Source organism: Leopardus geoffroyi, chromosome B1 (genome assembly GCF_018350155.1).
Source record: "Leopardus geoffroyi isolate Oge1 chromosome B1, O.geoffroyi_Oge1_pat1.0, whole genome shotgun sequence".
In the NCBI taxonomy this organism is placed as follows: Eukaryota; Metazoa; Chordata; class Mammalia; order Carnivora; family Felidae; genus Leopardus; species Leopardus geoffroyi.
The window spans coordinates 149,567,558-149,628,394 of NC_059327.1; the positions used below are offsets into that span (position 1 = coordinate 149,567,558).

General features: G+C 36.9%; 1 protein-coding gene across 2 annotated transcripts; it reads left to right on the plus strand.

The window, feature by feature from the left end:
* The first annotated feature begins 3,433 nt into the window (after window positions 1-3,433).
* LOC123595907 (transmembrane protease serine 11E-like) lies at window positions 3,434-47,071 on the plus strand. 2 transcript variants are annotated; one of them, XM_045473858.1, is made up of 11 exons: window positions 3,434-3,555; window positions 19,206-19,330; window positions 23,851-23,972; window positions 26,321-26,388; window positions 29,719-29,882; window positions 31,693-31,737; window positions 33,290-33,328; window positions 35,434-35,611; window positions 37,052-37,311; window positions 37,901-38,043; window positions 43,461-47,071. In XM_045473858.1, exons 1-11 carry the CDS (start codon window positions 3,548-3,550, stop codon window positions 43,620-43,622), a joined length of 1,314 nt encoding a protein of 437 aa, XP_045329814.1. In that variant the 5' UTR covers window positions 3,434-3,547; the 3' UTR covers window positions 43,623-47,071. The 2 variants fall into 2 exon arrangements, with proteins under 2 accessions (XP_045329814.1, XP_045329815.1); XM_045473859.1 differs by lacking the exon at window positions 31,693-31,737.
* The last annotated feature ends 13,766 nt before the right edge of the window (window positions 47,072-60,837 follow it).

The window sequence follows — 60,837 nt, forward strand, 5'->3', positions numbered from 1 at the left end:
TTATAATACTTTTTATTTGAAAGAATTTGCCTTCTTTGTGTACACTGGAATGTTATATTCTCTATGTATTTTACAGGAATAAAAAAACATGTCTCATTTTAAATATTATCCCAAAAATAATTTAAGGGAGAAAAAGTTTTTGTGAAACTAAACTTTAAAAAAATCCTCTGGGTAAGCACCTCTCAAACAAAAGACTGATAATAAAATAATCTAGATTAATAAGATTTCTTGCCTACCTAACTACATGACAGGTTTCTTGTCCTTCCCCTTCCTCAAACACCTCAAAAAACATGTAGAAACCAAGCTAGAGATAAGGATTCTTCCCTGATACAGGTAATGCAAAGGGAAGGACCAGGAATTTCTTTGGCAAAGGATTCCATCTCTGGCCATTTGTGTGTGGCTGCTTTAATGCCAGGAACCCCACGAAGCACGATACTGGGTTAAAAGCCAACCCTGGGCTAGCTGATGTAGTCTTCTCTGTTGAAAAAGTAGTGGATGAAACAGGCTGAGTGTCACATGGTGACACTCGATAGGAAAGTCTTAGAGGCAAAAAAGGAAGGGTTTCACAGACAGGTACAGATAGGTTAATGAAAAACAAATCACATTTTGGTTAAGAAAATAAGACAGAAAAAAGGAGAGTCGGTGATCCAGCAGCATTTTTACATGATCTCCTTACTGAGATAGAGTCCAAAGGTTAATTATATTGATGTTCTTTGTTTTCTCAGCTTGAACAAATTAAGGTGCATGAGTAGCTTCAAAACAATACATGATAGGAGGAAATGGAAACACAACTGACAATAGCTGTGTGTATTCTGATAACTCGCTCATTCACGGGTTTAACATTAGTCAATCTGTAATGTTAACCCAATAAATTGACCAATAAAAGGATTGCTTTAGCATTACGGAGACGTAACCTAGGTATAATTTTGAGGGCTTCCATAAATTAATTATATTATTATGCATAAACATCCATATATTATCAGGCATAAAAGAACTTGACTCAAGCTAGGGGATATTTAAACAGTGATAAAAATCATCCATGACTAGCCACGCTGGCACTATACTTCTTCAGCATACTCATGCTTATGGCTATTAGATGCCTCATTGCTATGACATTGCTAAGTATAGGAAGGACTACGGAAAAGTTTGTTGGCTGGTAAAAATACTTGTGGTTCAAGTTATTATTTTACTAGTTATGCAATGTAACGTAACTATTGTGGATTTCCAAGAGACTCAAGCCGACAAATATATTTCATCTTGACTCTGCCTCCACCTGGCACAGAAGGACACAGGGAAGACAGACTGCTCTGATCTCAGTCATGAAAAGGAGGGTAACTCATTGAATACATCTTCTTTATGCCACAGTTTAGGGCAAAAGGATCACAAAATAAAATTTATGATTTTAGGAAAACAGCAATGGAGAAAATAAATATTTGAATAAAAGACAAACTTTTGCTCTAAAATCCTTTTTCCACCCTCTTAGATATCAATTAACTTAAAAATGATTGACTTTGCTTTTGTACCCTACCTCTAAGAATAACTGTTAAGGAAATGCCTAAATACATGAAAAGCTCTATTTGGTGGATAATTTAGTCTAATGTTTTATTCCTCCCTCTTTCTCTGTCATTCTTCAAATGTCTACTGAAGTATAAGCAGTATCATGAAATTTGATGACACATACAAATACTCTCTGAGTAGACTGAATGAAGGTCACTAATATAGGAAGGGTATACTTAGAATTATCTTTTGGTTGATAACCACTCATCCTCTATTCACATATCCTTAATCTCTGGTTTTCTATAATTCTAGGATTTATCCATGGGTTTTTAAAAAATCATGAAGCCCTCTTATTTTTTGCATCTACATCTTTAGATGTACATAACCCTAAGTTTACACAACCATCGGACCTTATAAAGAATTTGAGTTGGAATCTGGATTTTAGTAAAGAAAAAAGTCATGAGATTCTGTTAAAATGAGTCTGACTGGGTCTTGGCCCAAAGTTATACTAGAGAGGAAACTTTTTTCTTTTGAAAGCAAGAGTATAGTCAATATTTTCACAAAATATGAAATAAAATAGAATATAGCATTATTAAGCCAGTATTAACATTTTATTAATGAGGATTTCACTTTTTAAAGGCTGTGTAATAGGACAACTTAATCTCATAACTGGAAGTTTTTACTTCATTATTGTTGCCTCTTTATTTTTGGCTAAATTGTACTTTCAAGTGAGTAGACAAAAACCTGATACTATAACTTCAAGTAAATATACATGCTATTCTTCAGTGTTAAGTGATCTATTGGGCTGAATAAAAAAGGGAGATATGATGGTCTCTCTAGTCCCTAGAACAGTTTGCCCCAACATAGAGGTTTCTTGGGTTATTGCTAGAGAATGATTCCAGTTCTTGGTAGCCTTACTATGGATCCCAATTTCTGCATCTGTTTAGATAAGCCAGTGGCTAAATGGATGTTTGGTAATATTAAATAGTACCAATATGCCTTCTGTATGGTGATTTTTAGGACTGGTCACACATACCCTCTTCCTCTTTCCTTTCTGTCCTCTTTCCATGCATATTTTTGAGATCCCATACATGTTAAGAACGGGGTTACTGTCTGTTAAGAATTCAGCCCAGTGGAGTTGAGATACAAGAAAACAAAAAAATTCTAGCTCAATACAGTAAGTGCTATGATACCATGAAAGTACAGATGAGATACACCTAATGTCATTTATGGGGATTAGGGTAGGCAATTTAAAGATTATACCTGACACAAATACACAGATATTTGTATATACATGTACGAAAACACATTTTTTAAATACATCACTTCCTTTGCAGAAGTAAGACAGTAATGACTGTGTTAGCTGATATGCCTTTCTCCAGTATAATGAAAGACATATACTATCTCAACTGGGGGTGAATATCTATAAACTACTTGGTTTTTCTAGAAGAATGATGCCACATAATTTTAAGGTATTAATATGTTTTTAACCTCTACTATATTTTCAACAGATGACTTATAGTCAATACCAAAGGAGAATTTTCATTATATGCATGGTAGAGTGGAAAGCATGTTAGACAAATTAAAAAAATATAGCTGTTACTCCTGGGTTGGTGGGTCATAAACAATGTGATTTTGACCAAATCATTTAACTTAATTAAATGATTCTTCACTGAAAACGTGAGGAGGCTGAGCAATATGATTTAAAATTTCTTCCAGATTTAAACTTCTGAACTTTACAAAACTCCTGGTGCACGTTAACACTTTCAAGCTATTATGATCTCAAGGCAATAACTTTTAAGTTTCCACTCTTAGAAAGTGCTTATAAATTATTTATGTTCTCATGCTCACTATAAAATTGACTTAGTCCTGCTCCCCATACAAACAGTCCCCACTACACTTGCCAAGACCCGTCAGACTGGTTCTATTTACATCATTAGTGACTTCTTTCTTCACCTCAATCCAGCCCATGAAATTGCTGATATAGTCTGGATGCACACACTTGATTGCAGACCTCGGTCTCCACAGGGCTCTTCCCTGCTGGTCAGCGATGTATCGGTGAGTTCCTTTTTTCTTCGTCTTAAATTAACTTGTAGTTCAAAATGGCATAAACCGCACCACAGAATGTGTAGATCTCTAATTTATTATTTGTTTAAGAAAATATTTTTGATTTTAACATAAAATTATGTCAAGAAATACATTTCTCTTCTTTCTGCATTAGTGTTCCCTGGGATGTAAGGCTTCATCCCCAAATATTTTTGTATACATTTTCAGATGGATTCAATAAATGATAAATGTAGATGGGGTTTGACAGCTGTCTTTTAGTTAACTGGTTAGTTTCAAGAATAGAATGTGTTCTTAGCTTGGGCTTTGTGTTATTGAGAAAATATTCTTATTTTCAAAGGTATACGTGAGAAAAAATAAATCTGAAATCATGCAGTTCGAAATTACATTCATTTCTAGAAGTAAATAATTTAAATTTCAAAATTATAGATATTTTGAAAGGAAAAAAATAATTTAAGGAGACAATCTGATCAAATTATTAGAGTTGGATTTAAAAAATAAATCCAGTGATATACCTGGCCACAATCACTTCTCTAACAGATAAATCATAATTATTTTGAAGTTGTTTTCATTCAAAGTTAGAAACTAAACAGTAACAAAGTTTCTATGTACTAGTTTGGACTCTGAAAAATAATTTTATCTTCAGATTAAGATTTTATTTTCTCTAAGTGATATATTGGCATGTCATTTTTTTTCTTTTTTTTCTTTTTTTTTGATTCTACTTTGAGAAGGAAACAGTTCGGAAAAACTTCCAGTAGAATCTTAATAGGGGCAAACACTCAGTCTCTGTCATTGATAGAAAGCTCCACATACTTATGAAAAGTTTAATACTCTTCTATACACATTGATGAAGCAACTAAGAGCTACAGACATAAATTTAGTCAGACTTCAAGGCTCCCTACCTTTTGCAAGTACTTCCCTATAATCCATGATGATTCTTCTGTCCTACACTTTTTACTACATTATCTTTAAGAATATTACTGTAAAAAAGAGTGCTTTTATTTAAACATATAATCTCTATCAAACTTAAGGTACTAAATAGATTTCAGACTTTGTCTATGCTAGATATGAGTGAGTCTAGAAATTGTGTAGAGGAGCTATAACATGGGGATATTGGAATGCATTTTTCTGAGTAGAGTCTCTAATTTGAAGGAAAAGATGTACCTATTTTTTGGTCCTACTTCAGAGCAGAGGGAAGATATCTCTCAGGGAAAAACAAAATAAACAAACAAAAAACTCCTCCTTGATCTAAAACTGTAAAAAAAGGGGAGCATATCTATGTTTGTCAGCCTAGAAGATGTTAAGAGAATGGGCTAGAGTGGAAAGGGACTAAATTTACTATGCACATTTGCACCAACAGGACGGCTTTGAAGAAAGAGGTGTAATTGAAATACGTTCTTTCTAAGGACATTGGTTCATAGCTGGGCAAACATATAAGAAACACTGGAGGGTTTTATCAAATGTCACATTCCTTCCTCGTTAGCTAAATTTCTGAGAGCCCCCTCCCTCACTGCACCTGTTCTAAATGAGAACCACTATTTTAGAATTTAAAAGTAAAAAGAAATTTGGACCAGGTAAATATTATTTTTCATATGCTACCATTTCCCCCAAATTCTTATTTTATACTATCCTTTGAGCACGAAGAGAATAACCCATGGATTTTATAAACACACACACACACAGAGCAGAAGGTTAAAGAAAAATTTACTAGGAATAAGTTCATAGGGGAGAGATTGGGAAGAGAAGAATATATTTATTAAATATATTTATTTATGATGGGATGTATGCTAACTGTAGTTATCCGCAACCACTGATAAGAATGAAAGATAAACAGACTGAATTTATAGACAGTATCTACACAAATTTAGATGCACAAAGGCGAAATGAGTAATATTCAAATTTAAAAAATGGACAACTTTAGTTTCTACTCAGTAGGGTGAGAACTACCTCTCAGTTTGTGTGTGGCCCATGGACCCTTTCCATTAGATTCAATGGGGGCTTATTAAAAATAGAAAAGCCCAATTCTCATCCTAGAAATTCTCATCAATCTCTGGTTGAGGCATGGGAATCACATTTTTTAAAAGTTACACCAGGTAACTCTTATTCACTCTAAAGTTTGAGAAGTACTGATTATAGTGTAAAGCTATAAAAAAGAAAGGAACTTGTAAGGTGGAATGGAATTAAAGCACAAATGAAATAGGTCAGCTTTTAAGAGAGCTGTAGCCCTTTGTTTTATTTAAATTGGTATAATTATATCATAATGGGAGGTAATCTCTCCCTAGTCACTTTTCCCTCCAAGGGAGAAGAGTACTCATTTATGCAATGTAGTGATGATTAAGGAAGAGAGGATAATTTCAGAAGGTATGGGAAACTGAAGGGTGGATACAGACATGATTTGGGTAGTTTGTGTCCAACAGGGAGGGTCTTAATATGGATCAAAAATATGTTTGTTTAGAGGGAAACCTTAACGTAAAACCAATCAAGCATATCCCCCTCCCCCACCCTCTAACCCAAATCAATTCAGAGATAGTGATACTGAAAGGTCACCAAATTGAGGTTTAGGCCCAGAGTTGCTATGGGATCCTGAAGAAAGAAAACTATCTGTTGAGCACCTATTATGTATTGTACACTTTCTAAAATACTGTCTTATTTAATTCTGGAAATACCTTGAGAAACACTTATTGAGTGGCACCTGGGTGGCTCAGTTTGTTGAGCGTCTGACTTTGGCTCAGATCATGATCTCCCAGTTCGTGGATTTGAACCCTGCGTGGGGCTATGTGCTGACAGCTCAGAGCCTGGAGCCTGCTTCGGATTCTGTGTCTCCTTCTCTGTCTCTATCCCTCCCCACTTGCACTCTGTCTCTGTCTCTGTCTCTCTCTCTCTGTCTCTCTCTGTCTCTCTCTCTCTCTCTATGTCTCTCTCTCGAAAGAAAAACAAACAACAACAACAACAACAAAAAACCACACAACTTCCCCCTCTCCCCAACTTATTGTGATTGCTCCTTTAAGAGTTGAAATAAGTGTGGCTCAGATTGTCCAGGGTTAGTCAATATTGAATCAGATAAGAATCTGATCTTGGCCTTCTTGGCTCTAAAGTCTATGCTGTTACTGCCATAACACATTGTCTATCATGTGCGGGGAGCTAAAAGAAGAGTCTTTGGAAAGTTTGCATTCTAATAGAGAAAGGGAAAACATGCACACACACATATACAGATCTGGAGAAAATGTGCATGTATGTGTAGGCATATATGGCTATACAATGTCCTAGGCAAAGAAACAGATCGTATACAGATTGATATGAGATAATGTACACAAATGCTGAAGGAGGAAAGGTGGTGGCATGTATTTTACTTTCATTGGTACATTTTTAGAAACATTTTAAAGAATGCATGGACTGCCCTTATTTAATTTTCTTAAAACTATCTTTGTACTAAAACAAGATGAAAATGTGACCTAACTTTTCCACACTGTTTCAAAGGTGAGCAGTGACTGAGAGTATAATACCTCAATTACATCATCACTGTTTTCTAAAAAGGATTACAACATTTGCTATTGCATGAAAATCAAGTTCAATTCGAGCGGCATATCATGGAAAGAAGTCACCTGTCTGTTGTAACTATAACTGTCTCAATGGACCTTTGTTATTTTTTTCATTGTTGTCGGCTTTCCTCCAAAAATATGCCATTGTTTCAATACAAAGAGGGAATAAATAGAAACATTCAAGAAAAAAAGCAACATCGTGTGCTTCAGTATCAGCATTGAGCTTTATAAGTATGCCTGATGGCTTTAGTAATCGAGAATGGGGTGAGTTGGGTAGCTGTGGAGCAGGTCTTCTAAGACAGAAGGTGGTGAAATGGGTGCTCTGGCTGCTTTCCATGGCTTTGTCAGCATTAGGATTTAGAGGAACTGCATGAAGAACTTCATAAAGCACACTCCTTTGGGCATATTCTCATCAAAGACGGTGGGTGAGAATTAGGAAGAATGCCCTCACAACTGCAAGCATAATTTAATACGTTTGAAATGAGTGGATTAGAGAATAGGTAAGTATTAAGAAGTTGAGAAAAAAAAAATGGGTTGCAGAGATATCAAGTTATGCCAGAATCTGCAAGCCTGAACTTCTCCCACTTACTTCCATGGCCTGTGTGGTTGGGCAATTTGTGAGACTTTTAGAATAGTAGCTCTGAAATAATAGAACTAAACTAGGGAAATCAGAAGTACCATACATCATCACTAAATTCTCTCTTGCAATCTTTTGTCTGAAGATGTCAGGTGATATCTCTTTTTTGAAGCTGCAAAAGGAGATACAGAAGAATTTAGCACTTTGTTTCAAGTCAACCTGTGAGTCAGCGAAGAACAAAATAATAATTGCCATCATTTGTTTTACATGTCCTATGTGCCAACTACCGTTTTAAAATATCATGAGTATTTAATCTTTATAACAACCTATGATTATATTATTATACCCATTTTATAGGTGAAGAAATTGAGGCTCAGTTGGTAACATTATTTGCTCAGAGGTAACACATGGCAGAACTGGGAGTTAACCTAGGTCTATCTCTCTCTAAACCTATGCTATTAACCACAATGTTGTACCATCCTCCCGTCTCCTGTATCTACCACAATGGTTCTATAGCAAGGATGATTTAACTGTCTCATTGTGTCAAAAGCTATAAAAGCTATAATTATAAGCAACAGTGTTATTATTCAATGGGTAGTTTTCTCAGTTTTCCTCCTGGTAGACAGGCAGCATTGCTATCTGTGTTCTATAAAGTAGGGGATTCAATGTTCAAAGATTAGGTAATTTGCATGTGGTTACAGGAATGGGTGAGTCACTCAATAGTAGAGAGAGGATCTGTTTTTCCTGTTCACCTGTAAACTGAATCCAATATTGTCAAGTAGAAGACTTAAATTAACACAGGTGTCGACATTATCTAGGAAATACTACTGTTATTATTATTATTTCCATTTGAATATGTACAGAAATATATGACCTTTTAAAAATTAGTTGTTTACTTTAAAAGCTTGTCAGGTTGCATTTAGCAAAATTCAGAGAGGGTACATATAGCAGGAAAAAATACATATAGATGATTCCACCATATATTTTCTTATTTGGTACTTATCAACTACCCTGTAAGGTAGATAATTTTAATAGTACCATGAATTTACAGGTAGGGAAACCAAAGATTGGGTAGACCGAGACTTCCAAATCTCTGAGTAAGTGATTGGTAGAGCTGGAGTTTAATTCATCAGTTGAATTTCTTTTTACACATGAGGCCTAAGCAAACTCCTGATACGTGGAGCAGAGTTGCTGTGGGTGAAGTGGCACTAAGGCTTGGGAGCCTTACTTGCTTTGTCTTCTTATCCCCTTAGGCATGCATGAGGCAACTTGAGGGATTTTTCAGCCCACTTTGAAAACAAATTAATTTCTCATTATTATGGTGGAAATAATGACAAGAGTCAACAGTTGTTGAACCTTTATTATGTGCCTGGTCTGATGCCAATTGCTCTATAGGTGTTATTTTGTTTAACCCTCAGAAGAACCCTATACTTAGGTCCTATCATTAGCCCCATTTATAGGTGGGGACATGTAGACTTAGAGAGAGTGAGTAATTTCAGAGCCACTTAGCTAGTGAGAGGCAGAGCCAGACTAAATCCAAACTCATGGATGCCAATGAGTTTGATGCCAAAGCCCAGACACGGAAATGGAAGTCCTTTGTTTAAAGTCATAGAGCATAATCAAGAGTATCTTAAAATCAGCTGCTAGAGAATATTAACTAAAAGTATTTTATCATCTTTTCCATATACAGAAACTATAAAAAAGTAATATATTTCTTGATGTTCTCTTTTTACAAAGATAATTACATAAAAGTGGCAATTTACCTTGATTGCAATTAATCTGTTTTGCATATTTTAATAGCATTGGATTTCTCTATGTAGGAGTGACAAGAAATTTAGGGTAACAGAGGTTTATATAAAAGGGAATTAATATAAACAAGTCTGGAGGCAAACAGGTAAACCTGTGAGGAGATTAACAAAGTAATCAGGAATTTAGGCTCCTGCTGTTGTGCTGTCCCACTAGCAATGAATATGCATCCTCTAAATCACGGTCCAATATGATTGCCTGAGCTCCAACTAGCACTATGCATTCTAGCTATGAAATGCACATCAGGATTCCACCCACTGGAATAGAGACTCATTAGTCAGAACTTATTCACACGGTGACTCCTATGGACAAGGGACACTATTCTATTTTCCAGATGGCCACGTGCTTAACCAAATATCAAAAATTCTATTAATAAGAAGAAAATATTTGGGATATACATTTACAAGTATCTACTACAGACATGTTAAGTTTGAACGATGGTAAGTGTATCCTATTGTGATGAACAGCAGGCAGTAGACATATGGGTCTGAAGTTAGCAAAGTGATCTGAGCTGCAGTTATGGATTTGGTAGCCATCAGCATGTAGATATGAATTAAAGGTGTGGGTGTTGGTAACTGAAAATATTTTATTCTTTTGGATAAAAAAACACTGCCTTTATAATTTTATGGTATTGATTTGCACAGCAAGTTCTACCTTATTCTAACATGAATCTGAGCATATTTCCTTATTATCATTAAAATGCCAATATATTAGGGTATTATTAATGTAATTATATAATGATCAATTTTATAAATTCTGTGTTCCATTCAAAAGTTAAGACCCAATACTTTCATATATTACAGGTCAACAACTGGGGCAGGGGGTTCATTAATCAAGAAATCTCACATCTGGAAGAATAATATAAATATTAACAGAATCAGTAATTTTCCAATTGTCCTTCATTGACAAATTAATTCAGATATTATAAACAGGAGTTTCTAGACTACTGGAAGGATTCTTCGATTGTGGCTAACAGTGTTTGCCAGGAAAACAGCAACCTGGAACACACCATAGAGTCTTAGCATGTGTTTCAATGGATACGTTCCAATTTTAAGGGCCATTACTGTTTTATGTAAAATGAAATGTCATGGGTCTAGGGATTTTTAAACTGGCTTAGGAGGCAAGCAGTAAAGACATTTTATGACTTCCTCTTACAAAACTTGGATCATTTGCAGTCCCTTACTTGTAATCCCTTACTTTGTTCCAGTTATCTGGCATGTGGCAACCAGAGAAAATTATGTTAAAGCTACTTGTTTGATAAATGCTGAATTTTTATTACAAAAATATTAAGCATTTTTAAGTCATGTGAGACATGGAACACTAACTTTGCTGGAAATTAAAGAGCATTTAGATCAGTTAAAGTCCCCATTGTTTTTTTAACAAATGAAGAAAATGAGAGCACGTGCAACAATGGTGCAAGTTGGAGATTAAGGGATGCTGGAATTTGTGTGATGTTGCATATGCTCTCAGGTTTTTCAGCTGAGAAACTTCAGGCTCAGATGAAAGGACTTCATCCTTAAAATTTTTTTAACGTATTTTTTTTCAGAGACGGAACACTAGCGGGGGAGGGGCAGAGAGAGCGGGAGACACAGAATCTGAAGCAGGCTGTAGGTTCTGAGTTGTCAGCACAGAGCCCCATACGGGGCTTGAACTCACGAATCACAAGATCACCACCTGAGCTAAAGTCGGAGGCTATCCTGACTGAGCACCCAAGCGCCCCAGAAAGGACTTAATCCTTAAGCAAGAACCCTCAGGACTAAGATGCAGGTCCCTGGTTTTTATAGTTCAGAGCTATTTCTACTATATCATGCCAACTCTCATAGGAGGCATCTAAGCAAAGTTATGAGAAAGATTTGGTAGGAAGATATCTAACGTTACACAAAGTTTCTGAAAGTCTGTATGTTAGCCTCAGAGCAGCCCCAAACTGAGGTTTCTCAACTATTTTTCTTCTAATAACACCTGCCGCCACATACTCACACACTTCCTGTGAATTCCTATTTTCTTTTACACTTTTAAGGGCGTACAATTCCCACGACTAGTTGCAGTGGCATCCCTTGTCGACATTTCTGTGGGAAACTGGCTTTTCAAGTTCCTTACTCAGATGGTGCCAATTTAACATCTTGAAGTGGAAAGAGTTTGAGGAAAAGAAAGCAAATATATCTGCGGAATTAAAGATTAAGATAGCTCAATTTATAAGTCTATAAACCCATACCTAATTTCTTAATAATATCTTTAAGTTCTGTTTCACCACATCTACCTATGATTATATATTTCTAGAGGTCAGGCTAAGTGTCAACCTGAATTTCAGTTTGTAGTTTCCTGTGCTGCACCATATCTGTCTGGGAACTTAATAAATACCTTGATGATCACACAATGGAGATCAGAGACATTCCTTCCTGTTGAGTTGCCACTAATACTTGCCACTAATATAATATGTGTATTTAACAAAGTCTAATGATCACATGTGTGATTTTCACAACTTCCATTTAAATTAGGTGCCAGAAAAGATATTATTACTTGAGTTTATGGTTGGTTAAATACAGGAATGGTTAAGCTATGGGTTTTGGCTAAGTTAACAGTTAATGAGTGGTAGGGTTTTCCGTCAACAATGTTTATTCACAATATCTATTTAAAACTTCCTACTGTACTAAGTACTGTATTTATTACTGTACTAAGTAATACTATGTTTTTGTGCCTACAATTTCAATAATCTTTAGATATTTTACAATGTGAAATCCCATTATGGAGTCATTTCAGTAATAATCAAGGAAGTGTTGTCAGATATGTTAAAAATTGTTGTAGAGCTTGGTATGAATGATTTTATACTGCTCCCCTCCCTACCCCATCATATTGCTTTTACTAGGTAGTAATTGGTGTCACCTGCCAATATTGAAGGAAACGCTAAGAGTGTTACAAAACTAATTTTTGTTTCAATGCTAGGAATATTGTGGAGAATAGAACTTATTACATTATATACGTTGTTTTTTTTTGTTTGTTTGTTTGTTTTTTTGGTGAGAAAAATGTGGCGTTGCTACTGAATAATTGATCAGTATTTATTTTATGGTTGCCATGAAGAATGTACCTGAACATGGTTGGCTTGTTTGCTCTGTTTGTTTATTTATTTATTTATTTATTTTTAATTTTTTTTTTTAACGTTTATTTATTTTTGAGACAGAGAGAGACAGAGAATGAACGGGGAAGGGGCAGAGAGAGAGGGAGACACAGAATGGGAAGCAGGCTCCAGGCTCTGAGCCATCAGCCCAGAGCCCGACACAGGGCTGGAACTCACGGACCGTGAGATTGTGACCTGAGCTGAAGTCGGACGCTTAACCGACTGAGCCACCCAGGCGCCCCCTGTTTGTTTATTTTTGTTTTTGAGTTGGTTGCTGGTAAGCTACAAATTTTGTGGCCGGACTTAAGGAAATGTCTAAATGGGAATTTACATAGTTTTAGTATTGCTCCCATTTTATGTTTTCACTCATGTTTTGTTTTCTCCTTGCAGAGAATTTAAATTCTCTCTAAATTTAAAACTTTTAAAAAATGCTTATATTTGAGAGAGTGGAGGAGAAAGGGCAGAGAGAGAGGGGGACAGAAGATCTAAAGCAGGCTCTACGCTGACATTAGAGAGCCTTACGTGGGGATCAACCTCACAAACCGTGAGATCATGACCTGAGCCAAAGTCAGACACTTAACTGACTGAGCCACCCAGGTGCCCTTCGCATCTCTAAATTTAATTTAATACCATATATACTATATTATATCTATATCTATATACCTATATCTATATCTATATCTATACCTAATGTCCTTTTAAGTTACCTTAAGCCAATCTAGAACAAGATGGAATATAAATAAAAACATTTATAATAAAAACAACGAGCTTCTCACCATTTATCTTAGCTGTAAGGAGAAAATGGAAAAGGTTTTCTGGTAATTAGACTACCACCTTGTTGTAATTGTAACTTCTCTATGTGAATTTTTCATAGTTATCATTCTTGAGAATGCACACATAATTCAGTCCAAAGGCCTGACTGATGTTATTAGACACTTTATAAATTTGTGTAACAGTTGACAGGACAGAAATATGTTATTTGCAATTTTATAAGAAGTAATTTGTATTTCTTTTAAAAAAAACAGCAATGAAAATATATGATCCATGCACACATATACAAATATTAATTCCACCCTGTATATTTTTATAGTCTTATTCTACAAAGTATAAGAAAGATTAAAGATCTCTCCAATGCCTACTGCTATGAGTTTTCCACAGAGGAGAAAGCACCTGAGCTATTTGTGTAGATAGAACAAGCAGGGACAACTCAATAAGCTAAAGAAATAAACAAGTGTAGGGGCGCCTGGGTGGCGCAGTCGGTTAAGCGTCCGACTTCAGCCAGGTCACGATCTCGCGGTCCGTGAGTTCGAGCCCCGCATCAGGCTCTGGGCTGATGGCTCAGAGCCTGGAGCCTTTTTCTGATTCTGTGTCTCCCTCTCTCTCTCTCTGCCCCTCCCCCGTTCATGCTCTGTCTCTCTCTGTCCCAAAAATAAATAAACGTTGAAAAAAAAAAAAAAAGAAATAAACAAGTGCCAAAAATGTAATAAAAATTGAATAAATAGTTATTACTTGATATTTGAAATCCTAAGTGCTGACTTAGGGGATTAGCAATGTCATAAGGTTCCAGGTTGTTACTTTATTGTGGTATCTTTCTTCATGCTTTTCTTTTGATATTGTAATATACAGACCTTTAATAGCCCCAGATAACATGTTTCCTGAAATTAATGTCCCTCATTTGCATTCATCACTTTCTGTACTATGATCACACTTTACAGTGGATAGATCAAATCACAGTTGGAAAATCATATGTTTTCAGCTGAAATAGAAATATTAACCACAAAGCTTGATCATTACATAAAGTGTTTTATGGAAATCAGGTTTTACTTAATAGTAATTATTCTTCACAACTTCTGACCTGTCTTTCCTTGTGTGTAATATGCCAAGTTCTTTTCCAAGGCTAAGGCAGACTAGAAGTGCTTTGAGAGAAATTAAAACCTACACTATGGTGTTGACAAACATTCAGTTTAATTTGGTTTAGTCAATTTTAATTCATTTTCCTCTGTGAATATATCTAAGTCAGAGAATATAGATATAAGTAAGGCTCAGTCCCTATCCTCAAGGAGTTTAGAATACATACTTCAACGTGATGCTCTGATGCTTGGGGGGGGGAGGGGCAGGGGGATAGACCTAACTAAGGGGACTTTTTGAACTGGCTCTTAAATACACATGAGCTTTTATGATGCAAGCAGAGCTTAAACTCTGTTACTCCACCTAGGAGGCAGCAGAAACAAAGGCGAAGAGCCTGAAAGCTCATGGGGAAAAGGGGGAATGTCAGTTTGGGTTTCTAGTAGTCTCAACTGGCTATATCACTTCTAGAAAGATAGCTTACTGAAATGGAGAGTGATCCAGAGATTGGGAGGACAGAAAAGAAAACTTGTTAAGCTACAGGAAAAAATTTTAATGAGAATTCCAGAATAAGGTCAGTGACAATGGGATTGCAGACAGACTACATTAAATTTGCCATGCAGGTGAGACTGGAAAATGAAAAGATTATTATAGCTTCCCAACACAATTTGCATTGACTTGTAGGTTATTGCTTAAGTCAACCATCAGTAAACTATGGCCCAAGAGCCAAATCAGGCCCACCACCTGTTTTTGTACAGTGCTTGAGCTAAGAATGATTTTTATACTTTCGTGGTTAAAAACAAATCAAAAGCCATGACAAATGAAAATTATATGAAATTCAAATTTCAGTGTACAGAAATAAAGTTTTATCGGAACACAGCCATGCTCATTTGTTTATGTATATTGTCCATGGCTGTTTTGGGCCTACAAGGGCAGAGCTGAGTAGTTGCAACAGAAAATGTGTGGCCCAGGAAGCCTAAAATAGTTTCTATCTGAACTTTGACAGAAGAGTTTGCTGACCTGTAGTTGAAGTAGTTGATAATAATGCTTTGGAACCATCAGCTTTACAGATACTGTGCACATGTTCATTCAGAACATCTCAGCTGGACTGGTCTGGTGAAACACGCAGACTAGGAATATCAGTGCTGGTTACTGTTACAGAGAATAAGCAAAGAGTTTGAGATCCACTGTTATTCAGTCTATGATGGTGGTGTGATGTGCAGGCTTGTGCTGATAAACTTTCCTTTGAAGCACTGTGAGCCCTGACTTACTCTCCAGTGCTTGCCATGAGGTTTATTTGCCTTAGTGTCTTTTTTTTTTTTTTTTTTTTGCCCTTGCCTTTTTGTTGTTATCTCTGCTTTTCTTTTTTAGTACAATTCTAAATTGACACATTAGGAAGTGATAATGATAATACAACTCTGGACATATTACTTATCTTTTGGCCATTTTAGGCTTCTAAAAATGTACCCATATTTTATTTGCTGTAGTCACTTGCTATATTCATTGTCTAATCACACATGTCCTCAAACCGAAAAGAAAAATCACAGAAAAAAGGAAATTTGATGCCACTGAAACTATTAGAATTTATCTAGTCTGTCTGAAGGGTGATTTTACATGAAAAGGTTCAGAAAAGTTTCAACAGGCCACAACAATCGTTGGACAGTATTTCTGTACAAGAGGGGTTAATTACATTAAGTGTCTATTGATAGGCACTTTATTCCTCCATTTTACCTATTTTTTTTTAGCATACTTCAACCACATGTAATTCGGAATAATTCAGTATTGGATCTCTTGCTGAGAGAGCAACAAAAAAAGTAATTAAGAAACAGGGTGAATCAGTTTGAAAAACAATGCCATATAGACTGGGAAGAAAAGAGATAATGTTTCAAATGACTAACATCGCAGCAATGTGGTCATTACCATTATTATTAATAATGAAAATAACGATACTAATAACAGTCCTTGCTGACTGTTTTCTACTTGTGAACCCAGAGTAATAAAAAAAAATTATCATTTTAATCTCTATATAGCTCATCATGTTAGGTGGGGTCTGAAATTATTATCTCTGGTTTTGACCTGGAGAAAATAAGAGAGAGAATAAGAGAATCTATTGGTACAAGATTATACAATAAATAAGTTGGTGGCAGGACTCAGAATCAGACTCTCTTAATTGTTTATTCAAAGTGTTTTTGGTAGATTCCCTTTTCTCTTTGTCCCATGCTGTCCCTGTTGTCCCTTCAAATTACCAAAGACAGAGCATCACCAAAATTGTGAATCGTGGGGGTTAGGACAGTACCTTGAGCACAATAGTGATGGGAAATCCATAAAAAGACAGGTATAATCTTCCTTGTTAATTTTTTTTACCTTTTTAAAAATCTCTCTCTCTCTTTTGTTTAATTCAAAAGCTATTATGTTTGTGGTTTTAAAAAAATGAATGCATCATAACACAAAAAGTAAATAAAATGAAAGTCTCTCATATTTCTGCTATTCCACTTCTTGCTATTAGTAATTTTGTGTCTCTTTCTCTACATTTTGCTATACACACACATAGTTTCATTATTTAAAAACAACTGGAACATAGAATGCATATATTTCTGCAACATTTTTTCATTAAAATATATCATTGACTATTTGAATGTTAATACTTCTAGATTTACCCCATCAATTTAACAGCTGCATTGTTTTACTTTGCTGTCTTGATTAAAAGTTATCATAGAGCAATTAGAATTTCTGCCATATTTCACAACTCTACATAGTGATAATATATTTTTGATAATTACAGCACATTTCCAACAATTACAAATTCATATTCTTCATCTGGCATGTTTTGACATTAGTTGAGAAGCCCTTCCCTCCCCACATTCCCCCCAAAGTTTTGCTTACGTCTGCTATATCCATCTCCTTTCTTCTGCAACAGGTGAATAGCAAGCATTCAGAGATGAAGGAGCAGTTTTTAGGTTTCTTAGGCACATTTGCACATAAAAAATAATAACCTCCTCATGGAGCAGTCTTTTTATATTGCAGTAATTGCCATTCTAGGATCAGGTGTTTGGAATATCACTCAAGGGAGGACTGAAGATTGAAGAGACGGGGGAGAGGAAGATGAAGTTTCCTTGGCTATAATCCCATAGGAAAATCACAGGAACAAGGGAGGAGACCAAACAGAGTCTCTGGAGTCTTTCCCTATATCTCTGTGTTTTCAGGAGGGGCAGAATCATATCTCAATGATGATAGTATTGACTTCTGTGACAGTGTTCCCACAGAATAAAACATCGAGACAGAGCCAGGGTATGATGAGGTATGATAGGGACCAAAATGATATCACTTCCTCGTCCTACATAACTGGAAACAGAGTCCCCTTGATTCCTGTAAGCAAAAATTATTTATTGCAAAATGCTTTCCAGTTTGCAAGAAGTTTTCACATTCATGACCTCATGCAGGATTCCGCAATCAATCATGTGCTTTAGATAGAATGGCTATCCTGTCCCTTATCAATGAATGGGCAACTTAGTTCAGAGTTTAAATGATTTTTCCAAGTTTCATAGCTACTAAGGAAAGAGGTGGACTCAGAGTCCTCCTTATTTTGGTTGAACTTCCCGTGTTCCTCCAGGATAGCACCACACTTTCTCACCAGTCCTCATGTACCAGACAGTGCTCTGGAGACAAGCATATGTGCCAATGATTCTACCAGTATCTCAAGACATTTAAAATAACAGCATCCTTATTTAAAATAACAGCAACTCTGACTTATTATTTTATTTTCTCCAACTTTTGAGTTTGCTTAGCAACTATTACAGCACAAGGGAACAGCAGCTGTGATAATTAAACAAAAACCTGGTTGACAAACATTTTTCAGTAACATGCTTTTGAAGAAAGAACAAATGGGAGAGGTTGAGGGAATCTTACACAGAAGGGGTTTCCTGCAGTGTTACTGAAATTTGGAGTCAAACAGGTTCTTTGGAAGAGAGTTCTGGGTATCTTTTATGTGTATCCTCAAAGTTTGTTTGGAGACAAATTAGAAAAATGGAAGGAGAATAGAATTATAAATTCTATCTGGAATAGTATAGATCAAGCTATAATGCGTTTCATGGACCATTTAAGATTCTACAGTGGTAGAAATAGGCTTTAAACATTTTTATAACCTCTACAGTGCCTAAGTCAGTATTTTGAACCTAGCCAGCTCTGTAAATCATAACTAACACTTACACAGCACTTTCTACATGCCAGGCACTGTGGTAGGCACTTTACATATAGTAATTCATATAATCCTTACAAAAATCCAATGAGGGGCACCTGGGTGGCTCAGTCGGTTAAGCGTCCGACTTCAGCTCAGGTCACGATCTCGCAGCCTGTGAGTTCGAGCCCCGCGTCGGGCTCTGGGCTAATGGCTCAGAGCCTGGAGCCTGCTTCCGATTCTGTGTCTTCCTCTCTCTCTGTCCCTCCCCCATTCATGCTCTGTCTCTCTGTGTCTCAAAAATAAATAAAAGTTAAAAAAAATTTTTAAAAATCCAATGAGATACGTACTGTCATTATCATCTTCATGTTATGGATGAGGAAACAGGCACAGAGATGTCAAATTACTTGCCTAAGGTCAGGCAACCAGAGGCCAGCATTAGCTTCAGCAGCCTGGGACCAGGGCGTGCTCTAAACCAAAACAGTACTCTACCACCTGAGTGTCCTGAGTTCCCCAGAAATGTCTGCTTTAACTAAGGAATACATGTGGCACATACTGTGATATAACCCATTTATTTGCTTTCTTTCTCAGGCGAGCTGTGGTGAGGGCCAGAAAGAGAACTTGTTTGGAGCCCTGGGCTATTGGCCTCATCACTTTTATATCCCTGATTGTCCTGGCAGTGTGCATTGGACTTACTGTTCATTATGTGAGATACAGTAAGTATGGGCTGCCCTGGCATCATGTGATTTACCCCCAAATATTTCCTCTTGTGCATTCCAGTTTTGATTTGCCTCAGGCCTATTCATTCATGCCCACAACTTATTTGCATAGCTGGTACAAAGAATTCTTTACCTGCCTGTCTCTTACTTAATCCTCACAAGCCAAGAAGGATTCTTTCATCTATCTTTGATGTAGCAATGCTTCCTGCTGGGAATAGCATGCTAGTTTTAATATTCGTTAGTAAGCAATAATCAAATATTAAATAGGAAGACCATAGGAGAGTTAGAGTCCACTGTGTTGAGTTGTTTGAAGACATAGGACAATCACCTTGATTTAAAATTATTCCAACTTATTGAAATCCTGAGAGCCCAATAAATTAATTACATAATCAAGGATCAGAGAGAAGTAGGCTCTATTCTTTACGAGTAAGATAGAAAAATGCTCATAATGATATATTGTTGAATAAGTGCCCATTTCTGTTATTTTAAATCTAATCTCGGAATATATTACATGTGATTAAAGAGGATAGGATATGCTGAGAAGGTTAATTATAAAGAGGTTCACTCTGGTAGTCAGGTGTCTCACATCTAGGTGAACCATGAGTGTGCTATGTTATTAGAAAGGTCCCCAGGGTGCTTTAGGACTATTTTTCTATAACAACCCTTCTGAAGTTTCCCTCTACTTTGCTTGGGGTTGTAATTACTTGACTCCACTATGACCTATTGGCTTAATATCTCCCTTAGTGACTAACTAATTCTTTGATGTCAAGACACTGTAACCAAAGAAGCTAATCACTTGATTCAAATTTAATTGCAAATTTGCACAAGTTGCTTTCCTATAAAGAGACAGTATGATCAGTAAATTGGTTATCTACATCCACTAGCAGACATAATCTCAATTCCAATCTCAAATCCAATCTCAATTTCTAAAGCAAGGTGGACCATTTCTGGGTAGTTTAAAGTAAAAATATTTAAAGTAAATACTTGTTTTGGTAGAATTTGCCCACACACAAATCTTTAAATTTGGAGTATCTATATTTTGATGATTTCTCTGGAGCATGTTTTTAATTAAAAAAAAAAAAAGAATGGCTAAAATAACTTAATTCTATAGTTCTGTTATGAATATATTGAGTCTCATTATATTATAAACATCATTATTTCTCTCTACAGATGCCTAGCACTATATGATAAAGATTAGTGAGGGGTATCTAGGTGGCTCAGTCTGTCAAGTGTCTGACTCTTGGTTTCAGCTCAGGTCATGATCTTACGGTTTGTGAGTTTGAGTCCTGGGTTGGGCTGTGCTGACAATGCAGAGCCTGCTTGGGACTCTCTCTCTCCCTTTCTCTCTCTGCCCCTCTCCTGCTCATGCTGTCTCTGTCTCTCTCAAAATAAATAAACTTAAAAAAAGATTAGTAAATCATATGTATGATATCTTCATGGGGGCATACTTTGGTTCTGACTTCACAAGGAATTCCTAGTAATGCTAGAGGTTTCATTACTGAAGTGAGAGAAAATGTTTCTTACTATTTCTCCTTTGCTTTTTCTAAGCCATGCATTATAAGGCTTACAAATCTTACTCACATGCATAAAATGAAAACCTGGCAAGGTTTTTCCAGTAACTTGTTCCTGGATCCTATTGTCTGGATGATCAGTACGGTAATATGGAACACTCAACTTCCACTGCCCACACAGCACATCTGAATAAATAGTGATTGTTGTGATATGTGTTACTGTCTTACATGTATAACCCGCCCTCTGTTTGGAGATATAAACAAAGAACAGAGTGGATATAGCACATGAGCATTGAGGAGTTGGCACACCTAGATAACCAACTAAACCAAATAGTTATGGAAACAGACAGGTTAGGATGGAGGTAATTCACCTTGAAAAAAACATCATTTTGGCAAAAAGTCCAGGACAGCATAGAATTGTGTGGGTGGCTTCTATCCAGGAGCCTTTAGGTCTGCCTTTTTGCCCTTTTGTAAATTGTCTGACAGGAGGTGACTCTCTTATGAGCAATATCCTTATAGGTTACAGATTCAGGAACTTGTTAGAAAATTATCAGCAAACTAGTGTTCATCCTTATTTTTCTTACTTTTCTGTTAATATTCCTCAATAATATTTCCCAACAACTACACATGCCATATAATTTTGGCAACTGGGAATATATTTTGACTCTTGGTGACCTATTTGAGTCTCTTCAACAAAGTAAAATATTGACTACAGATAAGTTTTTCATTTGGGTGAAACATATGAAATTGTCATATTTGAGCATATTTGGCTTATACAAATGGCAGTTTCAAAAAGTCAATCTAACAATTTAAAACAGAATAAGAATAATATGTATAAGTCAGTTCTCTCTACTTTTCAGTGAGGGGATAGGTACCCCACCAGTAGTATTACATGGGAGCTTGTTAGAAATGAGGATTATTATGCCCAATTTAGACCCAATGTTCAGTATTTCAATAAATTAAAAACCTTCTTTGGGATTATGTGTGTTTCCAGGGAACTTCCTGGATTTCAGGTCATTCTGGCCTTTCAGGGCAAGACCGTTCAGTGAAAGGGAGGTAAGGAAAGAGGGAACAAGGCAAAACCTCCCTAGCACCTCACTTTGGTGGCTCATTTCCAGGAGGTCCTAACATTTCAGGCTGCCATCCAACATCTTTTGCATCACTGACCATTCCTTAGCCATTCCCTAGCCTTGCCAACCCAACCAAATCCTCTGGATGGCTCGGATGTTCTTTTGAAATTTACCAGTAGTTTTTTCCCAAAACTCTTATGTATGAGAGACTTCTTATACAGCTTCAGTGAGTGGGTTTGGTCTTTCCCACCCAAAAAGTGGTATGTAAAGAAAGTTTGTGTTATGAGAATTAGAGCTTGACTTGAAATCCAGTTCTGTCTTTTCTGGCTATGTCATGTTAGAGTTGGGCAATTTCCTTACATTTCAGAGACTGTAGTCTTTACCTGTTAAATGTGGACATACTGCCTTCCCATGGAGATTATAGTAAACTAATGTTAGTTTTCCTTTCCTCTGGCGTTCAAGTGAAGAGGAAAAGAATGAGAAGCAAGAGAGAAGAGGAAAGAAATTGAGATTGCGTGAGGCACACTCCATTCTCCTACAATAACCACACACAACTGTCTTGATCACCATTATATTCCTAATACTCAACACAGAGTCTTTCATAGAAGAATTAATATTTGTTGAATTAATGAATCTTCTTAAGGTCCCATGCTTGCTTCAGGTATAGAAGGGTAGATGAATACTGCGTTAATTTTCAGCAGGCCCAAAATGAGGGCTGTTTAAACCGGATGAAGAAAATGTAGACAATGGCTAAGGAAACAGGACACTCCTTATGGCTGGTGGGAGAAAATAAGTGGAGTGAGAAGGGAGTCAGGTGAAATTAAGTGTCCCTGGAAGGTTATGTCAGATGGCAGCTCTAGCTCTCTACCTGAACTCCAAGCATTTTCATCTCTACCCTTATCTCCTTCTTTAGCCCCAAAACATTTTCTTACACTATGGTCCCTGTGGCCAGAATTGATATGTAGTTTCCTGAATTGGAAGAAATCTACTTCTGGAATATAAAAGTAAGTTTACTAGGGGCGCCGGGGGGGCTCAGTCGGTTAAGCGTCCGACTTCAGCTCAGGTCACGATCTCGCGGTCTGTGAGTTTGAGCCCTGCGTCGGCCTCTGGGCTGATGGCTCAGAGCCTGGAGCCTGCTTCCGATTCTGTGTCTCCCTCTCTCTCTGCCCCTCCCCCATTCATGCTCTGTCTCTCTCTGTCTCAAAAAAAACCAAAACCAAAAACAAACAAACAAAAAACAAACAAACAAAAAAAATAAGTTTACTCTTTGGAAACTTCTGAGTCCATTTTATTTTGACACTTCTTTAAAAAATTTAAATCCAAGTAAGTTAACTTATAGTGTAATGATGGTTTCAGGAGTAGAATTTAGTGATTCATCACTTATATATAACACCCAATTCTCATCCCCACAATTTCCCTCCTTAATGCCCATCACCCATTTCGCCCATTCCCCTACTCAACACCCCTGTAGCAACCCTCAGTTTGTTCTCTGTATTTAAAAGTCTCAAATGGTTTGCCTCCCTCTCTGTTTTTATCTTATTTTTCCTTCCCTTCCCCTCTGTTTATCTGTTTCATTTCTTAAATTCCACATATGAGTGAAATCATATGATGTTTATCTTTCTCTGACTGCTGAGTCCATTCTTGTTTGTACGTTCTGATGGTGTAACTTGCTGCCTCTCGTGGCTAATTCAGGAATGGGTAACAAATGACTAATCAGCCCGCAGGAACACCAAGCATTTCTTATGGCTTTTACACTCTAAATCTTATGATGACGAGTGTTGTTTTTTATTCTGAGATAACCAGGAAGCTCAGGGCAAGATAATGGAGATAACGACCTGGGGTAGGACACTCTTTCTGGTCTAAACAGGGAAATAATGATGTTTTACACACATCTAATTAAAAGTATTATGGGTTTTTTTTCCCTCTCTCCTCATAGACCAAAGGAAGACCTACAATTACTATAGCACATTGTCATTTACAAGTAACAAACTATATGATGACTTTGGAAAAGAGGCTTCTAAAAATTTCACTGAAATGAGCCAGAAAATTGAATCAATGGTAAGCATTTTTTCTCCATTCCTAGGCATTTGAAATCACTTTATATCATAAGTTTTGGTACCTAGCTTCCAAAACATCCATTCAACTGATCTTGTGTATCTTTGAAAAATGGGAAGCAGCCCTGCCTGAAAGATATAAAACAAACTGACAGTACATGACTTGGAGAGCACACCTTGCAGGGCTGAGGCAAGTGAACTGTAGACTTTCCTTCATGTCCCTCCTACTTGCTCTTCCATAGCTAGTGCTACAATCTTGATGAGTGGAGTCCAGGAATTTTGGGAATGTGAGGGTGACCCAAAATATGACTGTTGTATCCTATAGAAGACACCTTGAGCAAAAGACCATGAGACTGAAACTATTCAGACACATACTTGAATGGTATTTTGGTATTCAAAAATATCTGACCTTGAGCTGGTTTTTGGTATATGAGTCTATAGGAAATACATGGATACTCATCTCTACCTTTAAGACATCAACATTCATCCTCAGAGATGAATCAAATATTTTAAAAAGTGGAAAAATTATCAGTTTAGGCCAAGAGAGCAACAGTCTGTGTGATGATTCGAATCATTATCAGATTACTTAGAGAATAATTTGGACTTTTCCTGACAGTGTATGAGGTAATTTGTGGCATATGATGTGATGGAAAATACCCTAAACTAGAAGTTGGGACACTTAGTTTTAGAACCACCTGTTACCAATTTTCATTCTGGACAAATTTTCTTATGTGAAAATTAAGGTATTAGACTAGATAATTTTAAAATTGTCTTCCATATCCAATATCCTGAGTGAGAACATAATGGCAGTTATGTGCATAGAAACTGCCTAATAGACTAGAAGCCTGAGGATTTAAATACATTTGTAAGGAAGGGGTCAAATCCTGGTTGAATTTGTACTTATAAACAACAAATCAGGAAAATATCTGAATATACTCTCTTCTAAAACTATATTATATATATACATATACACACATATATAGACTGTATATGAATATACTCTCTTCTAAGACTATATATATATATATATATATATATATATATATATAATAAAGAAAAGAAAATGGAACTAAAAAGGTCAAAAAAGATGCAACTATTTGCCTTGTTTTTTGTGACATTCACTAAAATAAATTTTATAAGATCCAAAATGATTTACGTATGAAGGAATATAGATAGGACTCTTGAACACTCTTAAAATTAATAATAATTTTTAAATTATTTGATTAAATATAAGCCCTTAAATAAAAATATCCAAGTGAATGTTGTCATTAGAGGACTCACTTGTACTATGCTGATCTGTCTTATAATTGAAGTAACTGCTCTTGGGCACAAAGAGGAGTCAGCAAAAGATATGAAAGAATAAAAAGGCTCATTGTTCCTGTCAGTCAATCACTAGCTTGTAGTAACTGTGTTTGGTTAATATTCACACACTTGAAACCAAGAAATACTTGACATGTTTACCTTGACTTCTAATTTAAAATTTTAATTTGGCTAGAATTCTTTAAAAAAAATTTTTAAATGTTTTTATTTATGTTTGAGACCGAAAGAGAGACAGAGACAGAGACAGAGCACGAGCTGGAGAGGGGCAGAGAGGGAGAGGGAGACATAGAATTGGAAGCAAGCTCCAGACTCCGAGCAGTCAGCACATAGCCCCACGCGGGGCTCAAACTCACGGACCATGTGATCATGACCTGAGATGAAGTCAGACGCTTAACCGACTGAGCCACCCAGGAGCTCCAAGTTGGATAGAATTCTTAATTATAGTAGTAAGAAATATCTCCACAAGATACATTCTGGTATCTTATTAAAGTAAACCTTACAGAACATATTAGGCTAAGTATCCTAGTTCACATGGGCCTTTCTAAGAGCATTTTGAGTACTGAAGTGGGTGCAGATAATGCCAGGATATTTGGTAACTTCTTCACAAGGTTTAAGAACCACATGACACTGACATACACCCACATCTATGATCCAACCATCAGTTGGCAGAACTATTCAATTTCCTTTGTTTACCTACAGTAGAAGTCTGTATCTCAGGGTATGAATATTTACTCTTTCTTTTCATAAAACAGTGTGTTTACTCCTTTTTAGTCTCTTTCTGAGTGTACACAGCAGATGTCATTCTTGGCCAACTACTGTGGTTCCCAGATAACTCCTAAGGCAGAGTTCAGTTGAAATTACTGAGTAGAATACCAGAAAAGATTCTTTGAGATTCTTCAAGTTGAGTGAATTGTGAAATGTTGATTAATGTTTCTTGTTTTGCTTTGTTTTGTTTTTAAATTTTCCATAGAGCTTTAAATTGACTTGTAGAAAATTATTCTTGCTGATGTATGTTGAATATTTTTGGAACAGGTAAAAAATGCATTTCATAAATCTCCATTGAGGGGAGAGTTTGTCAAGCCTCACATTATCAGGTTCAGGTATGTAAATCTAAAATGCTGACTTCTGAATATAATTTAAAACTAAAGCTGTTAACTTGGCTAGTAATAAATACTATTGGAAATATTAATGATATGATATAATTCAATTAAACCAATATTTATTTGACAACTGTTCTAAGGCACGGATTATAATTTGCTTTACTCATTCTCTAAATCCATAAGAAAGCATTTGCAAGGTGAGGTAAGGGATGAGTATTATTGGTGGCTATATTATTGAATTGTTCTTTGGGAATCTAATTACAAAAATAGGGACCTAAGCCATATACCTTAGTTTAATAACCAATTTTTCCCTCTATAAAATAGCATAGTAGATGAGGTTTGTCTTACCCTCTTCATTCTCCTCTTTATGAATTTTGTTTACTTTTTTCATCTCTGTCTCTTTCTGCTCCAAATATTTATTTAAGAAAATTCCAGATCTGATCATCTACCATCAATAAATAGAAGTTCAGAGCACAACATTTTAAGCAAAATACTATATAAGTATCTTAAAATTTTTTTTTTCAACGTTTATTTATTTTTGGGACAGAGAGAGACAGAGCATGAACAGGGGAGGGGCAGAGAGAGAGGGAGACACAGAATCGGAAACAGGCTCCAGGCTCTGAGCCATCAGCCCAGAGCCCGACGCGGGGCTCGAACTCACGGACCGCGAGATCGTGACCTGGCTGAAGTCGGACGCTTAACCGACTGCGCCACCCAGGCGCCCCTATATAAGTATCTTAAATAATATATTGTCTTAATAAAAATTATTTGTATTTTTAAAAAACAGAATGAGAGCTGTTTCCAGTATCATTTCAATGACAAAAACTGCAAGTTACCTCTCGGTCTATCATTTAGCTGACATCTCTAAATGTCTAAACATCTCTAAATGAGGTGTTACTTTGACCACTTTCTTCTGAGAAGTCTGTATTCCCTGGGATTTGAAATACTTTTCTTTCTTGGATCTGTATCTACTTCTCCAATCCTTAAATTTTCACTCTCTCAAGGGGACTTCATGCACCCACATGACTTCATACTATCGAAATCCAAATTTCTATTTCCAATCTAAACTTTTTTTCTGATTTCTAGAGCTATCTGCCTGCCCATGCACATCTCCACATGTAGGTTCCACAGAAAATTCTCTAACTCAAGTGAAACCCACTGACACTAATGGGAAACCTGGACATCATCCTACACTCCTCCATTTCCTGGGCCCCTCACATTTTATGAATAACCATGTTCTTCCAGTTCTACCTTCCAAATCACTTTCCAATTTGTCTACCTCTTCATCTTAGTAACCTTCTTACTCATTAGTATTTTTCCTGCAATCAGTGGGAAGAAATGCAAGTTTGTACAAAAGATGAAGTTAGTCTTACAGATTTTAAGCTGAGATACTAGGGGACATGAGCCTGAAATACGAGTCTCACTCGGGGGAGGAAAAGTGAGCTGAGTTGAAGATATGCCTTTGCCCATTCTCAATCAAAGTACGAGAGAGTGTGGATGTAACCAGAATTTTTCAGAAAAAGGGTAATGCAAGGAAAAAAATGATGATGAAGAAAGCCTGAAGAAAATATACTTAAGGAGATGGGGAAAAAATAGGAGCCAAGGAAATAGGGAAGGAGAAAGAAAAAAGAGATCATGAGAAAGGCACCACTGATACAAAAGACAAAAAGTTTCAAGCATGGAATGGTCAGCATTGACAAATACTCCTGAGAGACCAAGTAATATGACCAGAAATAATTAACTGGAAATGCCAATGAAGAAGTCATTTAGTGTACAGAAAAGACTCAGTGGGATGGAAAGGGAGGAAGTAGATTGCAAGGAAGTAAATATGAGGCACAGTGTAATTTACCCTTTCAAGAAGGTTTGTTGTGATAAGGTGAGAGATAAATTGAATAGCTGGGGTAGAGAGACAGTTTTGTTTGTTTTTGTTTCTATTAGTCAACCAGTGTAGGAATAGTTTAAGAGAAGGAATAAAGAATAATTGTTGTACGGTGTTGCTTAGTCAGTGAAAGGGGTGAGATACATAACAATATTCTCATTAAAGTCCTATTTGTTTTTTCAGATTACAAAAACAATATAAAATATATAAAATTCAAATAACACAATATCACATAAAATAGAAGGCAAAAACTCCCTCTCTAATAATTCCATTTGCAGAAGTAACATAGCTTCTTAACAATTGGTTGTGTGGTATTTCACTACAAGTATGTGTCAGGGTTGATTTAGCCAATGCCCTTGTGATGGACACTTGGGTTGTTACATATTTTTTTCTGATTTAAAAACAAGGTTATGATGGGGCGCCTGGGTGGCGCAGTCGGTTAAGCGTCCGACTTCAGCCAGGTCACGATCTCGCGGTCCGTGAGTTCGAGCCCCGCGTCGGGCTCTGGGCTGATGGCTCAGAGCCTGGAGCCTGTTTCCGATTCTGTGTCTCCCTCTCTCTGCCCCTCCCCCGTTCATGCTCTGTCTCTCTCTGTCCCAAAAATAAATAAACGTTGAAAAAAAAAAAAAAAGAAAAAAAAAACAAGGTTATGATAAACATTTGTATAAATCTCTTTGCACACACAAAAGTTTATTTGAAGAGAGTGCTGTATCAGAGAAATGGATCATCAAATGTATAATTGATAAACAAAACTGACCTCTAAAAATAAGGTTCTAATTTACATTCCCATTTACAGTTTATATGAGAAGTCAATACACTGTATAGTGGGGAGTAAAATTCTTTGAGAACTGATTATATATGAAAAAAAAGAGGTAGAGTAGCTGACAGAAAATGAGAAAGAGAAGTCAAGGATGATTCCAGGAAGTAATTCATCCAAACAACACTAAGGCTAATTAATGCTCTATCTTGAAAATATAATCACATGAAGTAACAACAATTTGGTCAAGCTTTCTAATATCCCTAGGATTAGAAGTTGTTTAGGAAAGCATGAAGTTGCTTAGGAGATTTCACTGGATTTAAGCCACTGGGAATTAAACCTGGAGGCCAAACCCAGAGTTGATTTCACATTGATCATATGGTATACTTAATAGTATTAAATGGTTGACAAGAGGGTATCTTTTTATATTAATAACTAGATATTTTGGTGTTAAGGGACACCATGAGCATACTATCTTACTATCAGGGAGGATAAGTTGGAAGTTTTATATGTGGAAAACAATAGGAATATAGAATGAAACAAATTGGATCTTTTAAATTACATTATGGATTTGTTTTGTGTGTGTGTTTCAAATGGATGATAAAGAAAAAAATAGATCGTGATATTACCACAAATCTAATTTTGAACTTTATCTTTAAAACCATTTTTTTCTGTTTTTCTTTTTGATCCACAGTCCAGAGGAACATGGAGTGTTGGCTCATATGTTGCTGATTTTTAGATTTCGCTCTACTGAGGATCCTGAAGCTATCAATAAAATTATTCAACGTGTTCTAACTGAAAAGCTGCATGATGCTGTAGGACCCCCTAAATTAGATCCTGAATCAGTTGAAATTAAAAGTAAGTTTCTTTCTGTTATTTAGCTTAATTTTCTTACATAGAACAGCTCCATGTTAGTTTTGGTCTTAGGCACTGATTTTATTTATTTATTTATTTATTTATTTATTTATTTAAAATCCAAGTTAGGTAACATATGATTTCAGGAATAGAATTTAGTGATTAATCACTTAAATATAACACCCAGTGCTCATCCCAACAAGTGCCCTCTTAGGCACTGACTTTTAAAAATTGTTTTGGATATCCTTTAATTATGGAGTCTTGCCATCAATAGAACATTTATTTGGGACTAAATTGGTCCTAATAAAGTATTTTAATTTTAATACTACCCTAAACTTATGTCTCCTATGCACATCTCTCATTAACCCTGGGTCTGTGTTCTTTCTCTGTATTGGGACTTACATCTCAGCTCTAGCATCCAATTATACATGGAGAAAGTGGCTTTGTGCATTCTTCTTCTTGTTGCTTCCATTTTATGTTCTGAGAGTATGATGTATGGAAAGGTTCATGCCATTCACACATTTGCCTTCAAGTTACATTGATATACCTTGTTATAGCTTCTTTCCTTAGACCATTTACCAATGAAAAATTTATAATTTATTTATACTTATTTTTTATATATTTTACAACTAATTTAAAAAGTCTGAGCTTTTTGTGTGGAGGATAGGGGAATGAAATAAGCAGGAGTATGTCCTCATTACCAGAAAGGAAGAAATATAGTAGATCCTCAGTGGAAATAAATGTTTGGTTAAGAGTTGTGTGCTATAGAACAATGCTAGTCATAGAAATACCATGTGGGCCAACCCTATGATCTTAAATTTTCTAGTATCCACATTAAAAAAGCAATAGTAAACATGTGAGCTTCATTTAAATAGTTTGATATTTAACCCACTATATCAAAGTATTATTATTTCAACAAGTAGTCAATAGAAAAATTATTCATGAGATATTTTATATTCTTCTTTTTTGTACTAAGGCTTTGAAATCTAGTGTATATTTTGTTATTTATAGCACATTTCGGTTTAGACTAGCCACAAGAGCTACTAGGCACATGTGGCTAGTGGACACAGTATTGAACATGGCAGCACTAGAAAATAGGGAAGAGGGAACAAGTAGTAAGTATGAACATAATGTGCTAACATAAAAGCTGATAGACCTAACTAGCAGCATGACCTAATGGTCACCTACCCTGTTTGCTTAGGAAGAAAGACTTGGGTAGTTAGGACCAGCTACATAATTTATGGGGCCTAGTGCCAAATGCTGGACTCTTTTCAAAAAGCAACAAAAACTTACCACTAAGAGTATTAATATATAAGATTTCTTTCTTCTACAGTCTCTCTTGACTCGTCATGGTATTTTTATTTGCTAATTAATGCCATTCTATGTGAAAAAATTAAAATTTTAAATTACTAGCATGAGATGTTTCGTTCCTCTTCATGTTGTAAAATATCAATTTCAAATGCAAATGTAAAAGCATTTAAGTATGTGGAATTATGAAAATTATACAACAGTATTTCACACATGCATGAATTTGGCTCTAATCAGATCGATAGAAAAACTATACAAGACTAGCTTCACAGTTTTTTTTTTCCCCTTGTTGATATGTGCACATTTTACCAATGTTCTCTACCTTCGGCTTAAGTAAGAAAGACCTGAAAAGTCCTTGTATGTCATTATTTTCAGCAGAAGCTGTTGGCTAATATAAAAAAGTAATGGGAGCAAGAAAGGATATAATAGGGCCCTTGGGTGGTTTGTGTCTAGTAGAATGCTATTGCTTTCTTTCTGTGTTCTGAGCAAGTCCTGCTTCAAACAGAAAACATGGTCTCCTGGACTGTCACTGCGTCCTGGTTCCTTAATGGTAAGCATCACACACTTATTTTGTACTCACTTTGAGTTTGCTGAACATTGTGGATCCACTGGAATTCTGAGTTCATTGGGTATCACAAATGATATATGCAAATGGGCGCCAGGAGCCCATGGACACATATATTGTGTGTTATCTCCTCTGTGCATGTCATACCCCATTGCTCTTCAGACTTCACTTTTATTTACTTTTATTTTTAAGTTTATTCATTTATTTTGAGAGATGGGGGAGGGGCAGAGAGAGGGAGACAGAGAGAATTCCAAGCAGGCTGTGTGCTGTCAGTGCAGAGCCCAGTGTGGGGCTGTATCTCACAAAGGGTGACTTTATAACCTGGGCCAAAACCAAGAGTTGGAGACTTAACTGCCTAAGCCACCCAGGCTCCCCCAGACTTCACTTTTAAAGCATAAATTATAAAATAAAAAATATTAAGAATTTCAAGACAGTGAACATTAAACCAAGTGCACAGTCATGCTGAGTGCAGAGCCCAATGTAGATACACATCCATTAAGATGGCCCTTTAAGTAGTATCAAGAGCAAAGCCAGAACTTTCTCTAGGAAAAGTCTGAGCTAGAGAAGAACAGGTTATTTGAAACAAGGAGATAAGAGGTGATGATATTTAATATCTACAGAGAATAAATAGTCACTTCTTTATTTGAGCCATTTCCCCCCAAAATAGCCAGAATGGAGAAAGTCAGAAAGAAGCTTTCTAGAATATAGATTTCTGGCATATAAATACTATTAAAGACTAAAAGAAAAATTAACATTAACATTTTTGTATTTAGAACACTGATTCTGCCATGTTCAAAGAGAATAGTTTTGGTCATTGGAAATCTACTGAATCAGGACATTTAACTGTGTGGAGTTTTATGTATCTGTTGGTTGGCTTAATGCTTGCATAGGGTTAGAGCCTGATTGTTGAGAAATAAATAAGCTAAGGAGCCATGCGCTAAAGTTGAAAAGAGGGCAAATTGTCTTTGCAAATTTCAGCAGAAAGAAAAATTAGAGAGATAACATTCTTTTTAAGTGAGAGTGAGGATGGATTTATGGACCTGCCACTCAAAAATGTTATACAAATGGGACTATGCCTGTGAGTTTAGTGGGGAAAAAATCTGAAATAATGGTCAGTAAAAATATCATTGCATTTAGGGAATCAATACCATGGTTTAAAAAAGTATTTCCACAAAAGGGGGAAATACTGCATCTTATTTCTGGTATGAAACTCAGATTCCTGGGTTTCATCATAAAACTGAATCAGAATTACTGGGAAGAGGAACAGGAACTGACAGTATAAAGACGCTCTCTCTGTGACTATTATTCAGACTAAAGTTTAAAAACGCTGTTCAGATCTCCCTTTTCTCCAAGGTAATGAACATGCTCTACATATGATAAACTAACTGTGTTGCTTTTTTTTTTTTTTTTTTTTTTACAATCTAGAGGTTCTGTCTTATAACGGAATTAACCAGCCTTTCCTATTTAAAGTACTCAGAGGCATTATGAAATCCTGATGTGCTGGCCCTGTTCTATTCACCATTTCTGTGTATTTCAGAAATCAACAAGACAGAAACAGACAACTTTCTGAACAGTTGTAAGTGTAACATATTTATTAAAATTGCATTACTTGAATGTTAACACTGGATCATTTAGGCTTATTTTGTGTGATATTATAGGGTCAGAATAAAGTTTGATTGATCTGTGCACAGCTCATGGTGCTTTATCTTATTGTTGAAGTACATTTTATTACTAAATAATGAAAAAAATTGGGAGAACTTTGGAGTGGATATATGGGTGTCTGTGGCACAGGTATAGTGGAAATGAGTTGTACACTTGTTAAAGAAGGAAAAAAAGACTCAGTGTTCTGGTTGCAGATTATCTATAATAATACTCTTACAAACATTTTCTAAAGATTATATAAAAGTAAACGGCATGTTGGCATTTTTCAGCTATAGGCAGAAGCTCATTGTTACTCTACACCAAACAAAATCTAATTGACGAGTTTTTTTTTAATTTTTAACGTTTATTTATTATTGAGAGACAGAGAGAGACAGAGCATGAGCATGGGAGGGGCAAAGAGAGGGGGAGACAGAATCTGAAGCAGGCTCCAGGATCTGAGCTGTCAGCATAGAGCCAATGTGGGGCTTGAACCCACAGATTTTGAGATCATGACCTGAGCTGAAATCGGATGCCCAACTGACTGAGCCACCCAGGTGCCCCTTCATGATAATTGTTAATCCCATACTATGGAAATATCAGGCAACTATGGGGTTGGGTATATATTGATAAAATTACTGAAGGCTCAGATAGTATCTTTACCCATATTTTATTTATTATTTTTTTAAGTTTATTTATTTTGAGGGAGAGAGAGAGCATGAGTGGAGGAGGGGCAAAGAGGGAGGGAGGGAGAGAGAGAGAGAGAGAGAGAGAGAGAGAGAATCCCAAGCAGACTCCATGCTGTCAGCGCAGAGCCAGACGTGGGGTTGAACTCTCAAACTGTGAGATTGTGACCTGAGCTGAAATCCAGAGTTGGACGCTTAACTGACTGAGCCACCCAGGCACTCCTACCTATATTTTAAAAGTACTGACTCTAGGCCTAGTATTTCCCTTCACCTACAGCAGATTACTCCACCATGCTTTAGAGGATACATTTGATAATTATGGAGTTAGTACATAATATATTTTTCTTAAATGATGGAAGGAAATGTGCTACTCACCAGCTTAGAATATCCGTTAATTCATGAGCTTGATTAAACATGAGACCAAAGAATAATCCTGTTACGTAAATGGCATGTATTCTTGCCACCGATATTTATTGTGCTAGTGATGTATTAAGCAATAGAAATATAAAATGGATGAGATATAATACCTGTGTAAAGCAGCTTTTACTCTAGTGAGACTAGATGTATGAGATTAATGCATGAACACATAATTCTGAAGCAATGGGTCTCAAGCAAAAGAAATTTGGACCCCCATGGGATCATGACCCACTGTGACTTTGGTTATCATGGTTGTGGGGGGGATGCTACTGGCATCTAATATGTATAGGCCAAGGATTCTTCTGAACATTCGATCATATACAGGATCATATACAGGATACAGTGAAGAATTATGCATCTCAAAAACGTCAATAGAGCCAAGGCTGAGAAACCCTGTTATAAACAATATATATACACATATATAATATTATATATGTATATGTATAAAATTGGTGTATATGTTATTAGTGTATCTATATATAATTAGCATATATAATAAACCCTGTTATAAACAATGCTTATATGTAAATAATATATATAATTAGTGTATATATGATATATAATTATATATAATTAGTACTGGTAACTATACTAGCATATATACATGTATATATAAACAGACATATATACATATATATGTATATACACAGAGAGAGAGAGAGAAATGATGATGATGATAGAAGTATGAAAAAAGCCATAACTAATCCAGTTTGGGGGCAGAGGAATTGTTAGAGAAGGCATCTTAGAGGAGGTAATGAATGACTTAATCCTACAAGATGAATAGATGTTAAATTAATGAACCACTATAGTTTAAGGAAAAGTAAAGACAAGAGAAAATGTTTGGTACTATTGGAGCACAAAGTATGAAAAAAATTGAGATAGTAACGCAATTTGATACTTAGAAGCAACTGCTAAGTAAGGCATTGTCTCTCTTTGGCAGGCTGTGGGACACGAAGGAATAAAACTGCAAGACAGAGTCTCAGGATCGTTGGTGGGACACCGGTAGAGGAGGGAGAATGGCCGTGGCAAGCTAGCCTGCAGTGGGATGGGATGCATCGCTGTGGAGCAACTTTAATTAATAGCACGTGGCTTGTGAGTGCCGCTCACTGCTTTAGAACGTAAGTCTTGAAACTTGTGAATGACTGGGGGTAAGCAAAGTGCACTCATGCACTCGGGCTTGGCAGGAAGGAAATACCTTGCGAAGTTTGAAAGAGAGGAGTTAAAATTTTTTTTTTCTGTAATGTTTGTTTATTTTTGAGAGAGATAGAGACCGAGTGCGAGCGAGGGAGGGGCAGGGAGAGAGGGAGACACAGAATCTGAAACAGGCTCCAGGCTTCCAGCCGCCAGCACAGAGCCTGAGAGCCTGATTGGGGCGGGGGGGGGGGGGGGGGGGGTGCTCAAACTCACGAACCATGAGATCATGACCGGAGCCGAAGTCGGGCGCTCAACCAACTGAGCCACCCAGGCACCCCGTGAAAGAGATGAGTTTAATATGAAGATAACATACACATCACAAAGAGTGGAAGGCTCCTAAACCTTAGTGAGAGGTTTAATGGTCTGGAATTGGAAATGGCATCAAAATACATGTAGATAAATTATCCACTGATAAAGAAATAATAATTTGTCAAAGCAAGCCGGTGTTTTAAAGAAATTTTAAAGTCATCTTTGGACTTTGAGCCTGATGTCAAAGAGCTTTATCTCTCTGCTATGTATCTATCAGGAATGGGGGCTGGGTGGATTGCAGATTTGACCTCAAAGGAGAAATTCTACATGGCAAGAAATAATTAAATATGAAGACATTTGGTAGTAACAAATTATACAACTGACGTATTCCAAGGAATGAAGACCTTTCAACCTAATGCAAAATGCCTATGTATATAGGATAGTAATGTTTTGTTAAATTTATGTGTAGCCTTTTCAGTTTTCAGAGAAATGTGTATGTTTGTGAGTAGGGAGCATGGTACATAGAATACATTTGTTCCTGCATCTGTACAAAATATGCTTTCTGTATGTCTCCTGGAGTCACTGATTCCTAGAAATGTCAAAAGGCTCTAGGATCTAGAGTAAGCAATTCAGTGCAGAGTGACATGTATTTCCTAAAAACCACACCACTGTGGCATTTCCACCTCACCTTACTCCTGAGCCAGATTCTCAGATTGGAAAGAGTTTATTTTTATACATAGAAACTGTGATTTTATTTTTATTTTCTTAAAGGTTTTTACTTAATTTTGAGAGAGAGAGAGAGAGAGAGAGAGAGAGAGAGAGAGAGCAAGCAGGGGAAGGGCAGAGAGAGAGAGAGGGAGACACAGAATCCAAAGCAGGCTCCAGGCTCTGAGCTGTCAGCACAGAGCCTGACGTGGGGCATGAACCCATGAGCCACGAGATCATGACCTGAGCCGAAGTCAGACGCTTAACCGACTGAGCCACCCAGGAGCCCCAGAAACTGTAATTTTAAAAAGAAAACTTATGTTGACACCAGCAGCCTAAAATGTGTAATATAAGTCCTTACATTGGTAGCATAATAAAGTGGAATTTGCTGTTCATATTTTTTTCCTCAGGTATAAGGACCCAACCAGATGGACTGCTTCCTTTGGAGTAACAATAAAGACTCCAAAGATGAAGCAAGGCCTTCGAAGGATATTTGTCCATGAAAAATACAAGTATCCATCACATGACTATGATATTTCAGTTGCAGAGCTTTCTAGCCCAGTCCCCTACACAAATGCAGTACATAGGATTTGTCTTCCTGATGCATCTCATGAGTTCCTACCAGGGGATGAGATGTTTGTGACAGGATTTGGAGCACTGGAAAATGATGGTGAGCATCTGAAGAGAAATCAAACCATAGTAACCCAGTTTGGTATTCTAAATCTTTTAAAGAATGGAATGTCATTATGCCAAAATATGCTGGTGCATTGGTCCTGTGGACCTGGGTAAGTCAGGCCCTGTTTGTAAATTAGGTTTTTTATAAGACACAAAGATTCCTTCATTGCTTTAGGTTACTATCAAGTGCCTCACTACTACTGTAGTCATGGTGCTTGGTAAGGTGTCTGAAATAGTAAATATGTCTGAAGTTTTTACTAGGGATTTAACTGCATAGGAGATTAGGAATCATTAATATACTCAATTGTGAAGGTGAGAGAATCCTATAGCCACCATTCTCCCTACTGAAATTACATTCTAAGTTTCACAATGGAACAGAAGTCACTTAAACAACACGATGCTCTCTCATAAGTATCTAACTTTTCATTTAAAGTAGTAAGGAAATCATTCTTTTCCCAAATATTACTGTACCTGAAAAAGTACATATCCTAAATTGCCATCTTATCCAACAATTATGAAAGATTTTCTCAAGGTATATAGAATATATGTATATCTACAAATATAAAGAATTTTTTTGTCTTTAGGTAGTGGTCAAAATCATCTTCGGCAAGTACAGGTGGATCTCATAGACACTAAAACCTGTAATGAACCCCAATCTTACAATGGTGCCATAACTCCTAGAATGTTATGCGCTGGCTCCTTGAAAGGAAAAAGAGATGCATGCCAGGTACGTGGTTTGACCAGTAGTATGCTGTGTAATTTTTTGTTCATCTTTTATTTTGAAATCATTATAATTTGCAGAAGGTTTACAGAGGGGTCTCATGTATTCTTCACCTCGTTTTCCCCAAACATTGCATCTCACATCCTATAATACAATATAGAATCTAGGAAATAGACATTGGTGCAATGTGTGCTTCTAGTTCTATGGCATATTTTTTTACATGTGTTGTATGTGTGTGTAACCATCACTCCAGCTGAGAGATATTCCATCACCACAAAGATCTCCTTTATAGTAACACTTACTTCTCTATCATTTTCTTTTTTTATCTTTTCTCATTTAAATTCCAGTTGGTTAGCATACAGTGCAATTTTAGTTTCCAGTGTAGAATATAGTGATTCAACAGTGCCATATCACACCTGGTGCTCATCACTACAAGTGAACTCCTTAGTCCCCATCACCTATTTAACCACCCTCCCCCCCCCCCACCTCCCTTCTGGTAACCATCAGTTTGTTCTCTACAGTTAAGAGTCTGCTTCTTGGTTTGCTTCCCTGTCTCTTTTTTTCCCTCTGCTCATTTTTTTTGTTTTGTTTTAAATTTTTAATGTTTATTTTTGAGAGAGGGAGACAGACAGAGTGTGAGTGTTTTGTTTTGTTTGCTTTGTTTCTTAAACTCCACATCTGAGTGAAATCATATGGTATTTATCTTTCTCCAATTTATTTTACTTAGCATAATACTCTCTAGCTCCATCCAAGTCATTATAAACGGCAAGATTTCATTCTTTTTATGACCGAGTAATATTCCATTATATATACATTATATATATAACATATGTATATTATATGTATATAATATGTATATATGTATGTGTATATATATATACACACACACACTATGTGTATATATGTGTGTATATATATATATATATATATATATATATATATATACACTACATCTTCTTTATCCATTCATCTTCTTTATCCATTCATCAGTCAAAGGACATTTGGGTTGTTCCATACCTTGGCTGTTATAGATAATGCTCCTATTAGGGGAACATGTATCCCTTTGATATTTGTTTATTTATTTATTTATTTATTTATTTATGTATTTATAAATTTACATCCAAGTTAGTTAGCATATAGTGCAACAATGATTTCAGGAGTAGATTCCTTAATGCCCCTTACCCATTTAGCACCCCCCTCCCAATCCCTCCAGCAACCCTCTGTTTGTTCTCTATATTTAAGAATCTCTTATGTTTTGTCCTCCTCCCTGTTTGTATATTAGTTTTGCTTTCCTTCCCTTATGTTCATCTGTTTTGTATCTTAAATTCCTCATATGACTCAAGTCATATGATATTTGTCTTTGACTAATTTCGCTTAGCATAATACCCTCTAGTTCCATCCAAATAGTTGCAAATGGCAAGATTTCATTTTTTTTATTGCTGAGTAATACTCCACTGTATATATATATATATACCATATCTTCTTTATCAATTCATCCATTGATGGATATTTGGGCTCCTTCTATACTTTGGCTATTGTTGATAGTGCTGCTATAAACATTGGTGTGCATGTGCCCCTTCAAACAGCATTCCTGTATCCCTTGGATAAATACCTAGTAGTGCAATTGCTGGGTCATAGAGTAGTTCTATTTTTAGTTTTTATTTTATTTTATTTATTTTATTTTTAGTTTTTTAGGGAACCTTCATACTGTTTACCAGAGTGGCTGCATCAGTTTGCATTCCCACCAGCATTGCCAAAGAGATCCTCTTTCTCCGTATCCCCACACACATCTGTTGTTGCCTGAGTTGTTGATGTTAGCCATTCTGACAGTTGTAAGGTGGTATATCTCCATGTGGCTTTGATTTGTATTTCCCTGATGATGAGTGATGTGGAGCATTTTTTCATGTGTCGGTTGGCCATCTGGATGTCTTCTTTGGAGAAGTGTCTATTCATGTCTTTTGCCCATTTCTTCACTGGATTATTTATTTTTTGGGTGTTGAGTTTGAGAAGTTCTTTATAGATTTGGATCTATGCCTTTATCTGATATGTCTACATATCTTTACCTGATATGTCTTTTGAAAATATCATCTCCCATTCTGTCAGTTACCTTTTAGTTTTGTTGATTGTTTCCTTCGCTGTGCAGAAGGTTTTTATTTTGATGAGGTCCCAGTAGTTCATTTTTGCTTTTGTTTCCCTTGCCTCCGGAGACGTGTTGAGGAAGAAGTTGCTGCGGCCAAGGTCAAAGAGGTTTTTGCCTGCTTTCTCCTCGAGGATTTTGATGGCTTCCTGTCGTACATTGAGGTCTTTCATCCATTTTGAGTTTGTTTTTGTGTATGGTGTAAGAAAGTGGTCCCGGTTCATTCTTCTGCATGTCGCTGTCCAGTTTTCCCAGCACCACTTGCTGAATAGACTGTCTTTATTCCACTGGATATTCTTTCCTTCTTTGTCAAAGATTGGTTGGCCATACGTTTGTGGTTCCATTTCTGGGTTCTCTATTCTGTTCCATTGATCTGAGTGTCTGTTTTTGTGCCAGTACCATACTCTCTTGATGATTACAGCTTTGTAATACAGCTTGAAGTCTGGGATTGTGATGCCTCCTGCTTTGGTTTTCTTTTTCAAGATTGCTTTGGCTATTCAGGGTCTTTTCTAGTTCCATACAAATTTTAGGATTGTTTGTTCTAGCTCTGAATGCTTGAGTTATTTTGATAAGTATTGCATTGAATATGTAGATTGCTTTGGGTTGTATCAACATTTAAATAGTATTTGTTCTCCTATCCAGGAGCATAGAATATTTTTCCATTTTTTTATGTCTTCTTCAATTTCTTTCATCAGCTTTCTATAGATTTCAGTGTATAGATTTTTCACCTCTTTGGTTAGATTTATTCCTAGGTATTTTGCAGTTTTTGGTGTAATTGTAAATGGGATCGATCCTTGATTTCTCTTTCTGTTGCTTCATTGTTGGTATTTAGGAAAACAATCGATTTCTGTGCGTTGATTTTATATCCTGTGATTTTGCTGAATTCATTGATTGGTTCCAGCAGTTTTTTTGGTGGAATTTTTTGGGTTTTCCATATAGAGTATCATGTCATCTGCAAAGAGTGAAAGGTTGACCTCCTCCTGGCATATTTGGATGCCTTTTATTTCTTTGTGTTGTCTTATTGCTGAGGCTAAGACTTCCAGTAGTATCTTGAATAACAGTGGCGAGAGTGGACATCCCTGTCTTGTTCCTGACCTTAGGGGGAAAGCTCTCAGTTTTTCCCCATTGATAATGATATTAGCGTTGGGTCTTTCATATATGGCTTTTTTGATCTCGAGGTATGATCCTTCTATCCCTACTTTCTTGAGGTTTCTATCAAGAAAGGATGCTGTATTTTGTTAAATGCTTTCTCTGCAGCTATTGAGAGGATTATATGGTTCTTGTCCTTTCTTTTATTGATGTGATGAATCACATTGATTGTTTTGCAGGTATTGAACTGGCCCTGCATCCCAGGTATAAATCCCACTTGGTCGTGGTGAATAATTTTTTAAATGTATTGTTGGATCTGGTTGGCTAATATCTTTTTGAGGATTTTTGCAGCCATGTTCATCAGAATAATTGGTCTATGGTTCTCCTTTTTAGTAGGGCCTTTGTCTGGTTTTGGAATCAAGGTAATGCTGGCTTCATAGAAAGAGTTTGGAAGTTTTCCTTCCATTTCTATTTTTTGGAACAGCTTCAAGAGAATAGGTGTTAACTCTTCCTTAAATATTTGGTAGAATTCCCCTGGAAAGCCATCTGGCTCTGGACTCATTTTTTCGCAGATTTTTGATTACTAATTCGATTATGGGTCTGCTCAAATTTTCTATTTCTTCCTGTTTCAGTTTTGGTAGTTTATATGTTTCTAGGAATTTGTCCATCGCTTCTGGATAGGGCACAGACACCTTTAAAATCTTTTTTAAAAATAGAGCCCCAAAGACTTCTACCTGTGCAACAGCTCAGTTGAGAGCTTTTTTCTCTTTTTATGAATGGCATAATTTTACTCCCATTGTTCTGGCATCCATGCCTAAGACAAAACACATATAAACCATCACAACTTCCATCTTATAATGACATAATTCCCTGATAATGTGTGAACTAATTAGTTTCAGTAGGACAGACTATCTTTCCGTTTTTGATAATTGCTGGTGGACATCACCTGATGCATCTTGTAATCTGTTAGCTATTCTGATTTTTCCATTAATTGCTTTATTCTCAGACTCATTTTTTTCCCGTCTCTTAAGCAGATTTAAATTTTGTTGTCTCTGTAATGTCTATTTCTGCATCCTAATCTGCTCTGCCTTCATATAGGCTTGGGTTTTAATTATCAAAATGATTTATTTGGATGCTACCTGTACTTACACTCTTTTTGTATCTCCTACCACCTACGAGGCTATACATCAACACTTATTGGTGAATTGATTTAAAAATTACAAACACGTTATTCCAAATTCAGTTACTATTAGCATTAGTTAACATGTTTACATGAACAAAAGAAAATGCACAAAGAAGTTAGTATAATGCAGAGGGGAAAAGCCAAATGTCTGAGTTAGAGCACTCTGGATTCAAATTCAATTCTGCCACTGAATACATGTGCCATCAGGCAAATTACTTAATTTCTCCAAGTTTTGATTTCCTCATTGTTAATATGGAGAAATGAAATCTTGCTCCATGTTTTGTTGCCAGAATTAAAATGAGTGAATTAGATAATATGTTAATTCAGAGCTCCATAGAGTGCTGAACACCTAATGGGTGGTCAGTACTAAAGACTCCATGATTTTGAGGCAAGATCAGCCTGTACCTTGTTTTTCTGAGCTATATAAAGAAACAGCCCTTGGGAGTTTACAAGGCATAAACAATCGGAATTTGTGGTTTTAAATATGTATTTACTAAGTTCTATTTTATGCCAGGCTCTATGCTAAGCACTTTATATTTACTGTTTTATCTAATCTTCAAAATTATCATCAGAGGTAGGTATTATTAGGAGCATTACAAATATATAAATTAAAGGTCTTAGCTGGCTGGAAGAGCCAGACTTGAGATTTAAACCCAGGTGTCTGATTCTAGTGTCTGTCCTTTTTATCAGTAATAGACTCTCCACCCTTCTTTTGGGAGCTATGTCACACTGATAAAGAATATGGGGAATTATAGTCTCAGATGTACCAGATAAGAGTACTCTTCTCCAAAGAGATGGCTCCTTTAATCTCAGTGTACCTACCTCTGAATCTAAGCTAATGCTTCAGGTAGTGGATCTCCTCCCTTATGTGAATTACTGACACAGGGTATCACTTCTGCATCTGAGCACACTGATTTTTGAAAACTTCCCTTTCATTAAATTCAAATTAGAAAAATAACAAAAACTGCCATAAGCACTGAATTATTAGTTACCAATCTCTCTCTTCTCCTGTAGGGTGACTCTGGAGGACCACTGGTTAGTCCAGATGCTAGAGATATCTGGTATCTTGCTGGAATAGTGAGCTGGGGAGATGAATGTGGACAACCTAACAAGCCTGGTGTTTATACTAGAGTGACTGCTTTCCGAGACTGGATCCATTCCAAAACTGGTATCTAAGAGAGAAAAATCTAGTAGAATGGAACACATTTTTGTGTATAGGCCATTCTCAAAGATACAGAATTGCAGAAGTCTTGCAGGTCACTTGGATATGACCCATCTAACTAACCTGTTTGCTTGATGCACATATTTCCTTCCTACCTCTGCTCCACACTGAGCTTCCTGCTTCTGTCAGATAGATTCTGTCCCAATTTGCGTTCATTTGTTTTCTAGAAGCTTTTTCATCAAAATTTTGGCTTGTTGACGTAAATTTCTTATGCATATTATGCATATATATATATATATATATATATAAATAATTTGAAGCAATTCCTTCTTTCATTTTTCCAACTTCTCTCATCTCAGATCTCTGCTTTCAATGTGCAGAACAAAGGGTCAAAGGAAATGTAAAAAGGAAAGAACTATATTTTTATGTACAAAAAAGTATTAGGAATTTCTTTTTCCTTAAAGGAATGAGGAAAATGATAATATTCATTATGACAGGTCAAGCAAACAGGTAAAACACTTAATGATGGAGAAAGAATGGGAATTAAGGAAGTACAGAGAAACCAAGATATAGTTTTATTTTCATTTCTAGCTAACATTTACAGTGATAAGCGTGGGGACAATTCTGTTTTCCTGTGACCTACAATAATTATACAGATTCTATATAATGTACTTGTTCTAAGTTAAAGCAAATAATATTTATTTAGTCTTGCACTACTGAAAGTATCAATATATTATAATGAAAACATCATCCATTTACTTGATATTATGATAGTCCATGAAGAAGGGGAAGATGGGAAAATATCACTACTCAATGTATTGCAAATGCTTTAAAAATCTGAGGTTATGAAAATTCATTTAAGAACAACCAGTATACCTTACGTATTAAGATTTTTTTGTGGTTGACTAGACGAGAATGAAGAGAGAATTAGTATTTAACGAAAAGGAACTATCACCAAGGGCTTGTGTGCTTGTGATTAAAGCTTTTCCAGCTACAAAGCCTGGAAGGGAATAAGGTTCAGGTGTTAATGTATAGTTGTAGTCATGCAAATGGAAGTGAGACCTCCATTTGGAGATGATTACACATCTTTGCCTGCTACCTGCTTACCAGCCCGTGGCCTGAACATTTCCCTGGGCTTGGATCAGAAGATATTCTCCCTGCTGTGTCTAGTATGGCACAGAATTGCTAACTGCTTACATACAAAACTGAAGACGGAAAGCCAAATATCAGCCATTTTCATAATTTTATTTTTGGTAATTTACTAAGCTGTGAGAGACATAACATGCAAGTGATCTAGGCCATCATGAAGTTAGAACTCATGCCATGTTAATGGTGAGATTTCACTAAAGTTTTCATTGCCCTTACCTGCTCATATATAGCTATTCACCAAATTCTGTATTGGGCCATAACCACTTTGAAAACCACAATCAGTAGGAAAAATTTGACTTTTATTGACCTGAATAATATTGGCATATGAACTGGTAAAATTTAGGCACTTGGCTAAAGTAAGATGAAAACGGACATGAATGGACGTGTTTGATATTTTGCACAAATTATTTTTGTTTCATTTAATATTCTGAAAAAAATAAAATTGAGGCAAGTGATGAATTTTAAACAAAGATTTAAGTACATTTCAAACTAAATTACTCTCAGTGTTCTATTCAAAATTGACCCCCTGTTTCAGTACCTTCTGTACTTGGGCCTCTAGATGGCACCTGTAAGCTGTGGGAAGATAGAAAAAGATGTCTGGATCTTCAAGTGCTAAAAACCGTAGTAGAAATTCTGTGTTAGGGATTTTTTTATAAAAGCAAAAGAATACGATTCCTCTCTTTGAAGGCATTTAAAAATAAGTACACATAAATTGACATCATGGTCAATATTTTCCAGATTTCTGGAGGCGAGTTTCCAAACTAAAAATTTATAACATGTGATGTGAGGAATTTCTTCTGCAAGCCAACTTGAAGAGATTTAAATTAAGGAGAAATTTTAGGAGTTTAATTTCACAATGGCATCATAGTCCTCAGAGAAATACTTTTGATACTATCTTTTACAAAAGATTTGAGAAACAGAGGTTGGGTCACAGTGAAAATATGAGCAGTAGTTCAAACTTCATGTGCACAGAGAAATAGATAATACGATGGGTCATATTTTTAAAATAACTTCTTTTGAAAAAAGATAACATGTGGAGGGTTTCAGCATTTTTGAACATGTCTATTTTAACTATGTCATTGGAGAAAGTTAAGTCATGACTGGAATAACATTTATTAATTGTATAAGCGGTATGCAGTTCCTTTTATATCTTTTATCTCTCTTCCCACAGTACCTAGTAAAGTGCTTTGTATGTCATAGTCTTTAAATGTGTTGCTTTATTTTTATATTATGCAGAAAACATAGCTTTATTATTGTTTACACATTGACTTTAAGAAGTAGTCCAGATTTTACATTAACTGTGATTTAAGCCAGGTGATTAAACACTCTAAACCTCAATATACTCCCTTATAAGACAGGGATAATAATATTACCTCAAATGATTGATTGTAGAGACTACAATGAGATAACATTTGAAAGTGCTTAGCAGAGTTCTTGGCACATAGTGGGTGCTCAAGAAATGGTAGCTACTATAATTATTACTTTAATTAAATGGCAATCTTGTTTTAAACAATTGGTACTTGATCATTAGATAATTAGATAATTAGATAATTAGAATAATAGAATAGGCCAATTTCTTGTTTAGTTAGGACTCCTCCTGGAAGTCTTTCTTGACTCCCTCAAGTGAATATAACATCCTCTTTTCTGAAATTCCTTACCATCTAAAAAAAAACACTTTAAGATTTTCCCAGATAATCATAGATTCACATATAGTTGTAAAATATAAAACAGAGAGATCATGTGTATCATTTACCTAGTTTCCCACAATGGTAAACATCTTGCTTAGCTATAATATAATATCACAGCCAAGAAGTCAACATTGAGACAATCCATCAATCCATCAACCTTATTCAGATTTCACCAGTTTTAAAAGCATGCAGTTATGTGGGTATGTATGTGTTTAATTCTGTAATTTTATCATGTGTAGATTTATGTAATCCCCACCACAGATGAGGTACAGCATAGTTTGATCTCAAGGATCCCTCAAACTACCCATAGCCACCTGGCTCCTTCCCTATCCCTGTCCTCAGTCTTTAACTCCTGGTAACCATTAATCTCTTCTATATGTTTATGATTTTGTCAATTCAAGAATGGTAATGGAATCATACTCTATGAAACCTTTAGAGGTTAGCTTTTTCACTCAGCATACTTCCATTGGCATCATTCCAAGTTATGTGTGTCAATAGTTCATTCTTTTATTACTGAGTAGCATTCTATAGTATGGATGTACCACAATTTGTTTAACCATTCACTCACTGAAGGGCATTTGAAGTGTGTACAATTTTTGACTATCATGAATAAAGCAACTATAACATTTGTGTGTCGGTGTGTAGGTTTTGTGTGAACATTCATTCCTATGGGACTAATACCCTAGAGGGCATTAATGGCCATATGGTAAGCACATGCTTAATTTTTAAAGAAACTGTTATATTCTTTTCATCTGGTTTCTTACCATTTTTTTAAATCTCTCTGTACCTACATTCTCTCCCCATGTTTTCTAAAACTGTTTTTAAAGTTTATTTATTTTCAGAGAGAGAGAATAAGCAGGGGAGGGGCAGAGAGAGAGAGAGAGGGAGAGAGAGAGAGAGAGAGAGAGAGTCCCAAGCAGGCTCTGTGCTGGCATCACAGAGCCTGACACAGGGCTTGATCCCACGACCCTGAGATCATGACCTGAGCTGAAATCAAGAGTTGGATGCTCAAATGACTGAGCCATCCAGGCACGCCTTCCCATGTTTTTTTAGAGATGTGTGAATAGATCTGATACAACAACTAGACCATAAGCCCTCTCAGGTGGGGACCATGAACGTTTCATTTTTATAACCTTTATAGTTCATAGGAAAGTATAATATTTATGGCATATACTCAATAAAGATTTATGAAATAAAGATTGAAGACAGTAATAAAAGAAAGCAAATAGGAATACATGAGAAATTTTAAAAAAAGGAATTACTTTGGGGAGAAAAAATTAACAGTGTTGCCTTCATGAATGCATTATGCCATAATTTTTATAATTCTGGACTTTACCACAGTACCTCCAAGTATCTCATATTGCTTGATATATAATCTTGCTCTCTGTACTCTCCCACATGGTATACAATCAAATACAGACTAAAAGACATGAATTATGTGATAATCTTATCCTTGTGCCTGTTTATTTCCTGATACATAATGTCTTTGATGGTTTTCTGATGAATCTGTATCAATTTCTACACTGTATTTGTGGAGTGGATTCAAGTACAAGGATATATCTTATAAATGTGTTGGTATTCATTTTTATAACCCTGACTCTATGAGTTTTTTGTTCTAGTAATGTTTTTATTGTACAACTCTCAAGGTGGGGTGGAAGACAGAGAGGCCTGTGACATGTAATTAGATGTGCCTTAGTCGACACTGATCCATTAATCAATACTTCTTTGGCACAGCTGTAGCCAGTTTAAATAAATAACAGTGTCAATCACTATAATCACTGCCCTGCACATACCTTTGACTCCTGCTTTTCATTCTTGCTTCACCACCCTATGACATTTGCTTTTTACCACAACCCTGATAAAATCCAGATCTCCACCTACTCTTTTCCTATAGTGTGCCATTGAACATGTTTGGAGAAAAATACAAAACCACTCTGACAGGTCTGACTTCAAATGCATGATCACAAATCTCCAGTCACTCTCAGTGCTTCCCCAACATCATATGATACTTCACTGTTCACCTTCCCATTCTCCCAGATTTCTATTTCACATCTCTTCCTCTCCTCAACTCCCCTATCACCTCCTTCTGCACCCCATTCTCCACTGATGATCTTGCTTCTCACCTCCTTCACTGAAAATTGAAGCATTCTGAAGAAACCCTCCACCACCTCTATTCGCGTGTCAGCGGCTACTTCTGCACACTTGGCCTTCCTGCCTGTTGCCCCAGGTGCTCTGATTGAAAGCAAATTTCCCCACCTATACACTAGATCCCAGCTTCTCTCACCTACGTAGGTAATTCGCTCCAGCAACTCCTCCCTCCCTCTCCTACATCAAATTCTCTTTTTGTTATTTTCTCAATCTTAAAACAGACACACACACACACACACATACCCCAAAATGATCTCGACTCAACTTTTTCTACCCGTTGCAGCTCCCAAGACTTTGCAGGAAAGCTTTTTGAAAAAAATCACTCTATATTTACTACCTGTTTACTACCTCCTATAACCTCTGCTTCTGTTATTCCTTAAGCACATTTCAATCAAATTTTGGCTTCGTAATTTCTCTAAAACTGCTCTTCACAAGGGCACTAATAGTCTCCATGTTGCCAAATCTAATGGTGAGTTCTCATCTTACATGTCTCATCAATCGCATTTGGCACAGTTAATCCCTGCCTCCTCCTTGTTAGGTCCTCTTCTTTTTCTTTCAGGTCACTACATATTCCTGATTTCCTGCTACTCTCAGACTTTGTACTCACAGGTAGTCTCATTTTCTGGTTGCCACCCTTGTCCTTGCGCTCCTAATGTTAGCTTACACCAGGGCTAAGACCTTATTATTCTTCCTTGGTGATCTCATTCAGTCTCATGGTTTTAAATACCATCTATATGATGACATTTCCAGATTTTTATCTCTGGCTCAGACCTCTCTTCTCAAATCCAAACTCCTATGTCCAATGGTCTATTGGTATCTCCATTACTGGTATCTCCATTAAGATGTATAGTAACCATTTCTTTAAAAAAATTCTTTTTAATGTTTGTTTATTTTTGAGAGACAGAGAGAGAGACAGAGCATGAGTAGGGGAGGGGCAGAGAGAGAGGAGACACAGACTCTGAAGCAGACTCCAGCTCCAAGCTGTCAGCACAGATCCCGACGTGGGGCTCAAACTCACGAGCTGTGAGATCATGATCTGAGCTGAAGTTGGGTGCCTAACTGACTGAGTCACCCATGTGTCCCTCTAATAATCATTTCAAACACAATGTGTCTTGTCTCCAAACATGTTGTACCCACTGTCTTCCCCACCTCAGTCAATGCCATTCTTCCAGTTGCTCAGGCCCTAAAACTCTTGACTTCTCTCTTTCTTTCACATCCCACATCTAGAATTTTCTAGTATAATATTCTCTAGAATTCTGCCTAAACTCAAGCTCACTTATCAATTATTTGTAAATTTATCTTCTGTTCCCCTTTGAAAAGAATATCATTTGCTACTTTTTCCATTCTCTGAATCTCCAAAATTCCAAGGCCTGTGTCTCCCTCTCTCTTTGACTCTCCCCCACTCTGCACACTCTCTCAAGCATTTCATGAATTCTTCTGCCTCCACACTTTCATTTTTGCTGCTTTTCTAACTGGGAAGCTATTTCCCTAAATAGTCATGTGATTTTCCCTGTTCTCTTTTCATTCAAGTCTTTGCTCAAATGTTGATCCTCAGAGAAGCCTACTTTGACCATTGTATCTTGTATAATTGCTTCTGTCTCTCATTTTCCTTTTTACCATACTTTACATATCTTTATAGCAATCATTTCTACCTGACACTACACACACACACACACACATACACAAATGCACATGCATGCACACACACACACTGAGTATAATCCAGTATAATCTCATTTTAATTACATCTGCAAAGATTATTTTTCCAAATAAGGTCACATTCTGAAGTTCCAGTTGGGGGACAATACTCAACACAATACAGTGCCCAAGACAGAAGCCACAGTCTTTTTGTATCCTTGCAAGTGACCTAATCTAATCTTGGAAGCAACATCCTGCTGCATTTAATTTGGTAGAAGTGAATCAGTAGGTCCAGTCCATCCTCAGGGGAGGAGATTGCACAAGGGTGGTTGTGACCCTTGTGTGTCATACAAGGGTGATTCCAGGAGGTTGACACTATGGGGGGCCATTTTAGAGGCTCCCTACCATGAGCATGGACTTGGAAGGGGTCTTTTGAAGTTAAGACTCCAACCTGTTGCTGTGATTGACTCTATGATCTTAGCTTTAGTTCTCCTGAAAGCAGAAGCTGAAACAATGGCTTCCATGCAGATAGTCTCCTGGAAGTGATCCTACGAACGGCGGGGTGGAGGTGTTGAGAGGAAATAGCAAGGGGAAAACCAAGACTTGGCTATGTGATTGAGTTGGAACCTCTGGGGGAATGGTTCTCCATCCCACAGGGATTTCTGAAGGGCTGTATGGAATGCTTCTCAGAATTATCCATCTGAGAAAATAAAGAAGGAACATTTCCCCTCACTGATTGAGAGCTGCCCCATGGTGAATTACCTGTTTGCGCTTCCAGGTTGTGCAAATGTCAGGGTTGATCTGACTTCCATTGCTCCCATGCTGAAGTTTCTAAAGAAGTTTCTAAAGAAGTCCTACGATGCTTGAGGAGAAGTGATGTCTGAAGTCTATGCGGAACTATTTGCCATATTTGCATTTGGAATTGAGGTGAAACCAAGAAGAAATAAAGAGTGCCCAAGAGATTTATGGTAAAAGGGAGAGGTTAGGAGAAATTGGAAATTCAATGACAAAAGAATTTGCCTTTTCTAAGTCAGAAATAGTTCACCTACATAACTGTCATATGCCTTCCCTCCCATTTTAGTTCTCAAGACTAAAAACTATGGCTGTCCTCCTGTGTAAAGCCTAACTATTCTGTGCCCTAAAGTTACTGTTGATCAGATTAACCATTGACTTGCTGCTCTCACTGCTCCCATGTATTTATGTATGTAAATATTCACATACACAAATATAATAGTTTTGTTATAAAGGCATTGGTCTTAAGGTCTGGGCTATTAATTTATATCATAGTCGTGGATCTAAAAAGATAAAAAAATCAAATAAGCCAAAAATAAGCCAAAATAATAAAAGTGATTGTCATCTCTAGATCAGTGCTTTCTAACAGAAATATAATGTAAGCTACACATGTATTTTAATTTTCTAGTGGACACACTTAAAAAAGTAAAAAGAAACATGTGGCAGGTGGCCTCAAGATGGGCCACATTGTCATGATGATTATTTTGAATTAAAAAGCAGTTAAGGGGCGCCTGGGTGGCGCAGTCGGTTAAGTGTCTGACTTCAGCCAGGTCACGATCTCGCGGTCCGTGAGTTCGAGCCCCGCGTCGGGCTCTGGGCTGATGGCTCAGAGCCTGGAGCCTGTTTCCGATTCTGTGTCTCCCTCTCTCTCTGCCCCTCCCCTGTTCATGCTCTGTCTCTCTCTGTCCCAAAAATAAATAAACGTTGAAAAAAAAAATTAAAAAAAAAAAAAAAAGCAGTTAAAACCCATTAGATTCAGGAAGAGCTCTTTACTTCCCCCCTCAACTGCCTAAAAATTTAGAAGGAGGACTTGCTCTAGGAAGAGAACTATTACCATAGTTAATTACACACTGAACTAGATATGGTAGAACCTAGCAAAGCCTTTCCCTTTTTCTCTTTAGACTTGCCCAATGTGTAACATAGTTTGCTTGTCCACAAATGCAGTTCCTCTACTATTTCCTAATGAACTCATTTTGCTGGTAAAATAACCAGCCATTTTATTTTTAAGGTTGACAATACAGCCATAGTAGTTCAAAATACTGCGCTTATTTTATTATTTCTGCAGTGACATTTATTAAGGATTATTCAAAAGATTTAGTGGCTTAAAAAAACATTTTATTTCAAATTAATTTTTGACTTCTAGAAAGTTGCAAAAATAGTAAACAATGTTCCCTTATATTACTTGCCCCACCATGTCTCATGCAAACATTAACCATAGTACAATTATCAAGAACAGGAAATTAACATTACTACACTATTATTAGTTAACCTAAGGTCCTATTTGAGTTATTAAAAAAAACTGGCAGTTGGGTGCTGAAGGGTATACTAATAATTTCTTTTAATACTTTCAGTACATGCCTAAAACTACTGGTCTCATCCTTTCAGGATTAAAACTCGTTAAAAATTTTAAAGGAAATACAGTAACTTCTTTAGCTCCTAGGGTTTCTTTTTGTTATAACTCATATGAATATTCTTAGAGCAATGTTTTTCAGACTTTGGTGTCTATAAACTTACCAGGGATATTTGTCAACAATTTATCTGGGGTTCCATCCCTACATGCATATACAGTTGGGTTGGGAGAGCCTAGAATCTGTATTTTAAACAAACATTTGCTAATGGATCACTCTTTGATGAACATAGGATTAAAAGCAGATTTGGCAGAAATCAATGTGGTATACTGAAGAGGTTTTGAAAAATCTTTCCTCAATTGCCTTACAAACTGATTTTGTTTTTTTAAAGAATGACTCACTAATATCAGTTCTTATATTTTACTATTAAAACATGCATGCATTACCTGGAGGAACACATAGGTTACCTGTCTTTTTTTTTCTTGATATAAATTGCCATTCTATCTGGTAGCTACATCATGCAAGAGAGAATGGGAACAAGATACAGGGTAGAGCCCCAATAGCCACAAACGTTGTAAAAGGTCTTCAAGGCAGTAAAATCAGTCCTGCAGCAACCCAGCCTCTAGAGGTGGGGAAGCAAATAGCTCACACCCAAAATACTGTATTGACTCCAGTTAGCACAGCACCAAAATGTTTGTACCTTCTCATTTTTTTTTTTCCCAATCTTACATAATCTACTGTGCAAACATACATCTAACCTCCTTTGGTGCACAAATTCTACATTTACCACCGCCTCTGCTGCATTGTCCTCCTGTGTACCTACCGGCCACTTAGACACTTTGCAGGGCTAGTCATATATTCTAATACAATAAGGCACTATATTAATAATAGAACTATTGTTGTAATTAATAGCTTTTTATGTAAGCATATAGACTTTAATAATTACATTTTGTGACATTCAAGAAATTCACACAACATCTTCAAAGAAACAACTTGTAGCAGAAAGCTAGCACGGCAATGATGCCTTTATCAGCACTAGAATATTTCTCTCGCTAGTTCTAGCACTTCTGGAAGTGTAAATGAATAGATATTACTGATGTTCAGGTTTCTTCCTGCAAAAAGAAGCCATTTGAGAAGAAACACAGAAGCTATTTTATAGTAGATGCTAAAAGACCACATAACATCCATAAGTGCAGTTCCCTCTTCTCCTAGTATTTTAGGTATTTACTTATTTTTCTGATTTAATTTCTATTTCTTAGGTTTCTTTTTTTTTTTTTTCTAATTTTTTTTTCAACGTTTATTTATTTTTGGGACAGAGAGAGACAGAGCATGAATGGGGGAGGGGCAGAGAGAGAGGGAGACACAGAATCGGAAACAGGCTCCAGGCTCCGAGCTGTCAGCACAGAGCCCGACGCGGGGCTCGAACTCACGGACCGCGAGATCGTGACCTGGCTGAAGTCGGACGCTTAACCGACTGCGCCCCCCAGGCGCCCCCCTATTTCTTAGGTTTCTAAACCATACTACACATGGGAATAATGTACCCAAAACTTCCAGAATTTAAATAGGAAATATATTATTTGCTGAGATGTGGTGTTTCCAGCAGCATCTATCTATAAATATGTATTGTGAAACTGATATCTGAAGGGAGTATGGAGGAGGGTAAAACTGCTGCCTAAAAATTGGGCAGAGAAGACAGCACTGGTAGAAAATGGAGAGAAGGATACTAGGGCTTGACAATAAGAAGCAGATTCTGGAATTCAGTTTGTCAAACATGGTTCATCCTAACTTTACCTTGTAATTGGGGTGACCATCTGTGTTAGCTAATTGACTTTATCCGGAGAAAAATGAAACTTTGCATATCATTGTGACAGGAGCTTGTTTTGCAAATAGGAGCAAGGTACCACGGAAGTTAGGCTCCTACCTTCCCAGAGAAACTGGCAGATGGGGGTGTCATCTCTTATGGTATTTACATCTCAAAGATAAGCTTCTCAGGTCTTTGAGAAAGACATTCCTGGATCATAAAGCTGGCAAAAGGCTTATCTAGTTTTCTTATGTAACTTAGGTTAAGAAATAGACTAGTAATTGCTATAATTTAAAAAAAATAAAATAATTGGCACAGTGTGTTTTAGGCCTTTGTTGTTATCATCTTTCCCGAATGAAGGGATGGTTTTTCTTGAGTAGATGAAAGTTGTGTGGCAGTTTTTTATTTTTATTTATTTTTATCATTTTAAGTTTATTTATTTATTTTGAGAAAGAGAAAGCACAAGTGGGAGAGGGGCAAAGAGAGAGGGGGAGAGAGAGAGAATCCCAAGCAGGCTCCACACTCTCAGCGCAGAGCTAGGTGCAGGGCTCCAATTCATGAACTGCGAGATCATGACCTGAGCTGAAGTCGAATGCTTAACCAACGGAGCCACCCAGGTGCCCCGTGTGGCTAGTTTTTTAAAGATCTAATGCAGAAGATTGGCTTACAATAGGTACAACGGATCTTCAGTGAGGATCAATGGGTTATCTGTGTGATGTTTGCTTTGTAATGGCCAAGAGATGGTGGTAAGTAAGAATTAAAATAACTCTTAAAAATAATGTTTCATTATGTATTTTCTTGACAATTGCTTTATCTCTTTTTCATTCTTATTAAAAACGGCACTTTAAAAATAATTTGTTAATCAATGATCAATAAGATTAGATATCCAAGATGAAAATTTCAACTTTCAGCAATTTCATTCTTTTATATGCTGAAACATTAGTTTAGATTAACTATAATTTATTTAACCACTTCTATATTGATGGACACTTTAGCTCTTTCTCGTTTCCTCTAATTAAGAGAACACTGCAGGGAACATACTTGTATTTGCCAGGTAACACAAAACTGTTATAACATGCAGAGCAAAAATGCATAATAGCTCAAGCATAATAGAATTTTATTTCTTGCTCACATGATTATCCAAGGCAGGTGGTCCTGATAATCTACTGGTCTTCTCCAGTGTTTCAGGGACCTAGGATGCTTCCACCATGGAGCTCTACCATCCATTAGGGACACTTCATTCTTTGTATTTAGTCTGCAGAGCAAGAAAGTGATCATGGGGGAGGCACACTTGCTTTTCCTAAAAGCCCTACACAAGTGGAGTACACAACAGTTCCACTCCCATACCACTGGAGAGTGGATCGGTCACACATTCATACCTAAGTACAACAGTGGCTGGAAAGCACGCAGCTAGAAAAACAAAACCAATTTCCTGGGTAGCTATTAGTCTCTGCCACGATACTTGTAATACATTTTTTTTATGGATATTTGATCATATTTATGTAGGATTGATACCTAGAAATGTTACTGCTGGGTTTTGATATATACTGTAAAATAATCTTGTAGATAGATTTTAACAACCTAAAAATGCATGATAATACTACTTTCCTTGCATCCTCTTCAACCTGACATTTTCTTTTTTTTTTTTTTTTTTTTTCAACGTTTATTTATTTTTGGGACAGAGAGAGACAGAGCATGAACGGGGGAGGGTCAGAGAGAGAGGGAAGCACAGAATCGGAAACAGTCTCCAGGCTCTGAGCCATCAGCCCAGAGCCCGACGCGGGGCTCGAACTCACGGACCGCGAGATCGTGACCTGGCTGAAGTCGGACGCTTAACCGACTGCGCCACCCAGGCGCCCCTCAACCTGACATTTTCAATACCCCATCTGATAAATAAAAAAAATCTCCTAATTGTTCTAATTTGCACTTCATTAACTATTAAGCTTTTCAACTCAATTAAGGCAAAATAATTCCCCAAAGATTTACTGTTCAATGTGCTTCTGTGAATTGTCTGTTTATAGTGCTTACTGTTTGTTTTTGTTTTTTTCTACTGGGTTATTTGCCTGGCTTCATATTGATGTTCTGGGTCTCTTTATATATTATAGAAGTAATCCTTTTTCTTTTACATATGCAGTAAGTCTTTTTTTCCCAGTCTGTCACTTCTCTTTTAACTTTTTAAATTTACCATATTGCATTTTTTAGGTTGTCAAACTCAGTTTGACACTTTTTTTTTTAAATGTTTATTTATTTATTTTGAGAGAGAGAGAGAGTAAGAGAGAGCATGAGTGAGTGGGGGGAGGGGCAGAGAGGGAGAGGAGAGAGAGAATTCCAAGCAGGTTCTACACTGACAGCGTGGGTCTTGATCTCACAAACTTGGGGCTCTATCTTATGAACCATGAGATGATGACCTCAGCCAAAATCAAGAGTTAGATGCTTAACCAATGAAGCCACCCAGGCACCCCTTCCTTTATCATTTTTAGGCTTTGTGTTTTGCTTAGCAAGTCTTTTACATTGAAGAATGTATAAAGTTTTCTACATTCTTTTTTTATTATTTTTATCATTTTATTTTTATTTACATTTAGCTTGTAAAATTTACCTTGGTGTGAGTAGAGCTCAAAATTTGGCATTCAAGTGGTAAAAAAAAATAATAGTTTTTTGTTTTTTTTTTTTTTTTTTTTAATTTTTTTTTTTCAACGTTTATTTATTTTTGGGACAGAGAGAGACAGAGTATGAATGGGGGAGGGGCAGAGAGAGAGGGAGACACAGAATCGGAAACAGGCTCCAGGCTCTGAGCCATCAGCCCAGAGCCTGACGCGGGGCTCGAACTCACGGACCGCAAGATTGTGACCTGGCTGAAGTCGGACACTTAACTGACTGCGCCACCCAGGCGCCCCAGTTTTTTGTTGTTTTTAATGAACACTACAAAAACTACCTTGGATCAAGAAAGAGAGATTATTAAAAGGTACCAGGAAGACTTGGTTAAAACTTGCAATAATTTTCTTGTATAACATGCAAACAAAAAACAATTCTGAAATTAAAATCTCATATTATTTTAGTTGACAAAGGGTGCCAAAATTCTTCCCTGATAGATACTACTCAGTCTAGAGAATGATAGAAAAATATGTTTAAATTTTTGCTAGAAACCTAGAAGGCTATCATTACATAAATTGAAATAAGATGTAATTGAAAAAAAATTTTAATGTTTATTTATTTTTAAGAGAGAGAGAGAGAGAGAGAGAGAGACAGAGAGAGTGAGCATGAGTGGGGGAGGAGCAGAGAGAGGAAGACACAGAATCCGAAGCAGACTCCAAGCTCTGAGCTGTCAGCACAGAGCTCGATGAGGGGCTTAAACTCACGAATGGTGAGATCATAACCTGAAGTCAGATGCTTAACAAACTAAGCCACTCAGGTGCCCTGAAATAAGGTGTAATTTCTAAACTACTTAAGAAATGATAAAAGATAAATATGCTCAATCCATTATAAAGCAGAAATAATTAAAGCAAATTAAGCATAGCAAAACCATAAAATTGGCAGAAACAACCTTAAACACGTAATTGTAAAAAATATAAATAAGTTAATTCTTTTAAAAGCTAGAGATTCTGTCTCATAAACAGACTCTCTGACAGAGATTTATGTATATGTGTTTATTGGACACTGCTCACTGAAATAGTGTCTCTAAGACAGTGAGATACAGTACTGGGAAGAGGGAGAAGTTGAAACAAGGTTTCAATCAATGCCACACAGAGTTCTGAAGCTGACATATCCCCTTAGACATATCCTGGCTTCTCTGGCATGTCCTAGATTGAAGCAAAGATACTACGGCTTTTAAAACAACTTCCTCCTAACTCATTGTCCAATTGTTGCAGACCCTTTGGGCTGCTATACCAAAATATCATAGACTGGATAGTCTGTAACAATAGATATTTATTTCTCACAGCTCTGGGGGCTAGGGAGCCCAAGATCAAGGTGCCAGCAGATTTGGTACCTGGTGGGAACTTACTTGCTGTTTCAATGACTGCCATCTTCTCATTATGTCATCACATGGTAGAAGGGACAAGGGAGGTCTTCAGTGTCTTTTTTATAAAAAGGCATTAATACCATTCATGAGGGCTGTGCCCTCATGACCAAGTGACCAACCTGGACTTCTATAAATACTTTGTAACACAGTTCTCTACATCCTCTCTTACTGGCTTCCACACAACAGCCCTTCTCTAGGCAAGGTGATCTCTCTAAAACACAAAATTGATTGGATCATTCCCCACTTTAAAATAGCCAATAACAGTACGTTGGTTTCAGAATGAACGAATCCTTAACATGGCCTATCAAGCCTAACAGGATCTGGTCCCTGACTATATCTCAGTTTTATTTCAGGCCTTTGTCCCTCACTCTTAATGCTAAAAGCCACACTAGCCTTCCTTCAGAGGCTCTAGGGCAGAATACACTCCCTTTTTTTGCTAGTTTCTTGTGGCCACCACACACCTTGGTTTGTGGTCACATCTCTGTCTCCATCTTCACATGCCTTTCTCCTCTTCTGTGTGTCCAATTTCCCTCTGCCTCTCTCTTATAAGGACACTTGCAGTTAGATTCACAGTCCCCTTAACTTATCAAGGATGATATCCCCATGTCAGGGTCCTTAACTTACATCTACAAATACACTTTTTCTTGATAAGGTAACATTTCTAGGTTCCATGGATTAGGACCTGATATCTATTGGTGGCCACTATTCAGCCTACCATACCTTCCATAGGAATCCAAAATACATCCCATGCAAATTGTGGCATACAATTTGATTTTGGGGAGCAGGGAGGGATAATGTTTGGAATTGGCAATGAGGAGCAAGGAAATATCCTTTCTACCTATATGGACAATGGTAAAAGGGGTAAGAGAGAAAGAATAGCCACCCCCTGAAATGGTGGCAAAGAAATCTTTATGCTGGAGTTGTCAGGTTCCAGTTAGAACATGAAGATGATGTTTGGAGAAGAATTAAAAATTAAGAAAGATTTTATATAATAAAATAGAATAAAATGAAATAAAGAAATAAAGAAAATGAAATAGAATAAAAAATTAAGAAATTAAAAAGTGAAAAAAATTTTAAATTTTAAAATTAAAAATTAAAAAAAACAAAAGAAAAATAAAATTTTCTCTTTCTGTATCCAAGAAAAAAAAAAGAAAGGAAAAAAAAGAAAAGAAACCAATTTTAACAAAAATGGAAGCAAAAAAAAAAAAAAAAAAACTAGAAATGAACCAGAAAACAGAATGAAACCCAAATGAAGTTACATCCAGTTTCCCCTAGAATTAAAAATTTGAAGCACTCTATAGTCCATACACTAAGCAGGTGGAGGGACTTGTGCTGTTCTTTTAGGGGATGTGCTTGGAGGGCACAGTTGGGTGGGGCTTGGTGTAACGGCTCTATTCTACATTAGTTGGCCCTGCTTAGCTTACTGGGGTGGATCGGTGTGGTGAGCATGCGCTTGTGCACGCATGTGGGTGCGCAGGAGAGGTGGGGTTGGTTTCACCCAGCTCTCCAATCTCTGGTATGGGAACTTTGTGCTCTCACGACCCCCAATCACTCCGCCACTACCCCTCCCCTCCTTTGTCTCACACCTCCATCCACTCCCTGCCTATACCCTGTCTGTGTCCAAGCCGTGAGCCTGGCAGGAGGCACCTCCCTCCAGAGTTCTATCTATGATGGGGTTGTGTTTCAAAACCCCATACTTCAGAGACTCCTGTGGCCTGGACCTGTGCTGACTCTCTAGGGGAGGGTCTTGCTGAGCAAAGGCAGGATGCTAGCTTGCCCCAGAAAACGTTGGTGAAGTTGTATAGTGGCAGAGGTTCAGAGATTATGGCAAATCACAATACACAGCTGGTGCCAGATTTCACCACACTCCAATGTTTCTGTCCCAATATCAGCAAACATGGCTGTTCTCTGGGGTCCACTGGGACCTTTACCTGTGGGGAGGCCATATGGCCTCTACCAAATGAACTTCAAGCAGGGGAACCACTTCTCCCCATGTGGCAAGCGGACCACTCAGACCCTGTTGCCTGCTCCCGGGGATTCACCCTACTTTCTCATCAGAGCACTGCCAGGCACTGGGCTCTGGAACTTCAGACTCTGTGCTCCACTGTTTATAGAATCCTGGTGGTATTGAAACCCTCTCCTTTCTTCCCATCAGTGATTTGGGGGAACAGATTTCTTGTTCAGTCCCCTGCAAGTGCTTTCACTCTTTTTCTTTCTCTCCAGCTACTTTCAGGCAAGTGTTTTTCCTGCACTCTCCCCCTCTGTCCTTTCTCTGCAGAAACAGTTCCTTACCCTCCATGGCTTTCCTCTCCACCTGTTCACTTCTCTGCACCATGTATCTTCTGAGTTCTGTCGCTCAAGTTATGCAGATTGTTGTGTTAATCCTCGGATCAATTTCCAAGGTATGCAAAATGGTTTGGTGCTCAT

Excerpts from the sequence above, each read along its gene's own strand:
- LOC123595907 (XM_045473858.1), top strand. Across the intron at positions 19,331-23,850 it reads TGTTCATTATGTGAGATACA|ACCAAAGGAAGACCTACAAT; the intron begins GTAAGTATGGGC and ends CTCTCCTCATAG. Across the intron at positions 26,389-29,718 it reads CCTCACATTATCAGGTTCAG|TCCAGAGGAACATGGAGTGT; the intron begins GTATGTAAATCT and ends TTTGATCCACAG.